The 72089-nt window shown below is 36.3% G+C and overlaps 2 protein-coding genes across 5 annotated transcripts in view; both read right to left on the reverse strand.

Moving 5' to 3' along the window:
- Positions 1-431: 431 nt before the first annotated feature.
- Positions 432-29191, reverse strand: LOC121423971. The gene is made up of 9 exons (XM_041619526.1): positions 28951-29191; positions 20281-20387; positions 15136-15234; positions 13918-14262; positions 12845-12943; positions 7965-8309; positions 6857-6955; positions 1626-1970; positions 432-608 (listed from the first exon to the last, which is right to left on the reverse strand). Exons 2-9 carry the CDS (start codon positions 20369-20371, stop codon positions 460-462), a joined length of 1572 nt encoding a protein of 523 aa, XP_041475460.1. The 5' UTR covers positions 20372-20387; positions 28951-29191; the 3' UTR covers positions 432-459.
- Positions 29192-47132: 17941 nt separating this feature from the next.
- Positions 47133-72089, reverse strand: part of LOC121423414 — a 155926-nt gene continuing 130969 nt past the window's right edge. For all 4 annotated transcript variants that reach the window (XM_041618742.1, XM_041618743.1, XM_041618741.1 and 1 more), the window contains 19 exons: positions 70407-70594; positions 69184-69306; positions 68673-68828; positions 67641-67785; positions 66703-66888; positions 65981-66183; positions 64135-64312; positions 63202-63740; positions 62520-62682; positions 60683-60900; positions 58486-58602; positions 58086-58238; positions 57229-57382; positions 56608-56787; positions 54448-54662; positions 53590-53767; positions 52103-52314; positions 49654-49866; positions 47133-48844 (listed from right to left, as the gene is read on the reverse strand). In XM_041618742.1, coding sequence (XP_041474676.1) covers positions 48638-48844; positions 49654-49866; positions 52103-52314; positions 53590-53767; positions 54448-54662; positions 56608-56787; positions 57229-57382; positions 58086-58238; positions 58486-58602; positions 60683-60900; positions 62520-62682; positions 63202-63740; positions 64135-64312; positions 65981-66183; positions 66703-66888; positions 67641-67785; positions 68673-68828; positions 69184-69306; positions 70407-70594 — 3728 coding nt within the window. In that variant the 3' untranslated portion in view covers positions 47133-48637. The remainder of the gene's footprint in view (positions 48845-49653; positions 49867-52102; positions 52315-53589; positions 53768-54447; positions 54663-56607; positions 56788-57228; positions 57383-58085; positions 58239-58485; positions 58603-60682; positions 60901-62519; positions 62683-63201; positions 63741-64134; positions 64313-65980; positions 66184-66702; positions 66889-67640; positions 67786-68672; positions 68829-69183; positions 69307-70406; positions 70595-72089) is intronic.

Below are 72089 nucleotides of genomic sequence, written 5' to 3' on the forward strand. Positions count from 1 at the left end.
ATTCTGGTGGTTATGCAAATGAGGAGACTGATGACATCATCCACTCATTTTTTTTCTTTTGTGTGTATTGTATTAAATAGGGAATCTTTTTTTCTCCTCATTTTCAAGTGAATCAACGATTAATTCCTCCCTGAACATATGAAATGAGCATCGTTTACTACTATGGTCAAGTTGGTCCTTATTGACAAATCTATAAAAAATAAAATATTGTATAATTCAAACAATAAAAAATACAAAAATAGAGAGTGAGGGTCATCATCGATCGTCTCATTGAAGTTGTGCATATCACTGTTTTGTGAAAAATCAGCAAAACTTTCAAATACCGTAACTTTTTTATTTTACATCCGATTTTGAAGAAATTTTCAGCGTTTTGCTAGTTTAATTTTTCTCTATTCATTCAAGTCAGCATTTGTCTGGGGTGGACTTGACCTGTAAAATGGAAGTAATTTTAAAATGAAATCATAGGTGCATAAATGGCAAAAAACTTTTTTTTTCTTTAAATGACTTACTGCATGTTGATTCGTCTTCATAATGATCACAATGGTACACTCCATCACAGAGAACATCTGATGACACGTTCTTATTGCTCATTGGACAATTAAACAGAGCTGATAAAAAGGGAAAAGGAAGAAAAAATCATAGGGCCGTATGAGAGCAAAATAGATTAAGAATCAGGCAACTGCGTGCTAGATCTACTGGCTTGTTCTGATCACTACCAATTATTCTAATTCTATCCGTGTTTCTGTTGATATTATAAGAAGCCTTGATTTTGTCTCGCCAGCATAATATAACAAAAGCAGGACATAGGTTCACTTTTTGTAAAATGTCATCATAACTTTGTGACATTGTATGGATCTAATTCATGAGAGTTTGAAATAAGGGTTATAAAGTATCAGTGATCATTTGCCAAGAGTTTCAGGTGACATAATCAAGGTCAATGGTTATTCAGGGTCAATAATTTTTTCCATGTTGTAGTATCATTAAAAGCTTAGCAAGGTTAAGTTTTTGAATTGCCATCATAACTTTACAATTTCATCATAAATCTAAGGAAATAAATGTACAAAGTATTTCTGAATACTTGACATTTTTTCTGGTCATTTAGGAAAAATTCAATCTTACCACGTTGTGATAAGAGCAATTATTAAATATTGGCATGAGATTTCAGGTCAATTGGCGAAGGTCAAAAATTATTTAGGGTCTATGAATTGATATCATCTTAAAAGAACTTAACCAAAATTTAAGGTTTTGAATTTTTAAGATAATGCTGATATTATAAGTTTTATATGAAATTTATTTGTTTGATATCAAGAATTATATGAAATGAATAACAAATTTCTCAGCCAGTGTCGAAAGACATTTTGGGCTCAACTAACTAGGTATTTGATTATAAAATGAATTACCCTTTTCTCTCTTTGTCAAATATTCAGCTAAATTGTTTTCAGAGTTAGCACTGCTACTATGTTGAATTATGTAATGTAGACGGGATTGTCACATTCAACTTGTTATTCTTCATACTACATGCAGGAAAGGGGCTTATTAATTCTCAACATTATTATCATTTTTACACCAATATTTCTAGTTTTTTACTCTTGGTATTAAAAATGTCAGTAAAATATCATATTCACTTGAAAGATCGAAAGAAACGATGTCCGCATCAATCTCAAGATTGGTGTAAGTCAGTCCGCCTATGACAGCAATCCACATCTGATATGTATATACGTAGATATCAACAGGGCAGCAGGATCTGTATCCATTGATGGTTGTGATGACAGATTGTTGATCAGACGGATCAGTACCTGTCCCTATTTGGATTCGATGACTATAAGAGAGATACAAATCTTGGAAGACGATTCGAAATCCATTCGTATCATTTGTTTGGAGCACGGTTGCGTGGTAAAATCCTCTCGTGTAGTTGCGTGGTATGGAGAACGAATGCGATTCTCCTGCGTGTAGATACGTCGTTGAATAATCTGAAAGATGGGAAAGGCACATGAAAAAAAATATTCAAGACTCGTGACGACTTGCGTTCCTGCTTATTTCTATTTTGGATAGTGGTCCAATGACCACGCCATTATTTCATAACGGCTTGTCCTCTAGCACAGCACTTACAAGGGCTGTAAATCACATCAATCACCTATTGCAATTATCAGCGGCGTAACAGGTGGGGGGGGGCAAGAGCAAAAAATTTCCCGTCATATCATGGTATGAACAGGCGTAATAATGTAATGAGGCGACGATGTGAGAGGGCCAGATATTGCGTATCGGGCTGACTTCATCTTTTAAAAAATGTGGGAGCGAGCGAGCAAAAATTTTGACATTTTTAATACAAAAATCCAGTTTTGTGTTAGATTTTGACATGATATCCAAAGAATAATATATTCCATTCTTTTCTCTTTCCATTGCTTTTTTGTGGTCTGTACCCAACTGTGAACAGGATTCTTTGATGCAGTTGCGTGAAGGGTACAAAAACGAGGGAAACAGTATGGTGCATGTGCTAGAAGGCTGCTGAATATAAGTCGCGAACGAGCGAAGCGAGCGACAAAAAATCACTTTTTCATGAGAAGCTAACTTTGAGATATTTTTTTATATTATAATATTTTAGTAAATAAAATCATATCCTTCACTTTTCCTTTGCTTTATTTCCTCTTTTTTGTTTGCTAATGGTTGTTGAACTTCTTGGGCCATGGCCCAACCCTTCCATACTCATATTCGGCAGTACAATGCAGTTGGGGTCTTGATATCAAAGCCTTTTGAACCTCGCAGATTGTCGCTATTTTTAATCAAATCGCGGTGTATACAGAATATAGCTTTTACACATCACATTTATTCAACTCAGTTGCTAATGAACCAAAAAGTGCATATTGTAGTCAAATTCTAATTATGTGATAGATTTTTCCATTATATTCCATTATATTTCCATTATATATGAGAATCTAACTTTGAGATATTTTTATATGCAGTAAGTAAAATCCTATCCTTAACTTTTCCTTTGCTTTTCTTTCCTCCTTTTTTTTGTTGGTTGTGGAACTTTTGGGGCCATGGCCCAATCCTTCCATACTCATATTCGGCAGTGCAGTGCAGTTGGGGTCTTGATATCAAAGCTTTTGAACCTCGCAGATTGTCGCTATTTTTAATCAAATCGCGGGTGTATACAGAATATGGCTTTTACACAACACATTTATTCAACCCAGTTGCTAATGAACCAAAAAGTGCCTATTGAAATTAAATTCTAATTATGTAATAGATTTTTCCATTATATTCAGCAAATATTACATTCATTGTTTCCATTAATTTCATTATACGTTGTCTCCTATGGAACCAAGACTCCCAGGGCCTATATGCCAATGATTGGACGTAAAACTTAATGTAGGAAGGGTACCTACAGGAGGGGGTGTTACAGAGCCATTTGAATGTTATAGATGAAGAGCCCCTACTGCGTGGAGTCTGGGGCAAAGCCCCGGTAGCTTAGTTCCATAAAATTTAGCAAGCTCATAGCACAATGTTGTATACTGTCCATCTTTCTTCCCCCTCTTTAATTTCAATCAGCGGCAACCCGGTCGTGTTAATAAGTTTCTTTTTTCTTGTCCCTTTTCTTTGTTTTCCAATTTAGCTTTTGACTAATTCCATTCTACCTTCATTTCCCGCTATTATTTGCCACTTTGTCATCTTTTGTTTATTTATTTCCCATTATTCTATTGCATTACATAGGCCTATTTCGGAATGATTTGTTCTTTCTCAAATGTTCTTCTTTCGTTCCTTTTCCCGCTTAATGACTTCCTTTTTCACTTAAATTTTTAAATATTTTTTTTTTCGTTTTCTTTTCACTTTTCCCTTCCTTTTCCTCGTTTCCTCCTTTCCCCCTTTCCTTTCCCTTTCTTTCTCCCTCCCTTTTCTCTTTTTCCTTTTTTTTAATTTCCCGGTGAAATCCGCCAGGGGGGGGCAGCTTTCCCCCCTGCTCCCTCGCCTGTTACGCCACTGGCAATTATTAATATCTGTTTGATTGAAATGTTTCAAAATATTCTATTTTGTAAGACCGGGTCCTGGCCTAGCGTCAACACATTAAAAGGGAATTTTCCTAGAACATGAGAAAAGGGCACTCATCTGTGTTGCGTGATATTACTATCATTTTATAATGTAAAGGCTAATAATGACAAAGATTTATGATACAGTCAATAGGGGTATGATTACGGTATACAGCACTTAAACGAAATAGCACTTTAAGGGTTTTTCAATGTAATTTCATTATTATCCTTATTATTAGTTGTTCATTGTAAAGTGCTTTGATCATATTTTGGTAAAGCGCTATACAGTATAAGTACCTGTTATGTATGTATGTATAATCGTATATGTTTTCTCTTATTCATAGGATTTTGCCAATTATTATGATATTTTGCAACCTACTTTTGATGCGCTATTACTCTTAGGTATACAGTGTGTATCAAAAAAAGTTTACACTTATATAAAAAGAAAATCCTGTAAAATTATACATTTGTAATATCCTGAAGACTTTTCCACATTCTAACATTAATACAGATCCATTTAAGCAAATGACGATATAAATGTCGAAAAATATTTCAGCTTGAGTGAGCACCATACTTTTGAAAAGTTAGTGAAAAATGATATGCGCAGAACTTTAAAATAGTTATGCGAATAAAAGTAACCTTAATCATGAAGAACACGTGGAATTTAGCTAGCAAAAATGATTTGAAGATATCTTTTACCTTTTTAAACTTGTTTCCTTGACCAAACCACTACTAAGAGTGCATTGCACCCTTGATTGCACCCCACCCCACTCCCTCCGCCCCCATTGGCGGTGGAAGCCCAAAAATTAAGGGGGTGTCCACCTGAAATTTTGGGATGGACACAGGTAAAAAAAATTGAAAAGCGTCCCCCAAAAAGGTTATCAACCGAAATTATATGAGTTGCTAACCAAAAAATTTTTGACAAGAAAATAAAAAAAGAAAAAGAAAAGGTCATCAACCTAAATTTTAGGGGGGGACAACACACGTTTCAGGGGGCGGTCAACGTGAATTTAGGGGGGCAGGAAAAAATGTTGACAAGCAAAAAAAAAAAAAAAAGGTTATGAAAAAAAAAATTAGGGGGACACGTCCCCCCCCCCCCCCCCCCCCGCTTCCGCCGCCTATGCTCCCCCACACACCGCGGCCATCGTGACGATATTTGTTTTACAATGAGCTATGATTTACATGAAATGGCTTGGGCTTAATTTTCATTTTGTTAATCATTGTCAAGCTTGGGAAAAGTGTAGAGAAACACGTGTTAAATAAAAAATGAAGTTTAAACCGGCCACTTTAAACGATAAAAAATTAGTGATAAAATGCTTGAGATGTCTGATATAAACTTTTGTTCAGATTCAGTTATATGTACTCAGATCCAGCTGGCACAAAAATGGTAAAGGTTGTGCTTACTAAGTGTTGAAATTGCAATTTGCGTGGCAAAGTTGTTACAAAATGCTTGAACGTGTCCGTTTTATTTCAATGGACTAAAAGTGCAAGGGAAATATATGAGAAAAGTTTTACAGGGTAAGTTTGATTTCGCCCTTTCCCCTTGACACAGCGTGAAAAAAGAGCGTTTCTGCGCTAACATATTTCTGCGAGCTTTACAAAAATGGACAGTGCTCACTCAAGTGTAACATTCTGAAAATACTTTTACTTTCATTGGATAGATGAGACCCAAACCCAAGATTATATGTGAAAAGAATTACCCACATGTTGTATATATTTCAATTTCCAGGGCTTTTTCAAAGTGTAAACTTTTTTTGATACGCTCTGTATACATTTCAACCAGCATTGTCATTCCTTCTAAGTCCAATTATTTTCAGCCCTATTATTGAGGTGACACGACATTTGCTCCTGCGACAATTGCTCCGGTCTTAATATCTCAGAGGGCATAGGGTTAGAGTCAGGATTGTGTTAGAGTTTTTGTTCAGAATAATGTAAAGATAAGGATTAGGGTTTATTTAGTTTTGGAAGTAAGGTTTTATGTGTGAACATATGTGCAGATTTTCAATCGGACCAATTGTCGTCGGAGCAAAAGTCATGGAGCCATTATTACCGTGTGCAGCAAACTCTCTTTTCATACTACTGTTTATTTGTTTGTTTTTGCTGATGTTTCATTGATGTAGGATTTTTTTATCAATATCTCCTTATGATCATCAATAGGCCTATATAAATCTTTGAAGGACAAGTCCATCCAACAAAAAGTTGATTTGGATAAAAATAGAAAAATCCAACAAGCATAACACTGAAACTTTCATCAAAACCGGACGTAAAATAAGAAAATTATGAAATATTTAAATTTTCCTTAATTTCACAAAACAGTTATACATCCTGGTGGTTATGCAAATGAGGAGACGGATGACGTCATCCACTTATTATTTCTTTTGTATGTCATTACAAAGTCTTAACTAGGGAATCTTTATTTCTCCTCATTGTCAAGTGAAGCAACGATTAATTCCTCCCTGAACATATGGAATGAGCATCGTTTACTACTATATGATTCAGTCAAGTTTTTCCTTATTGTGAAATCTATTAAAAAAATAAGATATTGTATAATTCAAACAATAAAAAAATAAAAGAAATAGTGAGTGAGGGACATCGTCGACTGTCTCATTGGAGTTGTGCATATCTCTGTTTTGTGAAAAATAAGTAAAACTTTAAAATGCTATAACTTTTCTTATTTTACATCCGATTTTGATGAAATTTTCAGCATTTTGCTAGTTTTATTTTTCTCTATTTTTTCAAATCAGCATTTTTCTGGGGTGGACTTGACCTGTAAAATGGAAATAATTTTAAAATGAAATCATAGGTGCATAATGGGTATTTTTTATATGACTTACTGCATGTTGATTCGTCTTCATAATGATCGCAATGGTACACTCCATCACAGAGAACATCTGATGACACGTTCATATTACTCATTGGACAATTAAACAGAGCTGATAAGAAGGGGAAAGGAAGAAAAAATCATAGGGCCGTATGAGAGCAAAATAGATTAAGAATCGGGCAACTGCGTACTACATCTACTGGCTTGTTCTGATCACTACCAAGTATTTTGATTCTATCCGTGTTTCTGTTGATATTATAAGAAGCCTCGATTTCGTCTCGCCAGCATAATATAACAAAAGCAGGACATAGGGTCACTTTTTGTAAAATATCATAAGTCTTTGTGACATTGTATGGATCTTCTTGAGAGTTTGAAATAAGGGTTATAAAGTATCAGTGATCATTTGCCAAGAGTTTCAGGTGACATAATCAAGGTCAATGGTTATTCAGGGTCAATAAATTTTTTCCATGTTGTAGTATCATTAAAAGCTTAGCAAGGTTAAGTTTTTGAATTGCCATCATAACTTTACAATTTCATCATAAATCTAAGGAAATAAATGTACAAAGTATTTCTGAATACTTGACATTTTTTCTGGTCATTTAGGAAAAATTCAATCTTACCACGTTGTGATAAGAGCAAATATTAAATATTGGCATGAGATTTCAGGTCAATTGGCGAAGGTCAAAAATTATTTAGGGTCTATGAATTGATATCATCTTAAAAGAACTTAACCAAAATTTAAGGTTTTGAATTTTTAAGATAATGCTGATATTATAAGTTTTATATGAAATTTATTTGTTTGATATCAAGAATTATATGAAATGAATAACAAATTTCTCAGCCAGTGTCGAAAGACATTTTGGGCTCAACTAACTAGGTATTTGATTATAAAATGAATTACCCTTTTCTCTCTTTGTCAAATATTCAGCTAAATTGTTTTCAGAGTTAGCACTGCTACTATGTTGAATTATGTAATGTAGACGGGATTGTCACATTCAACTTGTTATTCTTCATACTACCTTGGAAAGGGGCTTAATTCTCAACATTATTATCATTTTTACACCAATATTTCTAGTTTTTTACTCTTGGTATTAAAAATGTCAGTAAAATATCATATTCACTTGAAAGATCGAAAGAAACGATGTCCGCATCAATCTCAAGATTGGTGTAAGTCAGTCCGCCTATGACAGCAATCCACATCTTATATGTATATACGTAGATATCAACAGGGCAGCAGGATCTGTATCCATTGATGGTTGTGATGACAGATTGTTGATCAGACGGATCAGTACCTGTCCCTATTTGGATTCGATGACTAGAAGAGAGATATAAATATTGGAACACGATTCGAAACCCATTCGTATCATTTGTTTGGAGCACGGTTGCGTGGTAAAATCCTATCGTGTAGTTGCGTGGTATGGAGAACGAATGCGATTCTCCCGCTTGTAGATACGTCGTTGAATAATCTGAAAGATGGGAAAGGCACATGAAAAAAAATATTCAAGACTCGTGACGACTTACGTTCCTGCTTATTTCTATTTTTGGATAGTGTTCAAATGACCACGCCATTATTTCATAACGGCTTGCCCTCTAGCACAGCACTTACAAGGGCTGTAAATCACATCAATCGCCTATTGCAATTATCAGCGGCGTAACAGGGGTCGGGGGGAGGGGCAAGAGCAAAAAATTTCCCGGTCATATGGTATGAACAGGCGTAATGATGTAATGAGGCGACGATTTGAGAGGGCCAGATATTGCGTATCGGGCAGAATTTATCTTTTAAAAAAATGTGGGGGCGACTGAAGCGAGCGAGCAAAAATTTTGACATTTTTAATACAAAAATCCAGTTTTGTGTTAGATTTTGACATGATATCAAAAGAATAATATATTTCATTTTTTCCTCTTTCCATTCCTTTTTTGAGGCCTGTACCCAACTGTGAACAGGATTCTTTGCGGCAGTAGCGTGAAGGGTACAAAAAACGAGGGACACAGTATGGTGCATGTGCTAAAAAGCTGCTTAATATAAGTCCCGAGCGAGCGAAGCGAGCGAGAAAAAAATCACCTTTTCATGAGAATCTAACTTTGAGATATTTTTTATATTATATTCAGTAAATAAACTCATATCCTTCACTTTTCCTTTGCTTTTCTTTCCTCCTTTTTTTTTGCTGTTGGTTGTGGAACTTTTGGGGCCATGGCCCAACCCTTCCATACTCATATTCGGCAGTGCAATGTAGTTGGGTCTTGATATCAAAGCCTTTTGAACCTCGCAGATTGTCGCTATTTTTATCAAATCGCAGGTGTATACAGAATCTAGCTTTTACACAACACATTTATTCAACCCAGTTGCTAATGAACCAAAATTGAAATTAAATTCTAATTATGTAATAGATTTTTCCATTACATTTAGCAAATAACACATTTCATTGTTTCCATTAATTTCATTATACGTTGTCTCCTATGGAACAAAGACTCCCAGGGCCTATATGCCAATGATTGGACGTAAAACTTAATGTAGGAAGGGTCCCTACAGGAGGGGGGGGTGTTACAGAGCCATTTGAATGTTATAGATGAAGAGCCCATACTGCGTGGAGTCAGGGGCAAAGTCCCGTTAGCTTAGTTCCATAAAATTTAGCAAGCTTATAGCACAATGTTGTATACTGTCCATCTTTCTTCCCGCTCTTTAATTTCAATCGGCGGCAGCCCAGTCGTGTTAATAAGTTTTTTTTTTTCGTGTCCCTTTTCTTTGTTCTCCAATTTAGCTTTTGACTAATTCCATTCTACCTTCATTTCCCGCTATTATTTGCCACTTTGTCATCTTTTGTTTATTTATTTCCCATTATTCTATTGCATTACATAGGCCTATTTCGGAATGATTTGTTCTTTCTCAAATGTTCTCCTTTCGTTCCTTTTCCCGCTTAATTACTTCCTTTTTCACTTAAATTTTTAAATATTTTTTTTCGTTTTCTTTTCACTTTTCCCTTCCTTTTCCTCCTTTCCTCCTTTCCCCCTTTCCTTTCCCTATCTTTCTCCCTCCCTTTTCTCTTTTTCCTTTTTTTTTATTTCCAGGTGAAATCCGCCAGGGGGGCAGCTTGCCCCCCTGCTCCCTCGCCTGTTACGCCACTGGCAATTATTAATTTCTGTTTGATTAAAATGTTTCAAAGATATTCTATTTTGTAAGACCGGGTCCTGGCCTAGCGTCAACACATCAAAAGGAAATCTTCCTAGAACATGTGAAAAAGGCACTCATCTGTGTTGCATGATATAACTATCATTTTATAATGTAAAGGCTGATAATGACAAAGATTTATGATACAGTCAATCGTGTCAATAGGGGTATGATTACAGTATACAGCACTTAAACGAAATAGCACTTTAATAGGGTTTTCAATATAACTTCATTATTATCATTATTATTAGTTGTTCATTGTAAAGTGCTTTGATCATATTTTGGTAAAGCGCTATACAGTATAAGTACCTGTTATGTATTTATGTATAACCGTATATGTTTCTCTTATTCATAGGATTTTGCCAATTATCATGATATCTTGCAACCTACTTTTGATGCGCTATTACTCTTAGGTATACAATGTGTATCAAAAAAAGTTTACACTTATATAAAAAGAAAATCTTGTAAAATTGTACATTTGTAATATCCTGAAGATTTTTCCACATTCTAACATTATTACTGATCCATTTAAACAAATGACGATATAACTGTCGAAAAATATTTCAGCTTAAGTGAGCACCATACTTTTGAAAAGTTAGGGAAAAATGATTTGCGCAGAACTTTGAAATAGTTATGAGAATAAAAGTAACCTTAATCATGAAGAACACGTGGAATTGAGCTAGTAAAAATGATTTGAAGATATCTTTTACCTTTTTAAACTTGTTTCCTTGACCAAAACACTACGAAGAGTGCATTGCGCCCTTGATTGCACCCCACCCCACTCCCCCCCCCGCCCCCATTGGCGGCGGAAGCCCAAAAATTTAGGGGGTGTCCACCTGAAATTTTGGGATGGACACAGGTAAAAAATTTGAAAAGCGTCCCCCAAAAAGGTTATCAACCGAAATTATATGAGTTGCTAACCAGAAAATTTTTGACAAGCAAAAAAAAAAAAAAAAGAAGAAAAGGTCATCAACCTAAATTTTAGGGGGGACAACACACGTTTCAGGGGGCGGTCCACGTGAGTTTAGGGGGGGGGGCGCAGGAAAAAATGTTGACAAGCAAAAAAAAAAAAAAAAAAAAGGTTATCAAAAAAAATTAAGGGGGACACTCCCCCCCGCTTCCGCCGCCTATGCTCCCCCCACACATCGCGGCCATCGTGACGATATTTGCTTTACGATGAGCTATGATTTACATGAAATGGCTTAGGCTTAATTTTCATTTGTTAATCATTGTCAAGCTTGGGAAAAGTGTAGAGAAACACGTGTTAAATAAAAAATGAAGTTTAAACCGGCCACTTTAAACGATAAAATATTAGTGATAAAATGCTTGAGATGTCTGATATAAACTTTTGTTCAGATTCAGTTATATGTACTCAGATCCAGCTGGCACAAAAATGGTAAAGTTGTGCTTACTAAGTGTTGAAATTGCAATTTGGGTGTCAAAGTCGTTACAAAATGCTTGAATGTGTCCGTTTTATTTCAATGGAAAAAAGCTGCAAGGGAAATATATGAGAAAAGTTTTACAGGGTAAGTTTGATTTCGCCCTTTCCCCTTGACACAGCGTGAAAAAAGAGCGTTTCTGCGCTAACAGATTTCTGCGAGCTTTACAAAAATGGACCGTGCTCACTCAAGTGTAACATTCTGAAAATACTATTACTTTCATTGGATAGATGAGACCCAAACCCAAGATTATATGTGAAAAAATTACCCACATGTTGTATATATTTCAATTTCCAGGGCTTTTTCAAAGTGTAAACTTTTTTTATACGCCCTGTATACATTTCAACCAGCATTGTCATCCCTTCTAAGTCCAATTGTTTTCAGCCCTATTATTGAGGTGACACGACATTTGCTCCTGCGACAATTGCTCCGGTCTTAATATCTCAGAGGGCATAGGGTTAGAGTCAGGATTGTGTTAGAGTTTTTGTTCAGAATAATGTCAAGATAAGGATTAGGGTTTATTTAGTTTTGGAAGTAAGGTTTTATGTGTGAATTTATGTGCAGATTTTCAATCGGAGCAATTGTCGTCGGAGCAAGTCATGGAGCCATTATTACCATGTGCAGCAAACTCTCTTTTCATACTACTGTTTGTTTGTTTGTTTTGCTGATGTTTCATTGATGTAGGATTTTTTGTCAATATCTCCTTATGATCATCAATAGGCCTATATAAATCTTTAACGGACAAGTCCACCCCAACAAAAACTTGATTTGGATAAAAATAGAAAAATCCAACAAGCATAACACTGAAACTTTCATCAAAACCGGACGTAAAATAAGAAAATTGTGAAATTTTTAAATTTTCCTTAATTTCACAAAACAGTTATACATCCTGGTGGTTATGCAAATAAGGAGACTGATGACGTCATCCATTTATTATTTCTTTTGTATGTTATTATATTAAATAGGGAATCTTTTTTCTCCTCATTGTCAAGAGAAACAACGATTAATTTCTCCCTGAACATATGGAATGAGCATCGTTTACTACTATATGATTCAGTCAAGTTTTTCCTTATTGTTAGATCTATTAAAAAAATAAAATATTGTATAATTCAAACAATAAAAAAATGAATGAAATAGTGAGTGAGGGACATCATCGACTGTCTCATTGGAGTTGTGCATATCACTGTTTTGTGAAAAATAAGTAACTTTGAAATGCTATAACTTTCCTTATTTTACATCCGATTTTGATGAAATTTGTTAGCATTTTGCTAGTTTGATTTTTCTCTATTATTTCAAATCAGATTTTTTTTGGGGTGGACTTGACCTGTAAAATGGAAATAATTTTAAAATGAAATCATAGGTGCATAAAGGGCATTTTTTTCTTTGAATGACTTACTGCATGTTGATTCGTCTTCATAATGATCACAATTATACACTCCATCACAGAGAACATCTGATGACACGTTCATATTGCTCATTGGACAATTAAACAGAGCTGATAAGAAGGAAAAGGAAGAAAAAATCATAGGGCCGTATGAGAGCAAAATAGATTAAGAATCAGGCAACTTTGTACTAGATCTACTGGCTTGTTCTGATCACTACCAAGTATTTTAATTCTATCCGTGTTTCGGTTTCGATTTTGTCTCGCCAGCATAATATAACAAAAGCAGGACATAGTTTCACTTTTTTTTTAAATGTCATCATAATTTTGACTTTGTATGGATCTAATTCATGAAATAAAGTATCAGTGATCATTTACCAAAAGTTTCAGGTCACATAATCAAGGTCAATGGTTATTCAGGGTCAATAAAGTTTTTCCATGTTGTAGTATCATTAAAAGCTTAGCAAGGTTAAGTTTTTGAAATGTCATCATGACTTTACAATTTTATGATAAATCTAAGGACATAAATGTACAAAGTATTTCTGAATACTTGACATTTTCTGGTCATTTAGGATAAATTCGATCATACCATGTTGTGATAAGAGCGATTATTAAATATCGGCATAAAATTTAGGTCACTGGGCGAAGGTCAAAATTATTTAGGGTCAATAAATAATTGATATCACCTTAAAAGAACTTAACCAAAATTTAAGGTTTTTAATTCTAAAGATAATGCTGATATTATAAGTCTTATATGAAATTGCTTTTTTGATATCACAAATTATATGAAATGAATAAAAACAGTATCAGTCAGGGTCGGAGGTGCTTTGGGGTCAATGAACTAGAAATATAAAATAAATACCCCTTTTCTCTCTTTGACAAATATTCAGCTTAGTTTTTTTTTTAAATTAGCACTGCTTCTATGTTGAATTATGTAATGTAGACGGGTTTGTCATAACCATTCAACTTGCTATTCTTCATATTACCTTGAAACGGGCTTAATTCTCAACAGTATTATCAGTTTTATACCAATATTTGTAGTTTTTCTACTCTTGATATCTAAAATGTCAGTAAAATATCATATTCACTTGAAAGGTTGAAAGCTATGATGTCCGCTTCAATCTCAAGATTGGTGTAAGTCAGACCGCCTATGACAGCAATCCACATCTTATTGGTCTCTACGTAGACATCCCAAGGACAGCAAGATGTAGATCCAGAGATAGTTTTGGTGACGGACTGCAGATCAGCTGGATCAGTGCCTGTCCCTATTTGGACTTGATTAGTAGAACTGAGATAGAAATCTTGAAACACGACTCGAAATCCATATGTATCATTTGTTTGCAGCCAGTATACATTGTAAAATCGTACATCGTAGTTGCGTGGTATGGAGATTGAGTGCAATTCCCCTTCCTTTAGATAAATAGCTGGATGATCTGGGGAGAAAAGAAATAAGAAGAAAAAAGAAGTGGTAGAAAAATTCAGAAAAAGTGTCATTTTTTTCCAGTGTGAGATCAAAATTTGAAAATTTCAACATGGGTTGTTTAACAATCATAGTAACGAAACTGGATCTTTTGACTAAAGAAAGAAAAGTTGTTTCAAAATATTAAAGTACGTGATATTTCCTTAAAATTTGGCATGAGATCACCCTCATATTTTCTTCGAGGTTGAAACTTTTATTTACGTGATCTACGAATTGCCTAATTTTATGGAGAGGAAATCTCAGACAGAAAGGAAATTGACAATATTGGAACATAATACGGTATGAAAACTAAGAGGATTTGGGCAAAGCAAATATTATGTTCATGTATGTATCATATATAACATAGACAGCAACATTTTAGTCCCTAATGTTTAACTATATGTGTGAGAATACAAAATTCAGAAAGAACATTCTTGGGCAGAATTGAGTTTTCATGTGATTGTGCAAAACGAATGGGCCTGTCCATGACGTGGTCAATTACGAAATTAGAAAATGAAGAATTATACTACTGAGTAAGTTACATTGGATAAAGTAACTGAGAACATTTGAAACAAATTTAGCATAGATTAAGCGAATCGGGGGGGGGGGGTAAATAATTATTTAAAAAATGAAATTTTTAAAAGAGATTTATGAATATATGTGAATATTAGTGAAAATAAGATATCACTGCCCATGGAACTTAGGAGGGGCTCCAGAGCCCCCCCCCCCCCCCCCCTCCTCCGTCCATATTTTACTTAGCCCTTCAAACATTCAAAAACATTCTGACGCTCATTGGTATGGAATTAAAAACTTGAAATTTATTAAAAACTAAAAACCTAAAACTCACTGCAATTTAATTCATCCTCGTAATGATCACAGTCGTAATATCCATCACAAACCACCGCCATTGACACGTTCATGTTTGATAATGAACAAGAGAAATCCTCTGTTAGAGTAAGAAAAATAATAAAGTGTGATAATCGGGAATAGTTCAATTTTGATGATTATACTCAGCTTAACATAATGTTAAACTGAGTGTAATCAATAATAAAGTCCTCAAAATGGTTTGGAAGTCTGGCATTGATCGATAACCCCTTCTTTCTTGGTTTTAGTGAATATCAATGTGTGATTGATACCAATATTAGATCATTTAATTCTCTTTAAAATTATAGTCTACACGATATAATTATGGTTCACATGGAGGGACAGTGCCTTGAAATGTGGGGGCAAGGTCACAAGGTCAAAATCCAAAAGTTGCAAAATGACACAATATTGAAAGTCACTGTACCTTTTTCGTGGTGAGTTTCTCATCGATTTCTTTTGTTTTCATGCACCTGAACATCACCATTAACGTGGAATCAAACACACCTCTGCACAAGCAAACACGTAATAAACATCCATGAATGGGCATTTCAAAACACGTCTGAAACTAGGTTATCACACCAAAACATAACAACGAAGAAGCAGAGGCTTGATTTGAATGAATGTTCATCTCTATTGACACAGACAAAAGAATCGTGTTATTTGACCCGTACCAGTTCATGACTATTTCTTCTAGTTTTGCAGCTTTTCAATTCAGACCTCATCCAACACTTTTGAATCCTGCTCTTTTCGTGATGGCATGATCATAATAAGCATGTTATCATATCAAAGAGAATTAAATGATCTTTTGAATGATATTATATATGCATTGATTTTCAAACTTGTTTTGGAGGGGTTTATATTGTTCCATTAAATGTATTACTATTAGTAACATGAAAGATGTGTCACGAAGGCTGGATAAAGACAAAAAAACAGTCACAAAGCCCAGATCTGTTCTTTGGAAGAAAAAAAGCCACCCTATCTATTATGTTTATTATAAGAGACAGGTTCCCTGAATAGTATTGCAACTCAAAGGAATCGAAGGTTGCTTGAGAGAGGGGGTTAATTGAGAAAGGGGTCGTTCTGGTTTTTAATTCTGTTTCTGTGTTTCGATGAAATAAGTATACAATGAAATCTGTCATCCGGAACAAGACTAGTGAAGTTAGTGGGGGGGGGGACAAAATATTCAAAACAGAATCAAGCACACGACATTGGCTGGTGCGTAACATATTTCTACATGGTGACATTTGGCAATTTCATGCCGGTTTGCAATAGCCATCACTATCACGTTATTTGGTACGCCATCTATTGACAATGACAAAATCTAAGAATATTTCCTTTAATTTTGTTATAATGTCAGGAAATGGTGGATTCAGTCATTTTTAAACATGGATGGAGTAAAGTCTGTATTTTTTATTTTCAATCAAGACTGTATTTAAATCGATAACAAACATCGAGTCACATCGTGGGTTTTACTCCATGGATAGCGAATGGATTACTGGGGTATGCGTTGTGTATGAAGTCCCCGTTTCTTCTAGACGTAATTAAGGCAGGGGCGGATCCAGCCTTCGCCAATGGGGGGGCCCCGGAATTTTTCTTCAGCCATATTTTCCCCGATCGGCCGCTCTAATATGATTTTTGCCGGGATTTTTGGTTTCTTTGAAGGAGTAGTCCTAATAGTCACTTCTTAGCTTTATTCTTATGAATAAACGTAAATATATGATACCATAATCCTTATTTATATAATGCAAGCGCGAAGCGCGAGCTTTTTTTGGGGGGGGAATTATTATGTACTTTTTCCTAAAATTTTTAACATTCTGGGCAATGTTCGTTATCCTGAAAAAAGATGTGTATGCAAGTGAATAATTACTACGAACGTGAAGTGCGAGCAGAAATGAAGTGATGAAAAGGGTACAGGTTAAAGAATTGCTTGCAGTTATAGCCATGAAGATGTTACATTTTTTATCATATAATGCGAGCGCGAAGCGCGAGCTGAATTTTTTTACATTTTTACCTAAGGAATTGAAATTCTAAGCACTTTTTGTAACTTAACAGAATAGGTATATAACTAAACAATTGATTTGAAGCATGAGCAAAAAAAAATCTCGCTTTAGACCTACTGAACAAGACACTTTATTCAAGTTTTGTAAATCATGAAGGATGAGTAAGTAGGGATCTTCCTTACATTAATAATGCGGGCGCAGAGCGCGAGCCAAAAAAAATTATATACGTTTCGAACTGATCGAAAACGTGCCTGTTATGGACTGCTTGCACTTAGCCATGAAGACGTTACATATTTCATCATATTGCGAGCGCGAAGCGCGAGCTGAAAAATTTTGACATTTCTACCTGAATAATGGAAATTCTAAGCACTTGTTGTAATCGTGGTAAGGATAAGCATGTAAACTAACCATTATTGATGCGAGCGCAAAGCGCGAGCTCAAAAATTCTGGACACTCCATTCATATTTTGTAAGTTATTGGAAATTTTTACATATAAAAAATGCGAGCCAAAACGCGAGCAGACAAATTTTTGATATTGTGATCTGAAACTGGATACTGATTTGAATTTTTAAATAGAGAACAAGCTGCGCATTTGAATGAACGTGTGTTTCAGATTTCGACCTAGAATTGGGGTATTCTAAATTCCTTTCTTATCATGAAAATCAATAAAGCGAGCGCAAAGCGCGAGCTAAAAATATATGATATTGCGATCTGAAAAAGGGGTCAATTTAAGCTCTGTTTTGCAAGTACTTCGTGGGAAAATTGTGAGGTGGATATGGATGACAGAAAAAAAATCTGATATTTTTCATTATTATTACTTTTGAGTTTTGACTGAGGAATGGGACATTTTATAAGGACATTATATCATCATATGAAAATGATGACTATCTTCCTATTTCTCTTCCTATAAGCATGAGAGCGCGAAATCTGCATGTTAATATTATGGCCTTAAAACTCGACATTTAAAGCACTTTTGTAATTATGCATAAGGCCTGTAAGTTATCTTTAGTATGATACAAGTGGGCTCCTGGGGTTTAGAATTAGTTTTTGAATTTGACCCGGGGGGGCACTTCCATTCACGAGTGGATACCATGCGCGACCATGGGGTCTCGAAAAGCACCCTAAACACGTACTTTCCATATTCTGAAAATGCACCCTTTAACAAATATTGGCGCGTGAAACCTTATACCCTTAACAAGTATTGGAAACAAAACGATACTCTTGGCAAATATTTCCTGAAATGAACCCCTAAACAAGTACAGGAATGTTTTATTGTTACGGGTCCTTCGGTCGTCGGCTTTACCTTATTTGGTTTAGTACGACCCCACCTTCTACAGCTCGCCCAAATCGGACTCTGAACACGAAGTGTTTGGGTAAAAAGGACATCCTTTATAAAACATTTTAATTTTGTTTTATCATTCCCGCAAATTCGACCCTTAACACGTAATCTTCCAAACGAATTAGATACCCTTTTTCATTATTACTGTGTTTTTGACACCGTTATCACGATACGTACATAACGTGCCCTGTCGTGAAAAAGACATCCTTTTTTTACGTGTTTTTTGGGGTCGCGCATGGTATCCACTCGTCAATGTAAGTGCCCCCCCCCCCGGGGAATTTGATTGTTTGTCAACTGATGTACTTGATGTAAACCGATGATACATCACATAATGTATGTACATCATATTTTAGTCATATCTTCTTCATTTTAAGATTTTCTTTTTACCTGGTTGTGGTGTCTAACCGCATGTTTATGGGGTTAGGTAACAATGATCAACAACCAATCAGAATCAAGGATTCCATTTAAGTTACCATTGGATGGCAAAGTTACCATAATGGTAAGTTTTATGTAACAGGGCCCAGAAGAGCTACAGTGTAAATGCCATCATGTTGGCGGCCATTTTGAATTTCGGCCCTGCACATTTGTTTTTTTCTCGGACCCGTACCCGAGAAAAAAAATATTGTCATTTCATGTTGTGATACAAAATTCAAATTCAAAAGTTTGTTGATATAAAATCCTGACATATAGCCTATGGATCGTCATCAAAAACAAAGAAACATAAGAAAAAATAATAATACAACATAAACATAACATAGTGACAACGAGGTATTAAAAAAATACAAAGAAAAAAACAATACCAATCTTGGAAGCAATGTTAGACGTGAGATACATAAATGCATACTATATACATACACACATACCTAAACATTGATACACCCATATACAAAAACATAAGTATAATATCATATTTTACTTTCGAGCATCCTATGTCTCTCCACGTATAACTTATTCCTAAAACACATAATTTGCTAATATCCATGTCATTGCTACCTAATATTAATTGGAATTTGTTTTTGTTAATTATTTTTATAAAATCCGGCAGTATACTTCCTTTAACTTGTTAAATAATTAATTTCGGGGTTCTTCGAGGGCCTTACAGTGTACAATGAAATGTTAATCATCCTTTACAAATGACGAGCAAACAGGGCATATTCTATCGTATACAGCAATCCTATTATTTCTACCTTGTTCTGTCATAAGTTTACTATTGCTTATCTTAACTTTGCAAAATTGGTGATGTGTGTCTTTTCAATATCTAACAGTAGGTAATTTTGTTGAGATACATTACAAGGAATGAAAAAAAAACTGTTGCCATATTAGTATTTTTGACCCATGTATAGCCCACTCCTAATTAACAGAATTCAGCGAGGATATACCTCCGATATATGCTTGAAATTTTGTGGTGTGCGTGCACGAGGGTTGAGTGAAAAGGGAGAAAGTGTTTGTGTATGCAAGGGCATGTATAACCAATACGGCAGGACAGAAAGGAATCTCCTGAATTTTCTTTTCTTCTCTAGAAGAACACACCCGAAGACGCCCAAACTGGCCCAAACCTACACGCACATACTCCCCAAAATAATGCACGCGCACTGCTTCCTTTGCCTTGCTTGGACCAGGATGTATCAAACCCTGCACATCGACGAAATAACTTCATAAATAAATGATATGAATCTTTACTTATAAAACCATCCCCAAAAGGCAGTGTTTCCCTCACACAATGCTATGAAGCATATTTCACCAATAAAAGTAAAATTTTGCGTATTATCAAATTTGATTTGATACTTACGACCAGCTGCATAGTGGATCATGGTATACATCCAAAGAACAAGAAGAAGCCTGAAAAAAGGATGACCTCCTCCGTAGATTCTCTCCATCATTCTTGATAAGCACCGCCTCTATGTGAGCACAACAATAAAATATGAGGATAATACGATAATAAAAGAAATATCATTAAAACTCATGTAATGCATGTACAATGCTAAAGAATCGGAGGCTCGACATTTCTCGAGTAACTCATAGTCGTCATAATACATTTAATGTGTATAAGTTGCACCCTTTACATTCTTACTGGTTGGACGGCTCTCTTTCACTAGGACACCTAGTATTCTCAAAAGTTTCCCCGTGGCCTACAAAGTAGAGCCCTCTTAAAAATCAGATAACATATTTTTGACTGCATATTTCCACTATGTTGAAGCAATTTTGGATTAATCCCTCATTTTATCCTTTTAGAGTATTATCTGCTGAACTTGAAGAGGTCTTGTATACTCACGCTCCCCAATCCTCTATGCCTATTTGGATCAGAAACTGTCAAATTTTGTATCTGTCTAACCTGTGCTCTAGATCATTCGTGTTAATAACTGTGCACGATGATATCATCACAGTGGTTTTGTTAACACAACAATAAGCCAGTTGAATCAGTAACGAAAATAAAAGTTGCATTGTGTACATACCACATGGTGTACATGTAGTGGATGAATGCATATTGATCGGTAATATTTAGGATGTGGTGTCTGAAAGTATGGTTTACCTTGAAGCAAAAATTTTCATATTTGTTTTTTCTTTGTTAATATTCCTGGGACCCGTCTTACAAAGAGTAACGATTAGTCCAATCAATCGTAACTGTATGGAAATCCATCGGTGTCAATTTTTTTTCTACAGGAAAGTTGCGCAATGTCTTTTGTAAACAAAAAACATAGTGAATTTAAAAGAAAAAACAATGAATGCAGGAAAATACATCATAGTTAGAAAATATTTTGAACAGACATGCATAATAGATGTTGACTTTGCCGGCTGTCCATAGTTATGATTGATTGGATCGATCGAACTCTTTGTAAGACGGAGCCCAGGGGGGTGTTTCACAAAGATTTAAGTATGAGTTAGAGTCGCACTTAAATGCCGAGTTGCGTACGGTATGAAAGGCTTGACCGCATTGGTCAGATCATGCCAAGAGGACGCGCACTACTGCGTATTGATCAATAAGATTGCCCGTTGCATATCATGTACGCGTCGGCATTTAAGTGCGACTTAAGTCATACTTAAATCTTTGTGAAACACCCCCCTGGTGTGTTTGTCTTTATCCAATATTTGCTTGCAATGGGTTTCCATAGCTTCCAGTAACCGAAAATGGTGGTAGATGGGACGGAAACAAGGTCGAACAAAATAATGAAACATTATTATGAAAGAACGAAACATTCGCTTTTTGTCCAGTCAATACTCGATTGATCATTAATAGGCCTATGATGAGCTCAGTTGAGGATAACATAATATCGTTGTTTAAAAAAAAGAAAGAAGGGCAATAATTATCTCCCAAACTGTCAGTTGAGGATAACATATTGTCGTTGTATAAAAAAGGGCCATAATTATCTCCAAAACGTGTGTGTAAGTTGAGGATAACATAGTGCCGTTGAATAAAAAAGAAGAAAAAAGAAGGGCCATAGTCATTTCCAAAACTTGTGTGTGAGTTGAGGATAACATAGTGCCGTTGTATTAGAAAAAAAGGGCCATACTGTCTCCAAAACTACGCTTGTGAGCGAGAATCATTGGGTACCGCTGACTATACATTTCACAAAAGAGGGGAACACCATATGAAATATGTATGTCGAAAAAGGACTAGAGCACTATCGTACCTACGGTGGGGGCAGGGGGGGCAATCTGCCCCTCTGACGAGCCACAACCCATGCAAAAGACGTATCCCTGCCCCCCTGACGAGCTTGCAGACCTCTTTTTTTTTGCTTGTCAAATTTTTGGGCGGACGGTTTTGCCACCCCCCCCCCCCTGTGGAAAATCCTAGGTACGCCACTGGGCTAGAGTCATACTATACTCTGTTAGTAGTAGAATTGCTCAGTTGCTTTGAGAAAGAGAAATGGAGACATTATAACTTATTTGTTTTAGGCACATACGGGAGATATCCATCTTTTGTTCGGAAAGGAGTATATAAAAGGGTTTTGAAAAAAAAAATTTAAATACGTGTCTATTAAATTGCTTAATTCACTTTTCTTATCGATTATAAGCTAGTTGAATAACAGGGAAAAAAATGAATAATCGTATAATGGATGATTGCATAGTATTTCCTATTCAGGATATTACGTTTAAAAATAGTTTACCTTGGAGTATAATTTCAAAGCATTTATTTGTTTTCGTTAAAAATTTTCAGTGCGTGTGGTCATTCAATATTTGTTTGCAACTGTTTCAATGGTTTTCGCTAAGCGATAAACATGGTAGATGGAATGGAAAAAAGGCAAACAAATTCGAACAGTGTTGATAAACACAGGTAGTATATACACTGACATATGAATTTACCAAACAAAGCAATTTCGATAGAGGAAGTAAATGAGTAAATGGTTATCATTAATCAAGTGGCATAAGCCAGACAAGCAATATCAATCAGGTTTTGTAACCGCAATGTCAATTCTATTTTTTTTGTGATCAATATATAAAAAAATAATGGATATAACTCGAAGTTATGCTACCGCGACCCCGACCTTCAATCTACAGGCTAATAAGTACTCAATGACACAATTAACAGAATGTGTAGAGGTATTCAATCATGGCTCAGTGGAGAAATCTTCGAACTTTTAACCGCAGGGTCCGGGGTTCGAATCCCACTGCAGCACTCGCGTCCTTTGGCAAGGCGTTTATCTACATTTGCCACTCTCCAACCAGGGGTAGTAAAAAAGTAACAGGTAAGAAGTAAGACCTTGAATGCTCGAGCGCCCGATAAGAGTAAACGTACCAGTTATGCCGCACATATCATATAGAAACATCGCACAATATATCGTTAGTTTTTGATAATGCAGCATATTGCCATTGCGATTTTTGGTCAGGTAAATATGACCGAAATTTTGGCATGACATTCAAGTTGGGTATACATACATTTTTTTTTCTTTGTCTCAAAGTGGCAGTGGCACTATTAGGTATAGGCTTCAAAACTCCGAAAAGTGTCACCGAGGCACCCCTGAGCATTTCTTTCTATTTACCTCATATAAGCCACACCCATTTTTACACATTCCTCTTAATATTTATGATCAATTTTACAGAATAAACATATATTTGATACCAAATTAAAGCCAATCAAAGCCAATGAAATAATGAATAAGAATATATGGATCGAAAGGCATTTAAGTCAGTGCAGGTTATTTAAAGTTCATTAAGGTCTTCAAAGGTAAAACTGGGGCGTAACATGAATAAAGCGTACGTTACGAATTGTCTCATGTGTTGAAAACTGAGATCAGATACAGCGTATTATGCATTTTTCTACTGAAAATTTTAGTTAAGAGTGTGTATCTCAAGAATCTGATGATTGCCACGTACGTACCTTGGCACTCCGAGGATTTTTTTTAAAATTAACATCATAAACCACACTCCTAAGGCCCCCCCCCCCCATCTGTACGCGACGGCTCGTACATGAATTACCAATTGGTTCGATATAAATAATCATTCTAAAAAAACTCCTTTGTTTTTTTTTTGTACTTACTTTTGCTTGTTATGGAGGTTTCAAAATTAATCACCCATGACATTTTATTGAGTGGTTCCGCTTACAACATGTACAGTATTCAACGCGTTTATCCTCGTGCGAATGAAATGTGTTTACGGCTCACACGAAATTAAAGAGCTATTTGCTGGTGTATTCTGTCAAAGAGGAAGAGCTATCCGGTAAAGATTCTACCCTTACTTGTTTTTCATCTTTGGTTCCTCATTGACGGCCAGTGGCATAAACAAAACAACAGTAGGGGAAGGGGCAGTTGAGCCACCACCCCCAGGCCAATAATGAATGAGTCTGTTAATAGCTCTATGGTCAGACATTGTGGTGGTGTCATGTATTGATGAACCATAGCATAACCCCTAACCCATGCACCACAATGTTTTCAACTTTGAAACAAAAAGTACTTTTAGAGGGAAAATACAAATTTCAGCGAAAAAAAGTATTTAAAAAAGGGTGTGAAATAGATAAGTGTTTTTTTTACACACACATGCTTTTAAATATAATAAAGAGATAAGCACAATATTGTTAGTCCAGGTATGGATCTTCATTCTTGTCATAGTCTTTTGCATGGTGGATGCATAAGAAATATGTGGATGCGAAATTGTCGCATTAAGTTTGGACTGGGGTAAGTTGAGCCATGGTTATTCTTATGGTAATGTATATAGAAAATCAAACAAACGTTAAAGAACCATCGATATGTAGGCAGAAGGAGCAAATTTACATGACTCGATTTAGAGGATGTTAGTATTAACAATGTTTAGAGAATTATATAAAAAAGACCTCAAATAAGAAATGACATGCTGGTTCTTCCTCGATGCATTTTATACATAGTTTTTGCGGCTCAACTTACCCCACAGATGGGGCAAGTCGAGTCATTTGACATCTCTTTTTTTCAAAGGTGAAAATGACTTTTAGTGTCGGGGTAGAAAGTTATATATATATAGGTGAAAAAATATTTCAGAAGAATTAAATTTTAAGGCAAGGTACTTATTTCTACAAGATCATTAATCATATCAATTCTAACATACAAAAAGCAAAAAGTGTCACCCCCCCTCTTCCCCTACTGTTTCACAATTCAGACTGTGCCCGAAAGGGCATTTCTCGAATAGGACAGGACACACGCAACCTTTGAAACAGATAAGGGGCACATTGTGTGGACATTTCAGGGGTGAAAATGCGTGCCTTGCAGCGCTTAAAAAAATGTTTGGAGTTGTTTCCACACCCCTCCCTCACCCTAAAGCGGCACTTAATTCAGACCCTGACCTGCCTGTTTGCTGGTTTAGGCCTTTATGTAATGTGTGTGTACAATTAGTACAAATCTGCTTTGCATGACAATAAAAGAAATGAAATCAATTGATTTGGGTATGGGAATTTTGTCAAAATCGAGTAAATGGATCCTGGTTTGTCTCGTCTCTGCCTTTTCATTGCATTGCAGCTGATGATAATGTTTGAACGCATTATTTTGATTAAATTTGATGACTAGTATTACTTTTTTATTGGGGGGGGGGGGCGACGATGAAATCTGGGAATGAGGCCGCGTTCACGAAAAACAATCAATATATCGGTGTTTTTTAGTTTACAGACAAAAATGGATTGAAGTCAAATAATCTTTAGCTATCTTTCAAATTCTCATAAAAATAGAATATGTCAGAGTAAATATAATCGGACACGCTAGTATTGGCATGTTTTGTGATTTTGTTGAGTCAGACTCATTAAAGAGCATAGGTATAGTAGAACAAGTATCCAAATTTACTTCTATGAAAGTAGGCTAGAAGGCTTTCATATTTTTTGCAAAGAAAAAAGGTAGAAAGAAAATATGTGCTGAAAATGTGATTCAAATATTTTCTCCCAAGAAAATTAAGAAATTCAGGGGCCCAAGCACCGCAAGCACGCGAGTTTGTAAATAGGCCTGTTTGTTGAATTCGCTTCTTATTTGCTTTATCTGTACTCACCGTGTTGTTATTTTCGGGTTGCCTCCTTTTTTACCTGTACACTTGTCATAATCTAGTACAAAATAAATCGAGAATAACCAAGGTCGTGTATGGCTGGCATGAATAAACATGTGATTTAATTTTCTATTAGAAGCTGATTGAAATTCAATCAGTGATTTTTTTTTTTAGAAAGCGCCGCAGTTAACACGTCGTTCTATATTTTACTTGGCGGGGGGGGGGGGAATATCCCTCATTACTCGAAAAATATCGTGTTAATTTGGGTATTTTCAATGACTGTGATCGCGGAGGAACATTTTCCCTTCCAAAGAGCAACGATTCAGTATTCATTTTATATTTGAGTACAAAGTTATGAGTAAGATTACAAAGATTTTCACATCCAATAACTTTTCATACAATTTCAATATAATGGAGAAACTCGCTTCCAATAAAGGCCTCCAAAACGTTATAGTATTTCTCTGTGTAGTAAACCCCGAGAATAAGTGGAGGGGAAGGGTATCTTGGAAAAGTACCTTAGTTTTCCCCAAAAGTATTACGTTTCATCTTATTCCCATGGAGGAACAAAATGTCCTTAATTGAAACCTGACTCTACTCATTTTATAAAGCTCGCTATATACATGTAACACCTCTGTTTCTTTCCGATTTTCCTCTCTTATCCCTGCTCGTTATTTCATTGCTTTCTTTCTCTCTATCTCTTTCTCTACCCCTTTACTTTTCTTCTCTATGTTTACATATCGTCCTTTCACGTAATATTTTTTTTCTATAGGGTCGCCACCAGCCACAACCCATCTTCAATAGAGCGACCACTGAACCATGTAGAGATCAATGATTAAATTGGACAAAGACTCGTTTGTGAGAAACTTGCATACTAGGCGGAGCAGGCCGGGAATCGGGAGGGAATTACCCCTCGTTATTGTATTGACCCATTTCCAAGATATTCAATGTAGAAGTATTATTAAGTTTAACAAAGAGACGCACATGAAATTCAAATCGCAGATACCGCAAAATCTTTCGCGAAGCGCCGGATTTGATAACTTGGGATCTTGATGTCACTCCTTAAAAATCAACTCTATAGTAAAGAATGACCTGAGAATCTGATCGAGGAAATCTGTCAATTTAAGGAGGACATTTGGCATCTAAACATAACATGGTACACAATATAATTAATACGTATTACATAAATTGGGTCGGGATGTAACATAAATTGTGGAGCAATTTGAAATAAATAACATGGTAAACACTGCTAGACCCATTTTTCAGGAAGGGGTAGCTTCTAAGATTTAAGAAAGAGGGAGAGGGGCAAGTAGTAGCGTATTTTTCATCAATCAATCAGAAATGATCATTTGCGTCGAACTACAACATCACATACCGAAAGATTAGAACCTCAAATCTCTGCATCAATAGACATGTGTAACCTCCCCATGTAGATTGGATTACAGCACACTCAATTAGTTTCACATATCTTCACAGAACAGCCATACATGCTCAACACGATACCCAAATGAGAGAGGAGACGATGTCTAATCAATTTATTTTGTATTTTATGAAATAGTACATTTTTGAAAATAAGGAAACTCTATACAAAAAAAATCACAATAGGTTGCAACAATGGTAATTTGTAATGTTTTAGGGAGGACAAATTTCAATTGTTTGAGGAAAACATCAAATTGTTTGTTTCATATATACAATAAAGTGAAACGATATATTGGGTGAATTACGTCATCTGCTTCCTTATTTGCATACTGATATTGGTTTAGTGAAAATTAAGCAAAACCTAAAAAGGCCAGAACTTCCTTATTTTAGTCCATTGTTTTTCTTTCTTTTGTTTCATTGTATTTTTTTTTATTCGTATATATCAGCGTTTCTCGGGAGAAGTTGGCGAAAAAGACAAAGCAAGATCTGTGAAATACATACGGAATCGAAAAAGAAAATCATACAGGTAACAACAGCATTGAAATACATAACAAAGGTAATGATGAATCTATTGGACCACCAATATAAGAGATCAACAGACATGACGGAATCTCTGTTTATCAATATGTGTAATATGAACAGAAAAGAAGTTGTGTTTCTGTCATCTGTACGACTCTAAAAAGAACGGGCACGAATCGAGCGGTAACTTTCCCTCAAATCAGATTGGTTTTCATAAAAAAAAAACAAAAAAATATATCAGAAACCTATTTGGAATTACTTGTTAAGTCAATTAAAGAGTACGTTTATTAAATTTTGAGTTTGTGTTGTCAAATGCGGTCGAGCACCTGCAACTTTTGAGATTCCTAAGATTCCAAACTTTCATATTTTTATAATGACTGCAATATTTGTCTCATATTAGCATGATTAGCGCGTTGGGATAGAACGTCTGCTAACAATGTTGAATAAATTGACAAAAAAATAAAATATTTTTCAATGTAGGACGAAACTGAATTGTACGGAATTTGTGCCACACGCCCTATATAGGTAATGGGGAAAGACGATGCTAGCTGGTACTTCTGAGTTTCTTCGACGTCACCGCATTTAATGGAGAGGTCTCCGAGAGGCCACGGAGACTGAAAGTCTATTTGGAAAAAAAAATTCTTGCAACTCCCCGGAAACTTTCAGGAGAAGTCTCTGCAACTAAAAAATAATCTGGACTCGCGAAGCACAAGCCAGTGGGATATTCCAAATAGCCCGCTTGTCTCTAAAATTGGACTCATGTATGATGTATCATATAGAATTACACCCTCGACCATGATGGGGTAAATATAGCACCCATGCTATTAAAAATCGTCTTATCACTTTTAGCAACTATCTTAAAACATTATTATCAAAACGCTATTCAAATCGTACACATCGTGGTTATCCCCATGATTTTTCTAAAGATCACTTGATGAATATTCCTGTATATCTATCGAGGTCATTTTAAGGTAGGTGAGTTAACGTTTCTGATCATAACGAAATTGCATAAAATCCCAATGCGTGTATATATAGAGAGAGAGGGAGAGAGAGAGAGAGAGAAAGCATATATACCTTGATCAGGTTATCTTACCTTTAGTACATGAAAGAACCCTGTATTTGATGATGGCTAAGCTCCCATACTGTGTGAGGTATCTGTAGCGTTAGATGTGCAGAGTGAGACAAAAACAAAAAAAAACTCGAATGAACTGATCTCGTCAGGTGTAGTGTATCAATACATGGACTGCACGCCTAATGTGCAAGATCAAAGCAATTCAATCAATCGCGCGAACTTCCAGTTGGGCTGTCTATTGATCCACGTCATGCATAATGTGGATTAAAAAAAATAATGTTTTTGATGATTAAGCAGGGGCCGCGGAAGCGGGGGGCGGGGCTTCAGCCCCAACTTTTTCCCAAAACCGTGTAAAAAAACGGAAAATGACCATTTGCATATTTGGTCAGCCCCCCCCCCCCCGCCCACTTTGAAAACCGTTCCGCGGCCCCTGTCAAGTAGTGCATCTAAAGGCGTGGTCACACCGCCCGAGCGTTGTTGGAGCGGAGAGAAAAAAATCATTACCATTTTCGATTTCGATTGGTTTTTTTTCGATTTATGTTTTCGATTTTTTCCCCCAATTTTGTGAGCGAAATTTGGCCCTTTTTTCCTAAGTACTGCTCCACGACCGCTCCAACAACGCTCGGGCGGTGTGACCATGCCTTTGGGGACAAGTTATAAGGACAGCCAGTGGACTTGTATGTACAAAAATGGAGTCTAAAATGGCTGCTGATACTGAAAGCGAACAAAGCTCATTCCATATCCAACTGGGACATATGAAGTTGATGCCCGGGGGGGGGGGCACTTACATTGACGAGTGGATACCATGCGCGACGAAAAAACACGTAAAAGGATGTCTTTTTCACGATAGGGCACGTTACGTACGTAACGTGATAAGGGTATCAAAAACACAAAAATAATGAAAAAGGGATATCTATTTCGCTAGGAAAATTACGTGTTTAGGGTCGAATTTGCGGGGATGATAAAACAAAATTAAAATGCTTTATAAAGGATGTCCTTTTTGTCCCAACACTTCGTGTTTAGAGTCCGCCATTTGCGCGAAGTGTAGAAGGTGGGGTCGTACTAAACCAAATAAGGTAAAGCCGACGACCAAAGGACCCGTAACAATAAAACATTCCTGTACTTGTTTAGGGGTTCATTTCAGGGAATATTTGCAAAGAGTATCGTTTTGTTTCCAATACTTGTTAAGGGTAGGGTTTCACACGCCAATACTTGTTAAGGGGTGCATTTTCAGAATATGTAAATTACGTGTTTAGGGTGCTTTTCGAGACCCCATGGTCGCGCATGGTATCCACTCGTGAATGGAAGTGGCCCCCCCCCCCCCCGGAGTTGATGTTTACACCATGGTTTAAGGGGTAAAGTAATGATCATGTACCGTTATGATTATATATTAGGGTATTGTAATTATACAAAATAGTTACAAGGGCACCCAGTGATCCGATAGTGTCCAGATATCCCGGGGGGCACTTACATTGAAGAGTGGATACCATGCGCGACCAAAAAAAGGATGTATTTTTCAAGATAAGGCACGTTACGTACGTAACGTGACAAGGGTGTAAAAAACACACAAATTTTAGTTAACATTTGTCTTTTTTAGAGTGTATGAAAAAAGTGTATCTATTTCGCTAGGAAAGATACGTGTTTAGGGTCAGATTTGGGATCATAAAAGAAAATAAAAATGTTTTATAAAGGATATCTTTTTGCCCAAACGCGTACGTGTTTAGAGTCCGATTTGCGCGAGCTGTGGAAGGTGGGGCCGTACTAAACCAAATGTGTAAACCCGACGACCGACGGACCAGTGACATAACAATAAATACTTGTTTAGGGGTTCATTTCAGGGAATACTTGCCAAGAGTATCGTTTTGTTTACAATCCTTGTTAAGGGTAGGGTTTCACACGCCAATACTTGTTTAGGGTTGCATTTTCAGAATATGGAAAATACGTGTTTAGGGTGCTTTTCGAGACCCCATGGTCGCGCATGGTCACTCATGAATGGAAGTGCCTCACCCCCGGCCAAATATCCAAGATGACTTCCAATAATAGAGTCTAAAAAGACTGCTGATAATTAAAAATAATAATTCATGAAAATTTCACTTCGTAATTCCGAAACACGTAAAGTGCCTATACCTCGATGTTCGTTAATCCTAAAACGAAAAAAATGTTCGTTTATCCGAACATTTGTGGCGTTATTCCGAAGGTTCGTGAGTCCGAAAACAAAATAGGGTTCGTTATTCCGAAGGTTCGATAATGAGAAAACGAAATAAGGTCAGTTGTTCCGAAGATTCGTTAATCCGAAAACGAAATTAAGTTCGTTGTTCCGAAGGTTCGTTAATCCGAAAACAAAATAAGATTCGTCGTTCCAAAGTTTCGTTTATCCGAAAACAAAATAAGGTTCTTTATTCCGAAGGTTCGTTCATCCGAAAACAAAATAAGGTTCTTCATTCCGAAGGTTCGTTAATCCGAAAAATGAAAACCGGGAAAGCAACTGAAGGCAGAGGCATGTGGGGGAGGGGACACTGTTGCTGTTCAATTGTTATGAGGATGGGAAGGCAAGGGCGGCACGAATTTTCGTTTGGGGGCAAAGCCAAAAATGAAACTCATATGTCGAAATGGGCACTTTGGTGATATTTTCACCTTGAGATTTTCATATGCGTGAAGTCATTGAGCGTTTTTATAGTAATTAAGTAGAGAAAAGCATTTTTAAGTGACTTCTGATTATGGAAAGATGTATATTTAGGAATTATTTTTCGCGAGAGAGAATAATGAGCGAGTGGTTTGGAAAATAAATCAAAGCTGAAGTTGTAAAATTCGTTTTGGGGGGTCAATTATTGTTAAAATGGCATTATTGCAAGGTGTTGCGAGCGTGAATCACAAGCAATTTTCATTTTTTTCAATTTTAGTTATTTCATTTTCAACAGAACAAAGTAAGGTCAAAATAATTACATAAAGACAAAATAAATTCAGGTATGTACAGTATATGATATGTATCTAAATTAGAAGTAAAACAAAACATAGTAATATATACTGTATATAAGCAAAATGTCATAACCATTATAAAATAAAATTCTGAGAAAATGGAAGGATCCACTAAAAAAAGCGGTGCTTGTATAGTGTGGACCCCTAAAGCTAAAATTTTAGGTCATTTCAATAAGAAGTGAAAATTAAAAAAAATCCGAGCAGGTTTCTGCTGTCATTAAAAAGATGTGCATCTAACTAAAGAATTAACACGAGCGCAAAACGCGAGCTTAAATATACTGACCAGAAAACGAACCTGTTAAGGACTGCATTTAGTGACCTCTTTAGGATACATATTTTACCAATCTAATAATTGAGAGTGCGAAGCGCGAACGGAAAATGTTAACATTACAGCCTGAAAACTAATCTAAAATGTATACTTTAAAAGGAGTATTTCATTTTGAAAAAGGGCACATTTCATTTTGAAAAAAGTGCATTTTTTCCTAAGAGGATTTTTTTTTTTTTTTTGGGGGGGGGCTTGTCAAATCCCCCATCCCCCTGGTTTCCACCTTCCCTGGTTTCAACAATTAAACAATGCGAGCACGATTTTTTTTTGCATTCCGACCTAAAATTGACATTCTGAGCAGTTTTTTGTATAGCAAAGGGGATAAGTAAATAAGTAAACAATTGATTCGAGCGCGACGCGCGAGCGGAAAATAAAAAGAAATTTCCGACCTGAGAAAGGGTTACTCTATTAATGTCTTGTGAATCATGAAAAGGATGGGTAATTGGGTATATACATACACACATAGGCCTACTGTTCGGTGGATACAATTTGAAATGCATTCTATTTTTTTTATTTTACATGGGTTATGATAAAAAGAACATTAAATGTTAAACTGTTATCATTTTTTCGTCATTAACATTGTCAACACTAGGTAACGATCAATAAGATTTTATTAACATTTATATTTTTTATTACCATTTTTATTATGATCATCGTTTGGATTATGCTCATCATTAGTATTATTTTTTTTGTAACCAGCAGAAGCTGTTATTAAATATTATATCTAATCCAATACAAATCCTGCTATCTGGAGGTTACTCGCACGCGATCAACACACTTAATCCCCTGCATCATTAAACCATTTGCTTAGGCAGCAATTGCTCAGATAAAATCGAAATTAAGACTATATGCTTGATCCGGTCGCCTATTCTCAATGCAATGCATGCTTTGGCAACAACACACACATGTATCATCGTTCGTTATTACTATTATTGCATAATATCGTGTTATCTTGTGATGACAACACCGTTTTTGTTACCAAAATGAATTGATTTCATTTTCGGAAATACGAACCTTATTTAATTTTCCGATTAACGAACCTTATTTCGTTTTCGGATTAACGAACCTTCGGAATTATTTATTTATTGTTTATTTATTAAAAGATCTTTCAACAGGATAAACATTAATCAGCTCGCAGGCTGTTTCACATAATGGTCCTGCATATGAAAGAAAATATACACACATTAAAAGGAAAGATTACAAATAATTAGGAATACATGTAATTATATACAGCAAAATTAGAATACAAATAATGCTAAAAATAAACATCAGAAAAAAGAACAATTAGCAAGATTTATCTCATAGTATGATAAAGAATTGAAGGAAAAGGAAAGAGGTTATTACATTGATATCAAGACAGGAATGGGTCTCAATTTAAAGAATTGTAACAATATTAATACTTTGATATTAATTGTAACAATATTAATAGGAAATCATAATAATCGATAATAAGTAGATGTGTCTTATTTGGTAATCATGCTAACAGTATCAATACTACAGATATATATGGACCAAAGTAGAACAGTTAAATAATTGTTATAGATTTAAACGAAATTTCTTGTAATGATGTTTGAAACTTTCAACAGAAATGGCATTCTTGATGTCTTCCGGGAGTTTGTTCCAAGTTACTGCTCCTGCATATTTAAAGGTCAAGTCCACCTCAGAAAAATGTTGATTTGAATCAATAGAGAAAAATCAGACAAGCACAATGCTGAAAATTTCATCAAAATCGGATGTAAAATAAGAAAGTTATGACATTTCAAAGTTTCACTTATTTTCAACAAAATAGTTATATGAACGAGCCAGCTACATCCAAATAAGAGATTTGATGATGTCACTCACTCACTATTTCTTTTGTTTTTTATTGTTTGAATTATACAATATTTCAATTTTTAGGAATTTGACAATACCTCTTTGCCTGAGGCACAAAAGGTTAAAACAATGGAATTCCATGTGTTTAGGGAGGAATGAAACTTCATTTTACATGACAATGACGAGAAAATAAAAATATTTTATATATGATATAATAAAATACAAAAGAAATAGTGAGTGAGTGATATCCGCATACATTCGTAATTCCGAAGCTTCGTAATTCCGAAGGTTCGGTTATTCCGAAGGTTCGTATTTCCGAAGGTTCGTAATTCCGAAGGTTCGTAATTCCGAAGGTTCGTCAATCCGAAAACGAAATAAGGTTCGTAATTCCGAAGGTTCGTTTATCCGAAAACGAAATAAGGTTCGTAATTCCGAAGGTTCGTTTATCCGAAAACGAAATAAGGTTCGTAATTCCGAAGGTTCGTAAATCCGAAAACAAAATAAGGTTCGTAATTCCGAAGGTTCGTTAATCCGAAAACGAAATAAGGTTCGTTAATCCGAAAACGAAATAAGGTTCGTTAATCCGAAAACGAAATAAGGTTCGTTAATCCGAAAATTAAATAAGGTTCGTATTTCCGAAAATGAAAATAATTAATTTTGGTAACAAAAACGATGTTGTCATTACAAGATTAAACGATATTATGCAATGATAGTAATAACGATCGATGATACATGCGTGTGTTAGGGCCAAAGCATGTATTTCATTAAGAATATAGGCGCCCTGATCAAGAATAGGCTAATTTCGATTTTATCTGAGCAATTGCTGCCTAGGCAAATGGTTTAATTAAAGATGCAGGGAATCAAGTGTGTTGGAAGCGTGCGAGCAACCTCTAGATAATTTGTATTGGAGGGGATGTCATTTTTAATAACAGCTTCTGCTGGTAATAAAAATAAAGATAATACGAGAAATGATCCTTGTGAGATGTTGAAAGCGCGAATCGCAAGCTCAAACTAGTAGACATTTCATGTAACAAGATGTGAAGTGAGCGTTCGGAGCATTTTTTTTGTAATCGTGAGAAAGATGTGTATCTTTCTAAAAGAATTAATGCGAGGGCGAGCTGTAATTTGTTTATATACTGACCTGGGGCCCGTTGCATGAAACTTTTTACCTGAGAAACTCAGGTTGTTTTTACAGGAGTTTTTGCCCTGTGCTAAAGTCAATGGCGGAAATCAGACTAACCTTAGTTTTCAGTTTTTACCAGAGTTTTCTCAGGTAAAAAGTTTTATGCAACAGGCTTCAGAAAGTAATCTTTTAAGGACTGCATTTAGTGACTCATGAATAGAATATATGTCTCACGAACTAAATAATGAGAGCGCGAACCACAGGCTTAAAATTTGTGATATTCAAACCTGAAAACTGGACATTTCATACTTTTTTTGTAACCAGGAATAGAATGAGTTCCTCAATAAACAATACTTGATGCGAGCGAGAAACGTGAGCCAAATTTTTCAGATTTTCCAACCTCAAAACTGGACATTCTAAGCGTTCTTGTAAAAAAAATAATAATAGCTGGGAGAATAGTTTTCAGAACTGAAATGGCTTCCCTGGGCAAATAATATCTATATCAATATTATCATTCTGGGCCCACATGAAATTTCCAAAAGTTGGAGCACGTGATTCGCTCGCAACATCTCACAAGGATGCCCTTTTAACAGTAATTGACCAAAAAGGTGAATTTTACATCTTCAGATTTGACTTTTTCCCCCAAACCGCTTGCTCTCTACGCTCGCAGAAATGAAACGTAAATATATAACTTTAGTGATCACTTAAAAATTGTGCTCAATTTAGTTACGACAAGACAACCTCTTCACACAGATGATAATCTAATGGTGAAAATATCCGTTTGCACCAAACTGCCCCTATTGGCCCCTTTTTTTGCTTTGCCCCCCCCAAAAAAAAAAAAACGTTCCGCCGCCATTGGTTAAAACACGCATCGTCTTCATGGCTAACTGCAAAAAGTTCTTAAAATGTCCCCTTAGATCAGGTCAGAGCTTAAATATCTAAAAATTCTGTTCGCGCTTCTTGCTAGCAGTTATTATCTAAATTTAGTTACATGGGCATCTCGCTTTGAAGATCACAAACACATTGCCCATCATATTAAAAAAAAATATATAGCTTGCGCTCGCATTATTTAAAAAGGGTTTATCATGTTATTACATATTTACTTTATTTTATAAGGATAAAGCTAATTATTGACTGTTAGGACTACTCTTTCAAAGAAACAAACAAAAATCAACTTTAAACTGCCGATCAAGGAAAATATGGCTTAAAAAAATTGCCCCCCCCCTCTATTTGACGAAAGTTGGATCCGCCGGAAGGGAGGCAGGGGGCATCAAAAATGAAATAAAAAACAGGGGAATTAATATTTTCCAAAATGGGAAAGTTCCTTTTTCAAAAATAAATATGCCGTTTTTCATGTTTTTTTCGAAATAAAACTCTTTTTAAAGTATACAAGTTAAGTTAAGTTTTCAGGCTGGAATATTTAAAATTTTCAGCTTGCGCTTCGCACTCTCATTCGATTGGTGAAATATGCATCCTATAAAGAGGTCACTAAATGGTTTCTTTAACAGGTTCCTTTTCTGGTCAGTATGTTTAAGCTCGCGTTTTGCGCTCGAGTTAATTCTTTAGTTAGATGCACATCTTTTTAATGACAGCAGAAATCTGCTCGGATTTTTAAAAACTAATTTTCATTTTTTATTGAAATAACCTAAAGTTTTAGCTTGTGATTCACGCTCGCAACAACTCGCAATAATGCCATTTTAAGAATAATTGACCACAAAAAACGTTATACAACTTCACTTTTGAATTTGTTTTACCAAGCCGCTCGCTCATTATACTCTCTCCCGAAAAATAACGCCTAAATATACATTTTGCCATAATAAGAAGTCACTTCAAAAAAAGTTTTTCTCTACTTCACTATCAAACACACAATGACTTCAAGCAGATGATAATCTGAAGGTGAAAATATCACCAAAGTGCCCATTTTGACGTATGAGTTTCATTTTTTGGTTTTACCCCCAACGAAAATTCGTTCGGCCGCCCTTGCCTTCCCATCCTCATAATAATTGAACGGCAACATTGTCCCCCGCCCCCCTCCCCTTGCCTCTGCCTCTGCTTTCCCGGTTTTCATTTTTCGGATTAACGAACCTTATTTTGTTTTCGGATTAACGAACCTTATTTTGTTTTCGGATTAACGAACCTTATTTTGTTTTCGGATTAACGAACCTTATTTCGTTTTCGGATTAACGAACCTTCGGAAAAACGAACCTTATTTCGTTTTCGGATTAACTTGTTTTCGGAAAAACGAACCTTATTTCGTTTTCGGATCAACGAACCTTCGGAACAACGAACCTTTTTTCGTTTTCGGATTAACGAACCTTCGGAACAACGAACCTTATTTCGTTTTCGGATTAACGAACCTTCGGAACAACGAACCTTATTTCGTTTTCGGATTATCGAACCTTCGGAATAACGAATCGTCGGAATTACGCCACAAATGTTCGGATTAACGAACCTTTTTTCGTTTTCGGATTAACGAACATCGAGGTATAGGCAATTTACGTCTTTCGGAATTACGAACCTTCGGAATAAAGAACCTTCGGAATTACGAAGCTTCGGAATTACGAAGTGTAACCGTGATATCATCAACTCTCTCATTTGGATGTAACTGGCTCGTTCATATAACTATTTTGTTGAAAATAAGCGAAATTTTAAAATGCCATAACTTTCTCATTTTACATCAGATTTTGATTAAATTTTCAGTGTTGTGCGTTTTGATTTTTCTCTTTTTATTCTAATCAAGTTTTTGTTGGGGTGGACTTGTCCTTTAAAGGATTTTTTAAATAGGGATATGTTAGGCTTGGGTAATACTACATTTAGTGAATTTGCATTCCTAGCGTTCCTGCGATGGCGATCGAAGTACATTTCAATTTCATTTGATAAACGGAGAGGGGCAACGCCCCTTATACACTTGTACATGAGAATTGCCAGAAAATGATTTCGACGTTGGTCAATAGTTTGCCCTGAGAGTTGATTTATCAATGCATTCCCGCTCGCAATTTGATAGTCTGAAATTCCAGATACATATCTGGCAGCTCTTTTTGCAATTTATTAAGGAGCAATTTGTAGGCTGCTGGAAAGTTGCCCAAACAGAGATAGCATTATATATACAGGGCTGAATTATGCATTTATACAGAATATATAGTACATGTGAACTCAGGAATTTACTCAACTTGCCTAAAGAGTAGATCGATTTACATAATTCTCTAAAATAAACATTCTACTTCAGGTTTCCATCTATCACAATGCCTAAATATCTTATAGACTTTACCTGTTCAATTAGATCATTATTAATGCATATATTCAATTATTAGATGATCTTAATTTAATTAGTATTGTTTTGGTTTTGCTTGTATTAATGCGTAATCGGTTTCGGTTATACCAGTCATTTAAGGCGTCTACATCTTTCTGTAATTTCTTTGTTACATCTTCCAATTTACTGTTAAAGGCAAATACTACTACATAATCAGCAAATATGCTGCAAGTACCTTCAGAAACACATTCAGATATATCGTTAATAAAAATTAAGAACAGGATGGGGGCCAGAACACTGCCCTGCGGTACTCCAATTGGAAGCTTTTTAATATTAGATAATTTACCTTTGTAAATTACAGCTTGCTTTCTATCATTTAAGTAGTTTTTTAACCAAGTGAGCATATTATTGATAATTCCATATTTTTCGAGTTCGAATAGAAGAAGTCCATGCATGATCCACACAATCAGAACATTTTGAGATGTCTAGAAAGCATGCAGCAACCATTTCTTTCATATTTAATGCATCATAGAAATCATCTACGACACGATGTGGGCACGTTATTGTTGAATGGTTCGGAAGAAATGCGTACTGATCAACATTAATCATGTCATGGTTTTGAAGGTAGGATTATAGTAATTGAGATTGTATTTCCTTTTCTGATTTTACGAACCTTATTTCGTTTTCGGATTGACGAACCTTCTGAATTACGAACCTCATTTCGTTTTCGGACTGACGAACCTTCGGAATTATGAACCTCATTTCATTTTCGGACTAACGATCCTTCGGAATTATGAGTCTCATTTCGTTCTCGGACTAACGAACCTTTGGAATTACGAACATTATTTCGTTTTCGGATTAAGGAACCTTCGGAATAACAAACCTTTATAATATCCGAACCTTTCGGCATAACGAAGCTTCAGAATTACGAATGTTTGCGATTCATAAAAATCCTCCTTGGAGATATGATTTTGTGCCTAAACTTTGGTTTCTAGGGTTAAAAATACGGTTACACTTCGTATTTCCGAAGCTTCGTAATTCCGAAGGTTCTTTATTCCGAAGGTTCGTAATTCCGAAACACGTAAATTGCCTATACCTCGATGTTCGTTAATCCGAAAACGAAAAAGGGTTCGTTAATCCGAACATTTGTGGCGTAATTCCGACGATTCGTTATTCCGAAGGTTCGATAATCCGAAAACGAAATAAGGTTCGTTGTTCCGAAGGTTCGTTAATCCGAAAACGAAATAAGGTTCGTTGTTCCGAAGGTTCGTTAATCCGAAAACGAAAAAAGGTTCGTTATTCCGAAGGTTCGTTGATCCGAAAACGAAATAAGGTTCGTTTTTCCGAAAACAAAATAAGGTTCGTTTTTCCGAAGGTTCGTTAATCCGAAAACGAAATAAGGTTCGTTAATCCGAAAACAAAATAAGGTTCGTTAATCCGAAAAATGAAAACCCGGGAAAGCAGAGGCAGAGGCAAGGGGAGGGGGGCGGGGGACACTGTTGCCGTTCAATTATCATATGAGGATGGGAAGGCAAGGGCCTTCCGAACGAATTTTCGTTGGGGGTAAAGCCAAAAAATGAAACTCATACGTCAAAATTGGGACTGTGGTGATATTTTCACCTTAAGATTATCATCTGCTTGAAGTCATTGCCTGTTTGATAGTGATTAAGTAGAGAATAACTTTTTTGAAGTGACTTCTTATTATGGCAAAATGTATATTTAGGCTTTATTTTTCGGGAGAGAGTATAATGAGCGAGCGGCTTGGTAAAACAAATTCAAAGGTGAAGTTGTATAACGTTTTTTGTGGTCAGTTATTCTTAAAATGGCATTATTGCGAGGTGTTGCGAGCGTGAATCACAAGCTAAACTTTAGGTTATTTCAATAAAAAATGAAAATTAGTTTTTAAAAATCCGAGCAGATTTCTGCTGTCATTAAAAAGATGTGCATCTCACTAAAGAATTAACACGAGCGCAAAACGCGAGCTTAAACATACTGACCAGAAAAGGAACCTGTTAAAGAAAGCATTTAGTGACCTCTTTAGGATGCATATTTCACCAATCGAATGAGAGAGCGAAGTGCAAGCTGAAAATTTTCAATATTCCAGCCTGAAAACTTAACTTAACTTGTATACTTTAAAAAGAGTATTTATTTCGAAAAAACATGAAAAACGGCATATTTATTTTTGAAAAAGGAACTTTCCCATTTTGGAAAATATTAATTCCCGTTTTTTATTCCATTTTTGATGCCCCCTGCCTCCCTCCCGGCGGATCCAACTTTCGTCAAATAGAGGGGGGGATTTTTTTTAGCCATATTTTCCTTGATCGGCAGTTTAAAGTTTATTTTTGTTTGTTTCTTTGAAAGGGTAGTCCTAACAGTCAATAATTAGCTTTATCCTTATAAAATAAAGTAAATATGTAATAACATGATAAACCCTTTTTAAATAATGCGAGCGCGAGCTATATTTTTGTTAATATGATGGGCAATATGTTTGTGATCTTCAAAGCGAGATGCCTATGTAACTAAATTTAGATAATAACTGCTAGCAAGAAGCGCGAACAGAATTTTTAAATATATAAGCTCTGATCTGATCTAAAGGGGACATTTTAAGAACTTTTTGCAGTTAGCCATGAAGACGATGCGTGTTTTAGCCAATGGCGGCGGAACGTATTTTTTTTTGGGGGGGGGGGCAAAGTAAAAAAAGGGGCCAATAGGGGCAATTTGGTGCAAACGGATATTTTCACCATTAGATTATCATCCAAGAATGCTATAGAATGTCCAGTTTTCAGGTTGGAAAATCGGAAAAAATTTGGCTCACGTTTCTCGTTCGCATCAAGTATTGTTTATTGAGGAGGAACTCATTCTATTCCTGGTTACAAAAAAGAAGTATGAAATGTCCAGTTTTCAGGTTGGAATATCACAAATTTTAAGCTTGCGGTTCGCGCTCTCATTATATAGTTCGTGAGATATATATTCTATTCATGGGTCACTAAATGCAGTCCTTAAAAGATTACTTTCTGAAGCCTGTTGCATAAAACTTTTTACCTGAGAAAACTCTGGTAAAAACTGAAAACTAAGGTTAGTCTGATTTCCGCCAATTACTTTAGCACAGGGCAAAAACTCCTGTAAAAACAACCTGAGTTTTCTCAGGTAAAAAGTTTCATGCAACGGGCCCCAGGTCAGTATATAAACAAATTACAACTCGCCCTCGCATTAATTCTTTAGAAAGATACACATCTTTCTCATGATTACAAAAAATGCTCCGAATGCTCACTTCACGTCTTGTTACATGAAATGTCTACTAGTTTCAGCTTGCGATTCGCGCTTTCAACATCTCACATGGATCATTATTAGTATTATTTTTATTTTTATTACCAGCAGAAGCTGTTATTAAAAATGACATCCCCTCCAATACAAATCCTATTATCTAGAGGTTGCTCGCACGCTTCCAACACACACTTGATCCCCTGCATCTTTAATTAAACCATTTGCTTATAGGCATCAATTGCTCAGATAAAATCGAAATTAGCCTATGCTTGATCAGGGCGCCATTCTTAATGAAATACATGCTTTGGCCCCAACACACATCATCGATCGTTATTACTATCATTGCATAATATCGTGTAATCTTGTAATGACAACATCGTTTTTGTTACCAAAATGAACTATTTTCATTTTCGGAAATACGAACCATATTTGATTTTCGGATTAACGAACCTTATTTCGTTTTCGGATTAACGAACCTTATTTCGTTTTCGGATTAACGAACCTTCGGAATTACGAACCTTATTTCGTTTTCGGATTAACGAACCTTCGGAATTACGAACCTTATTTTGTTTTCGGATTAACGAACCTTCGGAATTACGAACCGTATTTCGTTTTCGGATTAACGAACCTTCGGAATTACGAACCTTATTTCGTTTTCGGATTGACGAACCTTCGGAATTACGAACCTTCGGAAATACGAACCTTCGGAAATACGAACCTTCGGAATAACCGAACCTTCGGAATTACGAAGCTTCGGAATTACGAATGTATGCGAAAAATACATGTGTTTGGACTGGTTACAGTCGTATATGAATTTGTTTACTTTCTGATCATGCGTAGAATATTTTGATCATGCGCAGAAAGGAACTACGAACTGGCTTTATAAATATATACTTATAAGAAATAAAGCAGGAAAAGATTGTCGAGAATTTAATTTGGAATATGCTTGAAAAAGAAACATGTAATGCGATTTTGAATGTTCAATTATGAATATAATGAATGCCCATGATGGTATTAATTAAAAAAAAGTGCTTGGGGTCATTCCTTTTGTGAAAGGTAGGCCTAAACTAGAGGCCGACCAACTTCAACCCAGATGGAATAGCATGTCTTTGGAAGATACTGTGATAAGTATGTTGGTCTCGTGTACCACGTACTCTAAACAGATCACCAACATGACTTGCTGATGATCATATTGGGGATCCGTTTAAAGTGATATTGAATCTATACATTCCTCTTTCAATATAATTTATATACATATCAATAAAGGTCAAGTCCACCCCAGGACTCGAATAGAGAAAAATCAAACGAGCAAACGCTGAAAATTTCATCAAAGTCGGTTTTCAAATAAGAAAGTTATGACATTTTAAAGTTTCGCTTATTTTCCACAAAACAGTGATATGAACAACTAGGTGAGTCAGTCGATGATGTCCATCACTCACTATTGCTTTTTATTGTTTGAATTATACAATATTTCTTTTTTATAGACCTGACTGAACCAATATAGTATTAAACAAGACTAATTCCACATGTTCGGGGAGGAATTTATTGTTTATCACTTGACAATGAGGCGAAAATTAGAATATTTCATATAATAAAATACAAAAGAAATGGTGAGTGGATGACGTCATAGTCTCCTCATTTGCATACCAGCCAGGATGTGCATATAACTGTTATGAGAAATAAGCGAAACATTGAAATGTCATAACTTTCTTATTTTACATCCGATCTTGATGAAATTTTCAGTGTGATACTTATTAGATTTTGCTCTTTTTATTCAATTCAACTTTTTGTTGGGGTGGACTTGTCCTTTTTTAAAAGGGGGGGGGGGAACACAATCTGTTCCTAGAACAAAATGACAAAGACTTTAAAATCCGTTCATTTATGTTTGTTTGTGTCATATTCTCCAATTCGCATTGTTCGGCATTATATTTATCGTGCATATTTCACATTCTTCCCTCACTCCCTGTCTTTCTATTAGTATCTCATTCTCTCCATGATCACTCACCTGTCCCTTAAAGAAATTGCCAACTCGTCCACTCACCACATGGTCTACTTTCAATTAGTCTAATGCCATTCCGTCCATCAACATTTCGTCTAACAAGCATTTGGTCCAATCATCACTTTGTCTAATCGCCAAATCGTCTATTTTGTCTCATAGCCAGTTGGTCTAATATCCATTTCATTTTCATTCATTTTGCGCAATTTAACACTTAGTCCAATTAGACCATATAGTATATAAAAGTAGACTAAATGGCTATTGGACAAAATGGCTAATAGACGGAATGGCATTAGACTAAGTAGTGAAAGTAGACCATATGGTGAGTGGACGAACTGATGGTAGACTAGATGATAGTAGACGAGTTAGCAAGTGGAAGAATTGGCATTAGACGAATTGGGAATAAACCTGTCCCTTGCGCTCTTTCTTGTTATATCTGTTACCTCTTTCCCACTCCCATGCAAGCCTTTACAAATGCAACAATTGGCCTTTCATAATATTGATCGCGAAAAGTTTTTAACTGTTCAAAATATTTTTCACAATCAATACGATTGCAACAACTGATCTGGGACCTGTGTTACAAAGAGTTACGATGATTCGATCAATCGTAACTCTATGGAAATCCATCAGTGTCATAATTTCTTCTACATGAAATTTGTAAAATGTCCTTTGTAAACAAAGGAGAACTCACCAAATTGTCAAGAAATCAATAAATCAATGAATTTATGGAAATACATTCATATCTAGAAATTTTTTGAACAAACCTGCATTTTATATGTTGACGTTGCTGGCTGTCCATAGTTGCGATTGATCGGATCAATCTCAACTCTTTGTAAGACGGGGCCCTGATATGATCTTATGTAATCTGATAAGATCAGTGGGATTAGATAGGACAGTGGGAATTAGAAATTTGCTATTATCGTTAATCTATATATATGTCAAACATACAAGTAGTAGTAGTCTACGTTCTCATTAGAACTATAACGCTTTGCTTGCTTGATGCTTTGCACTGCTCTTTCCCTCGCTAATTGGCTTTTCCAAGCGTGTCGTACAGTACATTTCGAAAATTTCTAGACTCTTTGCAGAATCCTTGAGCATTAACATTTCCTTTTTTCTGTCAGTGAAACAGTTATAGGGGGTAGACAGGTGAAAAACTGATAACTAAATATTTTGATTATGGATGAATTACATGTAATGGTGAAAATGTTATGTGTCGTATGGGACTCAGAAATGTCCCGCACGACACACACAATTTTCTCCTTTAATTCACCCATGGACAACAAATTTTTTGTTGGTTGTCCTTTTTTTTTACACGACTACCCAGTAATACTACAAAACAAACTGAGGTTCATCGTTTGTTTGGACAGCAAGTTGAGAAGTGTTGTGGAAATGGGTGATTTCTGCATCCTTTTCTTGAGTGTTTCATGTTTCGTGGCTGTTTCAAAGGCCAAATATCAGGTTAGGAGTAAACCATGATATATTAGCCAGTCGCCAGAAGACTTTATTCTTTAAATTGTTTTTCATGAAACAACAAATATGAACATCTTTCCCATTGAATTGTGCCTCCAAAGGGCAAGCGACACTTTCGTCAAAAGTTTCCTATAGAATAAGGCTTGTTGTAGAAGGGCCTCTTGAGAAATATGGCAGCGCAATATTCACAAAACATGACATCATCATTGACCAATCAAGTGAAAGCTACAATATTGAAATCTTGTCAGTCTGAGAAAGCTCTCTGTGACATCAGCATACAATCCTCTTGGTACTAATTTTCCGTTTGGAGAAAGAGTTACCTCTGACTTCCACCCAACCAATATCATAGACAGCTTTCCCAGACTGACTGACAAGATTTCAGTATTGTTGCTTTATACCGACTTTCTTCCTTTAAACCGATTTTCTTTTTATATACCGATTTTCTTTTTTTCATACCGATTTTGTTTTATATATTTGTAAATCCTAACTTTTATACCTATTTTCTTTCTTTCATTTCTTTCTTTTCTTGTTGTCTATTTGTAACCCCGACTAGTGAGGAGAGCTTCATAAAAGAAACTAGTTTTTCTTTTAGTCATCCTCAGGCACTAGTCGGTGATACTACATGTATTTCTTCCTCTTGTGTATATTCTTGATGTCTTTTGCCTGGAAATAACATACAAAAATAAACCAATGTCAATATCGAGGACTTAAAACAGAAAGAGCACCAGCATGAGATACAGAGAAACAAATGATGGTAATCTGGTAGAGGAATAGGCTGAAGCTCACCAACCTAACCTCATCTGTGTTGCTCTTTCAACAGCTGCGGCTGAAAAAGATGATACAATCAGCATATAGTCTTCACTGCAGAACGTACATTGCATATCATTTCTTAGTAAAACAAAAAACAAGTGGAGCGCCTCTGGCAGTCTCACCTGCATCACACGATTCAATGTAGCAGCAGTGCTGCTATGCTGTGATGCCTTATTAAGTCCCCCTTAGACGGCTTTTCACCTTCCTAGTAGCAAGGTGGGGAGATTTCACAGATGCTTCTTAATGAACATTAGCTGATATTGAACCATCTCCAGCCACGCCACGGCACCTGCTATAGTATATTTTCAAAACCCTGTTCAACAGACAAGCAGCAGGTGAGGATTTGCCTTTGCCGTTTTAAATCCCATCCATTCTAAATTTTGAAGTTCTTCATTGCTAGAACTTGTTCAGTACTCAAGGTGATAATCCCTGTATTAAACACCTCTTTCAATTCTCATTCCATTGTTGTTGTTTTTTTACACAAAAATAATACGAGAATTATTTATATTCCGGGCAATTGTCATTTACAAGATGTCTATTTCTCATTATGCTATATGAGATTCCTGATATACAAGATGATCTGTTCTCATGGCAGTAGCATTTCAAAATGTTATTTTGCTTAGTACAGTATATATTGAGATTGCTTAAATACATGCATGTAATGATTCAATTTTCCTGCTATACATGTACATGTAGCTCTCTTAGGGTTCCCACAGAATTCCATGACTGAATTGCTGCTTTTCATGACTTCCTGTCCCGGGAGTTATGTAGAATTTGGGATGTCACAAAACTGGGAAAAATGGAAATCATGAACACCAATTATAATAGCGGAGTATGATCACAGAGTATGAGAGTTGCGTGACACGACAAACTGGAAAGCTGCCATGTTCAAGAGGTAAATGCAATCCCATGACCTTTCCATGACTTTCACATACATGTATTTTCCAAATTCCCTGACTTTTCCCTGACTTTCCATGACCACAAATTTTTTCCAGGATTTTTCCATGACTGTGGGAACCCTGCTCTCTTTCCCTCTCTGTTTTATATTTCATTATGGAAACCGACACTAGAAAAATTCATACAAACAAGGGCAATTTCCCGGACAGGAGCCTTGAAAAAAACTAAATAGGTTCCAATAACACAAGTCACACAAATAGACAATAATAGTTGAGAAGTATGGGTAGTAGTTGTTTATTGCACTTGAGATACCAGTATCTTTATCGACAAGAATATTGCACATGCTAAAATTATTGTCTAATTCTTATATCTAGTTCCCACTGTCACAATTTGCGCTACAATTCAAACAGTCAGCGTACTTAATCGAGAAATAATTGTAGTGAACTTATCAGATCAAGTCAGATCATACCAGATCAATCATGGCAATCGTATTGATCATAGAAAATTTTTCAAATGGTTCAAAAGCTTTCTTGATCAGTAATGAAAGGCCAATCGTGGATTTTGTTAAAAAATCGCCTGACAGTGGTAACAACAAGGTATAAAAATTCTAAAAATGAAGATCGATTAATTAATAAATCTATATCTCGGCCAATTGTTCTTATTTTTGGAATGTACGATAGTGTAAGGCAAGAAGCATTTTGACGAGTCTCATTGATGTTTAAGTATGTGGCGCTTTCAATATTTAATATTGTTTACTTATTTCTTTATTTAGTTTTTTTCAGCAGGGTAGCCCCATCAGTGCTGTTATATTATTTTACTTTATTATAATTGTTGTTTTTTCTGTGTGGAGCTACGGTATCTATAACAGATTTGTGTGGTATACAAACAGAATTGTATTATTATTGATAATATTATTATTATTACCACTATTTTTTATTATTATTATTATTACTAAATATCTGTTCACATTCCACATCTTTTCAGAAAGTGATATATTTATAATACTGTAAAATATACATTTAATCATGGAAGTATTAATATTGCACTTAGTTTATGTACTAGAAATTTTCATTCATCTTCAAGGAATAAGAGTTTTTCAAAAGTATTCAGAATACTCTAACATATTTATATCCGATCAAGAATGTAGTAATATTGCACTGAGTTTACAATTTAAATATTTTGATGAGATTACAACCTTTGTGGACAAGCAATGAATGATGACTTTATATCAAGTTAGAGTACAGCAATGAAGGTAAAATCAAAATGAATTAAATTGATACCATCTTAAACCTCAGATCTATTATGTAGAAATCTTACTGAAATGAAATAAAAATGTAAACTCTTTTGAAATGAACTAACCTTCACATTTAGCATGTTTTCTCCCTAAAAGTTTTTGTGACGTTAAATCAAATAATCAGATTCCATTGAATCGAAATTGATTAAGAATTGGTTTTATAAGATCCAAACTGTGAACCCCTATGGAAAAAGTTATGTACGGATGTACGGATGAAAACAGAACGTTTACTGATTAAATAAATAATGCATGCCTACATGCATATCGTGAATAGAGTATGACTACTGTTGAGTGAAATGAAAATCACAGATTTCAAAGATGCCTAGGTGATGATATCCTGTTTCAAAAAAGACCTGGTATGATAACAAATGCACGATTTCTGTAACAAGATTACTGTCAGCCAATCAAATTGAATGATTCCAGTAGCTTTTAACTGTTACTGGAAATTCGTTACCATAACAGGTTTTAAGAAAACAGGCCACGAGAGCAACCTAGATGGTGTTGAAGTAGATGAGCTTGGTGCCTACGCACTCATACTGTACCTCCAGGTACTTGAAGGTATCCGGGCAAGGATCGGGGAAGAATTTGTCGTTGGCCCATATTTCACACTTGGCGTGGCCTTGGCACTTGGACATGACCACGCTCAGAGAAGTAGGCTCGTGGCACGACTGGTCGCCGATGTTGTCCGCTGCACAGATCTGAAATGGAGAATCAGAATGAATATTGCTGCCTTAATTCAAAAAGGAAACAAGAAAGTTGTATATTGATATACTGCAAATCTACATGTAGATGTATGTATAGTCTTTCTAGCTCTGAAAAGACTGTGCTATTATTAACTATTGAAATACTGCAATCATTGATGTATGTATAGTCTTTCTAACTATGAAAAGGCTGTGCTATTATTCTGACACCTAAAAGTTGGGAGGGGGGGCTATCCCCCCCCCCCCCCCCCCGAGTTCTCAGGACCGAGTCGACGATTGCAATAAAATGTAGTAATCACTTTGCTTGTGATGTAAATCTTCAGGATTTTATCTTTTTTTCTTTTTACAAAACACAAATGTTGCTTCCTAGATGTAATCTGAAAATTCTATAGTCTACATACCTTTTGGAGTATCTCAGACAAATTCACTTTGAAAATAAATTTCTAATGTAATTCACTACTATTATTTTTTTTCAATTTATAAGTACTTTTTTTAGTCAATTCTTTTATTTGGATTTTTTTTGATGAAATTTGCTAAGGCCAAAAATTAATTGAATTTGGGCAGTAAAGGAAGAAATCAGTTGTCCACACACGTTTGTAAATCTTAGCTTGAAATCAAGTTTTATTGGATTTCTATATGAAATTTTAGTGGACATTCCGTTGTCCAAATTTAGCCAGAGCGCAATTTTTGTCTGAATTTGTTGTAGATCAATTGTTTCACTTTCTGAAGAATTAACAACTAGAATGGAACAATTGAGCCTTTGACTGTTCATCAATTAGTTCATTAGAGTCATCCAAGGTTCTTACATCACGTCCAGTGGAGCGTCCATAGCTGGCGTAGAGGACATTGATGAAACCACCCCTGCAGTTCAGGACAACAGGATGGTTCTCACAGATGATCTTTTTGAACGGCATCTTAGGATGTTTGACCACCGGGTTGTGAGAGCATGTGTAGAAGACAGACAGGTAATGACGTTTGGTGAAACAGGGGTCTCCAAATAGACGATCGCATGCTGGGATCTTCAGCGAGAAAAGGATACGAGAGGAAGAAAAGAATCATTTATGGATCATAACTATGGCAAGTGCAGTAGACAGATAAGTAGAGACGCTGGGTGAAGCAGGGTCTCCTAAGAGAGGATCACAAGCTGGGATCTTCAGATATAGAGAGAGAGAAAGAGAGGATATGAATGGAAGAAGAGAATCATTTATGGATCATGACTACGAAAGTGAAGTGGGCAGATAGGTAGTGACGCTGGGTGAAGCAGGGTCTCCTAAGAGAGGATCACAAGCTGGGATCTTCAGAGAAGAATACTAAAGGAATAAAATCATTTATTGATCATGACTACATTATTGAATGGGAAGTCACCCTGCTGTCATGTAATATCATTTTGTTTCTGTTGCTGACATCTTCAGTGAGAAAAGGATACAAGAGGAAAAGAATCATTTACGGATCATGACTATGGCAACGGTAGTAGACAGATACACATAGGTAATGCCGTTTGGTGGTGCAAGAGTCTCAAATGAAATGATCACACAGTGGGATCTTAAGAGAGGAGGAATACAAGAGGAAGAAAAGAATCATCAATCATGACTATGGCAAGTGTAGAAGACTGATAGGTAGTAACGTTTGGTGAAGCAAGAGTCTCCAAAGAGACGATCACGCGCTGGAATCGTCAGATTTACATGTAGAGAGAGAGAGAAAGAGAGGATGGAAGAAGAGAATCATTTATGGATCATGACTACGGAAGTAAAGTGGGCAGATAGGTAGTGACATTTGGTGGAGTAAGAGTCTCCAGTGAAACGATCACTCGCTGGGATCTTCAGAGGAGGAATACGAGAGCAAGAAAACATTCATTAATCATGGCTATGGCAAGTGCAGTAGACAGATAAGTAGTGACGCGGGGTGAAGCAAGGTCTCCTAAGAGAGGATCACAAGCTGGGATCTTTAGCGAGAAAAGGATACCAGAGGAAGAAAAGTATCATTTATTGATCATGACTATGGCAAGTGCAGTAGACAGATAAGTAGAGACGCTGGGTGAAGCAGGGTCTCCAATGAAACCATCACATGCTGGGATCTTCAGATATAGAGAGAGAGAAAGAGAGGATATGAAGGAAAGAAGAGAATCTTTATGGATCATGACTACAAAAGTGAAGTGGGCAGATAGGTAGTGACGCTGGGTGAAGCAGGGTCTCCAAAGATACGATCACAAACCGGGATCTTCAGATATATAGAGAGAGAAAGAGAGGATATGAATGGAAGTAAAGAATCATTTATGGATCATGACTATGGCAAGTGTAGTAGACAGATGGGTCGTGACGTTTGGTGAAGCGAGAGTCTCTAAAGAGAAGATCACACGCTGGGATTTTCAGAGAGGAATACCAAAGGAATAAGAAAATCATTTATCGATCATGATAACCTTATTGTATGGGAAGTCAACCTGCTGTTGTTATGAACATGTAATATCATTCCGTTTGCAGGAACTGTAAGAATATACATGTATCATTCATATTTTTCAAAAAACTAGGTCTTGCTGAGTCGTCCAGCCCTGAGATTACTTGATTTCAGTAGAGTTTTTCTGTATTCTCGTTTTTCGATGAAACGAGTGTCAACAGAGAACAATTTCTGGTATTTTCCTTATTTCAGATTTTTTTTAAAAATATTGCAATCCACATCCAAAACTCTTAATGATATTAAAGCATCTAATTTCTTGATTTTCTTGTTAATATCATGATCCCTGATGTCTCCCCTAAAATGGAGGTACACTAATTTAAATGCACATTATTTCGCCGCAAGAAGGCACGAGATCACAAAACGTCCTCTGTGGTCAAAAGATCATTATCCGTTTCAATCTATAACGGCAGAAAATGTTATTTATTTGTGAATTTAATCTGAATATACGATTGGCAAATTCGTATTGAAATACGTAGTAAACATGTAATACAAAATATTATAATTTTGAGCAAATTTCAGTCTAACTAGCACACAAAAAATTCACTGTGGAAGCACAAAGAGAATCGCCTCAAAATTTGGTCATAACAGATGCACAAAACTTACTGTGAGAAGTTATGAAAGATATTGATGAGAGCTGTAAGCATTAGAATTTTTTTTAATCTAATACAGTCGTTTTTTTTTGGGGGGGGGGGGTTGTGATCAACCCTTGGGGCCTAATTTGAAAGCAATCACTGAATTCTTGTTGGTTCCCTGTCCTTTTCTACGAATTCTTCACAAGAATAATTCCCTGAACGTCCATTTTACCCTGCATCGTTGATATCCTTGGCAGATTCCCAGGGCCATGGAGTAGGAGCTGTAGGACTCGCAGACGGGGTCCTGGTCCTCCCCTTCGCACACCCCATCCAGGCTACCATAGCTGACATCCAGGATGTCCAGCATATAGTCCCCACAGTCCAGATTCATCACCTGACCTTCCGTCACCACGGCACGCATCCTCGGATACTCAACAACCTCCACTATTTAGAAGAAAAAAAAGTTTGACATTGCGCTGAGATCTACACGTAGGGTACTATGTATTTCATTCCATTTCATGGTTTATTCATTTCAAGTAAAACAATTGTACACATACTGCTGCTAAAAAGCTGAAATGTATGCACTTGCAGGGGTATAATAATTTGGCGATTAAATGTAGCATAAAACAATAATGTTATGATGATAAAAAATAATGACGGTACATTTTGAAAAACCCAGTATACATTATGAAATTATAGTTAAATGTGCAGTCCAGCAATTATTAAGGAGATTGATGAAATACGGTAATCCACAGTGTTCATGGTGCATAAAGCCATAGCATAAAGTACATCTGTGTGGATATGTTTTTCATTGTCTTTATACTCATGCTGTACATGTATATATTCTTGTGTTATTAGTTTGCATTCAGTCTGATGGTCAAGATGGCATAATTCAGTTTGATGGTCAAGATTGCAATCAAGATCATTACCTTTATTTTCTTCATCATTCTTGAGCACCCTTAATTCAGTGGATATGTTTTGCGTATTGCGAATGCCTTTATTACTATTATCATCATCCATCACCAGCCTCGCCCATAACATCATGATTATCTTTCATGTTCCTCCTCATCATCAACACCATCATCACATTATCATCATTAATGTTATCATCATCATTAAGATATCATCATCACCATTATCATCATTATATTACCATCACCACCACCACTAAAACTACATAATCGTCACCGCCATCGTAATAATCGTCATCACTACCATCATCATCATCACCACAACCACCACCATGATAACCATCATCACCATCATCCTCATCACCACCACCACAATCAACCCCACAACCATCATCATCATCACCAACACTATCACCACCATAACTACCACAACCATCATCAGCAGCATCATCATCACCATCATCATCATCACTTTCATCATCATAATCATCACCATCACTATCACCATCACCACCACAACCATCAGCAGCATCGCCATCATCATCACTTTCATCACCATAATCTTCATCGACACTATCACCACCACCACCACAACCATCAGCAGCATCACCATCATCATCATCACTTTCATCACTATCATCATCACCATCTTCATCAATTTCATCACCATCATCATCACCATCTTCATCAATTTCATCATCATCACCAACACTATCACCACCATCACCACCACAACCATCAGCAGCAGCATCACCATCATCATATTTCTCATCACCATCCTCCCCACCCTGAAGAATAAAGCTCTTACTGTGGCAGGTGTGTCCATTGCCCGAGTAGCCAGCCTTGCAATGGCAGCCATAGACCCCATCCCTGCCCGCTAGGCAGGTGGCATGCTCATGGCAGGAGTATGCAGTGCAGCTGATCCGGCCTCCCTGATCACAGGTGCACTCCTGGCCACACCCATACTTGGTGAACGTCATGCCAGCCTGCAAAGAAATTTTGTTCGTGAGATTTCTACACAACTGATAAATTAGAAGAAAATGAATCTAACTAGTGCAGAGCGATACGCAAAATCAGTATAGTCAATTTCTTTATCATTAATTTGCTTTCCCTTTCCCAGTAGCGTGCGCAAGGGGGTTGGTTACAGAGGTTGAACCCCCCCTTTAATTGTTTTGATACCCCCCCCTTAAAATATTTTTTAGACCTTTTTTTCATTCAGCTTGAAACCGCCCTTTTAAAAAATCCTGTGTACACTACTGCCCTCCTATGTCCCATTTTGGACATTTTTTTTTTACTGTTGTGTGATAGTGGTCTTGAAACAACCTGGTATTGAATTTGGTGCAAATTTTACACTTGAATAATCAGTTAGCAGTATTCACAAGGGTACATGTCGGTATGCTATTTTCTTGTAATAGTAGCTAGTATTTAGATCCGCTGCACTGTTGAATTATAAGTAGTGACCCATGCATTAAAACAAACAAACAAACAAAAACAAATAGACAGGGTCATTGCTAACTTTACTACACAACCCTATAGGCAAATTACCCACAAATAGCGATGCAGGGTCGTTATAGATGAAAATTGTTGGATTTTCTTTCAGCTATAAAAATAGGGACTGTCCCTATTGAATAGGGACAGTTGGTAAGTGTGCAAAGATGCAACTCACCGGTACATAGTAGGTGTCGATCCCGTGCTGGTTCAAACAGCCGCACTCCTCGGGAGCCACGCAGATGCTTCGGCCGGACATGACCTTGTTCGGCGGGCATTCGCAGACTTCGTAGCATCGCTTGGTGCAGGACGCTTCCACCGCAGTCAATCCACAGTGCTTGGTGAGACCCTCTGAGCAGGCCGAATACACCTTGCCAAGTGGACACATGTAACCTACCAGGAGAATCAAGGGAGACACTTCACAAAAAGTTCACAAAGATTATTTTCACATTTCTGTAAAAACATGAAAACAATCTACAGCATGTGAATATCAAATCATATACATAGGACAATGTACAGTATGTAAATGATTCAGTACTCTTATACAGACATAAAGAATACAAAACCCATAAAAATGTGGTGGGGTCAAAAGAAGTTAATCAAGAACTTGAAGTGCCCTTTTGCTTTTTAATGATTTATATATTTTTGTCTCCTTAGCTAGTTTCATGCGATTACTTAAAGGGATGGTCCAGGCTGAAAGTACATGTATTTATAGCTTAATAAATACAGTAGAATTCACTGAGCAAAATGCAGGCAATTTCATCAAAATTGGATAACAAATAAACAAAGTTATTGAGTTTTAAAGTCTAGCAATATTTTGTGAAAACAGTTGTCGTGAATATTCATTAGATGGGCTGATGATGTCACATCCCCACTTAATCTTTTAATATGAAATTTTTACCTCCAAGAACTAGAAAATTTAGATTGACAACTGATTTAGTGCACAAGAAATTTATTGCTGCAACTTATTTCATTATAAGGGAGACATATTATTCACACAAGTATGAAATAATGAAAAAAGTATGATTTTATGTAATAACAAAAGAAAACGGAAGGGGGAGATGTGACATCATCAGCCCATCTAATGAATATTCATGACGACTGTTTTCAAAAAATGGATTAAGATAAAGATCACAAAGTCTTTACCAGCCCCCTTCTTCAAAATCACTGTAGATGATTTACTTTCACTCTAACACAAATATTCCATCGACTTCAACACTAGATATCTCACATTTTACAGTCTCTTACATGTGAAAGAGAATATCACCTCCCTTGCACACCTGTTTACAGGGTTGACTCTTAATCATAAATAAGATGTTTCTTAAAAAGGCTTTCCTGTTTTTCCTTTATAGCTGTAACTTAAAGAGAAATTCCAGTAGATGCAGTAAACACTTATTTCATGAGAAAGTCTGTAAAACAAGGCTTAATTGTCAGTATATCATCGAGGATCTAGATCTGGTACAGTTACATTAACTGAACTTTGTGAAATCTTGAAATCTACGCTGGAAAATTTTAACACCGAAGATCCCCAACACAGAGAAGCGCACATGGGACAATGTATAATTATTGCATAGAGCGTCGACCCGACGCTCTACCCGAATCCTGTGCTTATTTGCTGATTTCTCAGCAATTACACAATTTCTTCCAGAATCCTTTGGCACATGCGTCTTATTTATACAAACAGACACTTTGGTGGTCATTTCATTGGATTCTGTACGAACTCATTTTGATATCATTACCAAAACTAGCATTTACCTTTAATTGTCTGTTGAATTTCAAGATTTTACTTGCTATGTATTGTAATTTGCAGTTAAAAATGAATACTGCTCAATAAGAATTCACAGATGTTTATCATCGTTATTAATAATTCAGCAAAGGGAGAAAAGTTGGAAAACTAAGAATAAAAGGAGGCCAAAAAGTATACGAACTTCTTAAAGTTTGGAAGTAGATTCCTTTCCTTTTGTATACTTCAGTGAAATTTATCCCAAGAATAAACATAAGAGCGAGCAATCGTCTCTTTGTCATTTATATTTACATATATCATACAAAATCCTTTTTAGATGTTGAATGTCATACAGGACCTCTCTGCATCCCATTCGCACCAAAACATTTTCGCCTTTAACTCACCTCTAAACAACAATTAGGTTGGTTGTGATTTTCACATGACTACCCACTAGAACTTTATCATAGCCACAACGAAAAAAATGTATTGCTCGAGCATTCAGCCCAGAGAAAAGACATTGTTGTCTAAATGTCCCGTACGACACTTATGGAATTGCCCATTTACATTGTAAGTCTAAATAAAACAAATAATCATACTGGCTTTTGAATGACTTACCGCAGCCGGTGGCATCTCTCCATCCCAGTAGCTGGACTCTCCTGACCTGGCAGGCATCAGCATACGCCTCATAGTGGGCGCATCGGAGATCCTGCTTGGGAAGCAACGCACACTGGTCCTGCATGCATGCATTGAAGTACGGCTCGGGGTCAACATCATCAAAGCAGTCAGCAAATGGCCCTAAAGAAAAAGAAATCAGTTTCAGTTCTGAAAATTAATTCATTCCTAAGAGAACAAATTTAGGGGCATTATTTAGTTAATTTGAGCAAACTTTTGATTTTACGCATAAATTAGCATAATAAATTAGCAATGAGATTTTTCACAGAATCTGACCTGTTTTATAGATTATGCCATGGGTAACGCACCTGTCAATTGTCACGCTTGCATGTTTGACAGCCAAGATTATAAATCACTTAAATCTTTATGAACACCTGGGTGGAGAGTGGCAAATTGTGGATTGACACCTTGCAAAAGGGTGCTAGGCCATGGTGGGATTCGCACACATGACCCTCTGATTACATGGCAAGAGTCAGAACCGCTTAACCACGGTGCTTCCACACAACAATGTTGATTCCAATCAAAATTTTTCTGAGGTGGAATTGACCTTTATTAAGTACATACCATTTTCATCCTTGATGATGGAGCAAATCTGGAGTGCATCTTGCTGATAGCCTGCTCTTCTTGTGCAGGCATCTATATTCTGGCATCCTTGGCAGATGGTGCAATCCCTGGTGCTGTGAGCCCAGGCCCGAGCAAGAGCAGTGGTACCTTGGAGCTGAATACAAACAGGGAAAAACAAGATCAGACTAATCATTTCTCACCAGCTCTGTGACCTTTGCCCCAGTGACAATTTGCTTTGCTGTAAATTCTATACACTAAAGGAATGACCAACTTGAACCCTGGATTTAACTCTTTGCATGCTGAATTAATCTGGGGGGATAATAATGGCAATTGTTTCCATGTTAATATTTTCTTTAATTTAGGAAATCCATATTGCACTATCAATTGCACTATCAATAGGTACTATTATTATACAGTGCTATCCAAGAACTATTGCCTTTTTTTAGCTCATCTAATTTGAAGGTAGGAGAGAAAAAAAATAATGATTACGATTGTTGAATTTAATTGTATAAATCTGTAAAATTGCAACATCAGCGCAAAGGGTTAATACTATACCCTTTTGTAACCATTTTGAAAGGTTGCAAGCCCTTATTTTTTAGTAAAGTCCAAATTAGTTTCAAATTGTAGCTAGTCGTACGACTGCTATGACATCATTATGACTAGATACTAAATTTGCTTTTTTTCCAAGAAGGATGATAGCATGGTCACAAACTTGCTCACAGGTATTCGTAAGATGATTTAGAACACTACACAGAAAGATATTCCAAGTTTCAATATTAGCATCAAATTCTACTACATTTTATTCCGGATTCGGGTCACAGACGAGTCGTAAGGTGTGCGGTCGCCTTTATTCATACCGGTTGTCCTTGTCTGTTTTTGAAGTCGTTGGTGGCATCACCATCAAAGTCTCCGCAAAGACCACATGCTTGGTGAAAGTCCTTGGGGATTCGGATGGACAGTTGGCCTTTGGTGTTCCACTCAATGGTGACTCCATCACTAGTAGTAACCACCTGTAAATGTACAAAAACAATATAACAAAATATATAATAAAGATAATTTATCTTCCATCAATCCCCTTGATGATACAGGTACATGTAAAAATTACTGTGATGTCACAAAACTAATAGCTTATAGAAAAATAAGTTATTTGTTGATGAATTATCGCCATAACTTCTTGACTACGTTTCTATTCATTTTGTTTTCTTTCAGAAAAAACCACCATCGGGTAGACTTTGCCTTTAATTAACAATGACTTACCATCATATCTCCTGCACGTCTAACAGTTAGCAGAGCCCGGGTGGTAGAAACAGTAAATGGTGCTTCCATCTCGTAGCCGTCAACTTCATGAAGGTGATCCCGGCCCAAGATTACTTCCTGTAATGAATAGGGTCAGTGAATGAATTATTTTGATATCAACTACCATGACGACAGCAAAAACTCTGCATCCTGACTGGCTAGTTCATATGAAAGTTGACATTTTAGCTAGAGTTGCTATCACAGCAATTCTTTTATGAAATGAGGCCCAGTTCACTCGTCACAAGAAACATCCCCATGCACATAAGTAAGATGGTCACAAATATAATCTTCAATTCCGAAAGTCATTACTAAAGGAAAAAGGAGACTAACAGAAATTTTGCAAACTTCGTAACTAATGGATAGTCCCTTAACATAAGCAATTTAGAAAATGTTACATGGTTTTATATGTTACAAAACTACTGGATCTGGGCGACGTGGTCAAGTGGTTGTGACACTCGTCTTTCAATCAGAGGGACGTGGCTTCGATTCCAAGCCATGGTGTGTATTCCTTCGGCAAGAAATTTACCCACACTGTGCTGCACTCAACCCAGGTGAGGTGAATGGGTACCCGAAATGCCAGAGCGCCTGTAGGAAGCACTGCAATAGCCAGGTTAATAAAAGCAGTGCTTTGTATACTCAGGCAAAAAGAGCTTTAAAAATCCCGCTATTATTCTTATTTAAACTATAATATTTTCCTATCTACTGCTGATTTCAATAAATTTTTTTTAAATATATCTTTAGATTTTTTTTCCCTTCCTAGTTTGTTAAAAAAAATACAAACTAGCATTCATGTATGGCACTTTCAAAAATCATTTTGAAAATCCAGCCATTATTATTCTTATTCAAACAATAATATTTTCATATCTACTGCTGATTTCAATATTTTTAAAAAATATTTCTTTGGATATTTCTTGTCCTAATTTGTCAAAACAAATACAAAATAGCATTCATGTATGGCACATTTAAAAATCATTTTAAAAATCCAGATATTATTATTATTCTTATTCAAACAATATTTTCATATCTACTGCTGATTTCAATATATTTTTTAAATATTTCTTTGGATATTTTTTTCGTCCTCATTTGTTAAAACAAATACAAACTAGCATTCATGTATGGCACTTTTAAAAATCCAGCTATTATTCTTGTTCAAATAATATTTTCATATCTACCGCTGATTTCAATATTTTTTTTAGATATTTCTTTTGATATTTTTTTCTTCCTAATTTGTTAAAACAAATACAAACTAGCATTCATGTATAGCACCATCTCTAGTCCTCAACTTATCAAAACTGGCCAGGTTCCTAACCCAAAATGCAACATTCTCAGAAGTGTTGTCTCATAATATAGGACCACTTGAATGATAACACTCTTGATCCACTACTCGATAATTTATGCTGTAATAGTTATGCTAGCAAGTTGCAAGACAAAGCAGTGTTTTTCCTCTTAAAGCTACAATGTATTCTTCTCTACACAAATAAAATTATATGATAATTTATTCTCTGTATTATCAATAGTTATCACAAAAGATCTAAAGTATTTCAAGACTAAGTATTTACACACAGTCAATAAGAGACCACGCAGTATTTATAAGTTCACCTCCCCCGTAAGATACATGTTGTAGTCATTAACAATACAAAAACATGCATTTTTATTTGATGAAAATAATGACAGTGAATGCAAAGTAGTTTTTACCTCTTTTGCCGTCTTTTTCATTTTGTTATCTTCAGATTTCATTTCAAAGTTATAGACTTCACACAGGATATGGATATTAACAATTTGATACACATACGTGGCCCATATTCTGAAGTCAGGTTTAACTTAGACCATGGTCTAATTCTGTGCTAAAATGATGGGAGGCCAAAGGTGTCAAATCTTTTATTAGGTTGTATCTTTCTTATGCAATACTGTGCTCTTTCCTGATTCATCAATGGTGAAGACAATCATCTATTTATATTTTGTAGACAATTATGAATGATTTGAGAGCCAAATGAGCTAAGATACTATATCTCTACTGTTAGTGATTTATGTAACAATTGGCTATCCATACTTAAACCACAACTATAAACCCGAGTTTAAGTTAAACCCAACTTCAGAATACGGGCCAGTAAATTCAAAGTTGGTTATCCAGCACACAATGGGGAGTTTATTCACTCACCCTGGTTCCGAGCTTAATGTGGACTTCTTTGATGAAAGAGATGCTCCTGACGAACTTGAAGACCTGGCCTCTGACCGAGACCTCTATCGGAACACGTCCGCTCTCCTCGGCGGAGCAGTCCTTGAAGAGTGTATAGAGACAATCGCCATGGAACTGGTATTGGTTCTTGTCGAAGGTGATGACCTGGGACCCTCCAAATACGCGACATTCTCCCTCCTCTGAAGGAATGGAAATGTAATGCAAAAACATATGATCAGTGCACATGTCTATCTAGATGAAAGATCTCTATCATGACCCATGCAGAGATTTAACTGATTTATGAAGAATTTACATGTATTTCACTGTGTTTTTATTCATATCATATAGGGGTATAAGGAGTTTAACCCTAAAAAAATTTTTGACCGCGTCGCTCGCTGACTTTTTACTTTTGATTCTTGCGCAACTTTTAAGACCAAAATTGTGACCCCCCGGGTAGGCAGATTCGAAATTACGCAACATTTCGTAATTGCATGCAGACCCGAAATTACTCAAAAACGTGAATTTGTGTACAAATCCAATAAAAATATTGATTTTAGTAAAAATTCATAAATGTATCAATATTTTTCCTTTTACTGCTTAAAATCAATTGATTTATCTTTTTTATGGTCAAAATAAAGTCCCCGACAATTTCAATTGAAAAAATAATAGAAAACAAAAAGTCGAAAAACAAGGAGATACATAAAAAATTTAGAAAACAATAGAATACATTAGAAAATAAATGTGATGTTGAAATTTTTGTTACATAAATTTGATCAGAAGCCTATCTAGAGTATGTAAAACAAAAATTAGCATTTCAGGGGCATTATTTTATTAATTAGAACAAACTTATGATTTTACGCATAAATTACCATAATTAATGAGATTTTTTTGCAGAATTTGATGTTATAGTAATGTAGGTAATGCCATGGGTTACGTGTGTGCCAATTTTCGCTGCGATCGCACGATCGACGGCCGAGATCATAAGGGGGGGCTGAATTAGCCCCCCCCCAGTCTTCTTAGGCATCAAAATAGCCCAGTCTATTTAATATTACTTGGGTTATGATCACTTGGACTTCATGATGTTCTATATCATAGAAAATGTAACATTGAAACTTTCGGGAGTGTGCGATATTGAGAAGAGGATATATAATTGTTTTTGAAAACATTGGCACTTCAATATTTTCTGTACAGCAAATTTAACCAATACATGTACTGCAAGAAATCGTTGATGGTATGTCATCAAAACCAATCGTCTGTTATCCAACTCAATAGAGTGCAAAGGAAAGAGGCAAAAAAGAGCCGATTCTAAGTAACAGCATCAGACATTGTTTGACAAATCATACAAAGGAAAATATGCCATAACCACTCTCTACACAGGAGTAGTATATGGGTAGCCGGAATGCCTTATGTTCGAGCGCCTGATCATGGTAGCCGTGCCCGTGTTAAAACAGAGGTAATACAGCATGCAGCTTGTAGAAAACCTGTATTAACCGTTGCATAAAGTTGCGAATTATTATCATTATGGTAAAGTGGTTAGACTCTTATTTTATCAATCTGAGGGACATGGGCTTGATTTCCAGCCATGGCACGTTTTCCTTCAGCAAGAAATTTATCCACATTGTGCTGCACTCAACCCAGGTAAATGGGTACCAGCAGGAAGTAATTCCTCGAAAAGCTGTGCGCATCAAAATCATTAGCCTAGCTACGCCGGGGTAATACAGGAGTGCCCTGAGCACCTAACAAGGTGGATACATGTCTGTGTGCTACATACTGTAAATCCTATAACATTTATTTATTTTATTATATATTATCTCCTCACCTCTATCACACACAGGACCGGTGAATCCCTTATCGCAGCAGCACTGGTAGCCAATGGGAGTGTCGGTGGCAATACATTGGCCGTTCACGCATGGGTTGTAGTTGCAAGGGTGACCCATGACATTGCTGCGATCCACAGGCTGTTCAGAACACTCAAACGTCACCTGTAGAATGGAGATGATGATAAAACCATTAACTTTTACTCTTTACAGGGGAATGCAACCCAATTTGAAAATCAGAAAAGCAAACATTTGAAAATTTGAAGAAAATTGGACAAAAAAGAGAGACATAATTTTTATTTGTAAAGTGCAATTATCACTACACCTACAGTACATGTACAGGTACTACAAATCGGCTTCTTTAAATAACTTTCACAATAGTTATGCAAGTTTGGGAAAACTTCTCCATTTGCACCTCTGATACATAAAATGACACACATACAATTTATCCAAGCGGTATACTAAAAAAATTCTTTTAGGAGCCCATGTAACAAAAGGCATTACAAAAGGAAAAATACATGTACATTACGATAATTATCTGGAATTGAAAATATTAAAAAGAACATGTTAATGCAGCTTCTGTGGAAAAGCTTTCAAAAAACTAAAACAATTGAAAAAGGGAAGTAGGAATAAAACAAGGAAGATGTAGCTGAAATACGTAAGTAGTAATCTACATCTACATACCTCCAACATATTGTTGTCGGGCTGACAGGTTGCATCAATGTTAGCTGGCGTGGCTTCTACTTCGCACTGGGTCCTTCCTTGGCAGGCCATGGTGACGATCAACTTGGCAGCCGAGGAGCAACTCTCCCCCTGGAACTTGACATGCTGGATGTCCAGGAAGGTGCCGTCTGGACACTGCAAGTTCATGGTCCGTCCTTGCGGGGTGTTCCTTCGAACGGGTACCTCGGGGACGTCGCTAGCTAGAGTTTCCGGGGTACAGTGGTGCTCCACACGCGCATACGCCGCAACGTTGCAGGGGTCACCAAAGACATCCGTGCTTGCCTTGAACGTGCACGTAGCCTTACCCTGGCACCGGTTCTGGACTTCGAGGAGGGCGCCCTCAGCGGAACATGAGCCCAGGAAGAATCCGGTTGGACGGCATGCGCTGAGACGGGAGTCTTGGCCATAGAAGGCAGATATGACATCGATGAATCCAGTCTCGCATGTCAATGTTAAATCTTCGTCTTCACAGGCAGAGGTTTCAATGGGCTCATCGATGGCTGATTGGGAAGAATGCCAAAGACAGAAATTCATGCAAAGCTATTGAAATTTGAAATATATGCAGACAAACACCTGTAATATTTTTTTATACAAATTGGTATTGAAAAATATTGCCCTTTTACTTGCTGAATAATGATTTATACACACAAGTAAATATGGTCTGAACATATACATGACAAGCTCAGACATCCCAACCAAAGGTGCTATAATTCCACCAGAAATTAGAGAGGACTTTGGTCAAAGTACTTCTAGTAGAATTGTGCAGTAAAGTTATATGCATGAAGAAAAACAGGAAAATCACAGCAAAACAAGAGATCAGAATAGTAAAACTACATATTCTTTTATACATTTATTGAGAATACATGTAGGTGCAAGGTATACAAGCTCGCTTACCAAAGCAGTTTTGGAGTCCCTGACCAGCGAAGCCCTCATTACAATTGCACTGGTATCCACCATCAACAACAGCACAGGTTGCGTCTTCATGGCATACTACTGGTTGACAATCCATGTGACCTTCTTGACGACATTCACAACGTTCTGTGCAATCATTAGCTAAATAGGACTCCCCAATCTGAGGCCAAAAAAAGGGAAAATAGAAGCAAATTATGTTTCTTTTTTTTTAATTCAAATTTTAAAATGCTACATTATTTTGTACACAACATTGTATCCTAAAAGGGCAAGTCCACCTCAGAAAAATGTTGATTTGAATCAATAGAGAAAAATCAGAAAAGCACAATGCTGAAAACTTCATCAAAATCGGATGTAAAATAAGAAAGTTATAACATTTCAAAGTTTCGCTTATTTTCAACAAAATAGTTATATGAACGAGCCAGTTACATCCAAATGAGAGACTTGATGATGTCACTCACTATTTCTTTTGTTTTGTATTGTTTGAATTATACAATATTTCAATTTTTATGAATTTGACAATTAGGACCTCCTTGCCTGAAGCACAAAATGTTAAAATAATGGAATTCCACGTGTTCAGGGAGGAATGAAACTTCATTTCACATGACAATGACGAGAAAATGAATATATGTCATATTTCATATAATAAAATGCAAAAGAAATAGTGAGTGATGTCATCAACTCTCTCATTTGGATGTAACTGGTTCGTTCATATAACTATTTTGTTGAAACTAAGCGAAATTTTAAAATGCCATAACTTTCATATTTTATATCCAATTTTGATGAAATTTTCAGTGTTGTGCTTGTTGAATTTTTCTTTTTATTCAAATCAAGTTTTTGTTGGGGTGGACTTGTCCTTTAAGTGGAGGAGTGTAGTGCGCTTACGTGATAATGATATGTAAATTTGCATTACAAGATATATTCTGTGACAGTATATATCACATGTAGGGTTTAGGCATTTAAAACAGTTTGATTTAAATTTACTTCAAATGTATCTTGTTATCATTATTGGCATTATCATTATCATGGTTTCTGTTAGCATAATTTCATCATGATAATAGTTATCATTACCATTCTTCATTGATACAACATGTAAATGTAATAACATAAGTTAATACCCATTTATACTACGCAAATAAAATGAGAGCATTTACATGTAGGACCTTATGGAGAAACATTATATACATTGCAGAGTGTTTATTATTATAATACTACATGTACATGTAGCACTGCTGATTCGGGTTTTGTTTGTCCATGCTAGACCCGATGAGAGCACAGTTTTCAAAACTGAAGTGGCTATCCTGGGTAAATATAATAGTTTCATTATTATAATTTTCAAATAATAATTAAAAATGCTTATCAAATCTAGTAAGCAAAATTGTTCCTTGTTATCTATAAGACATTATGCTATAGGTGTAAAGGTATTGTGTAACTTTGTGAGCAGCCGATTTAAAAAATTCTCTAACCAAGATGAAACATGTGTACAAGTGCATGTATTAACTAAACCCTGAAAACAACCATTATTGAGAATAAAAAGCTAAAACTACAAGGCAAACCCCGATTTTGTAAATAGGCGTCTTATAGACACCTAAATAGTACACATAAGTGTATGGGATGAAATTAAGATGGTGTTTCCGGTCACTTTATATTTCAATTTTTGAAGCACTAAATAAACATTTTCGAACGCAATTTTTTCTGGGCTTCATTTTGGGAACATATCACAGACACAGGTGACAAGTGTAACCTTCTAGCTCAGATTTTTCAAAAGTCAAACCAATGTTAACCTATCAAATATAACATTTTAGTCAAGAAATGAAAAGATTAGACATACGTCATAGAGCTCTCCGTCCACGATGCATCCACACTCCCTCTCAAACACACAGGTCTCCCCATTGAAGACAAGGCCAGGGGAACAGGAGAAGCCTTCCACGCACGACATCAAGTCACACTTCTCAGCCATGTCGGGGCTGCCACAGCTCGGGGTGCACGGCGAGAGGCAACGCTCGTACATGGTACCGGTCGGTGGCGTAAGAGCTGTGCATGGATGCGGAGAGAAAAGGGGAGCATTTCATCAAACAAAGACATCTTCAATGACAGGTACATGTACTATAATCTACATGTACAGGTATAGTAGGCTCAGAACAAACTAGAAATTTTACTAAAGGTGATGAATAGTTGAATGCCCCCACCCAATTTTGTTACCATAGCAACATAATGTCCAACACATTTGGATAATGGATCTTGCATGTCTTAATACCTTACAACCAATATCGTGTGCCAAAGTCGATGAAAATTGGTTAAAACACGAGGAAATAGTTCTAACACCTACATGTATACACCAGGTTTATAAGGAAAGGAAAGTTACTTGATCTAAAACAGGATTGCATTTTATATTTAGTTTTATTTGGTGCAGTGGCCCAGATGGAAGTTGTTACAAACTGATATGTTCAACCATTAGTCTTGCATACACTTACATACATACATGTACTTTGGGGACTACTCTGGCCAACTGCCAGGTTATAGGCGCTTGCAGTGAACACTGAAAGAACTTACCACATCGTGATATTGAGTTTCTCCATGTTTCCACTGGCAAGCCCATCGATTCGCATTCCCGTGCAAGGCTAGCGGCCAGCTCACAGAAAAAGCCATTGTCATTTTCAGTGACACACATGCCGCGAGTACAGCCATCCACGTACATGGAATTGTCAATCATATTACCGAGACAGGTGGCGAAGGTAGCTTTAAGAGGAAAATAGGAAAGGAAAATTTGTTACCAATTTGGCTGATTTTTTCTTTTCATTCACTCAATAAAATATTTTAATGTGTTAGGATGTTTTATATTTATCATGATGTTGATGCTTTATATACATGTACCTGTATGTATTATGATGTAAAAGTAGATCTTGCTGAATTTGGAAATAAAGTTTGAATTCCTTGAATTTGTTAATTTATGCAAATCATTTAAGCAAATGAAAGAAAAAATGGCCAGTCGGCCTTTTTTAGCAACCTCTTTAATTTTTTTCAAGTGACAAAATTAAATAGGTCACAAGATCAGTTTGCGAGGGAAAAATAAGTCTCCTAGCAACATGTACTCCTGATACAGAACACGATATTCATGCAGTTGCATGCATGCTACATCTAATGAGTGCTCTGATTAAAATGAAAAATGAGAAGTACTTATTGCATTGAATTTGAATCCAAACTTCAAAAGAGTTACATGTTGAAAAATCTCATATCTAACCTTTCCTAACCCCCCACCCCCAAAAAATATACATATATTTATTTCCAGAGATATGCATTTTGATAGTTTCAATCACGATGTGCATGTAAATTTGGTACTAAAAATATGTAGTTTTGTTAATTAAAATGAAATTACTTAACAAAAAATCCCCCCCCCCCTTGTGAGACATAAATCACCAGACCTTCACAAATCTTGCTACTGATCATCATCATCATTAAAAATTACGTAAGAGCGTGGGGAGGTTTCTTACAGCTCATTTCGGAGCATGTCATTACCGCCGCCGAGCGTACACTGGCCGCTTTATTGTCACAAGAGGTCGGTTGATCACAGAAAGTGCACGGTGCAAGGCACGGAGGATTTACCCAATTCTTTCCAAACTCAGTAGGATTGCTCACCTGCATACACAAAGTAAAAATGCATAGTATACTGTAACATAGGAAGAAGAGAAGACAATACTGTAGATCAATGAAAGAAAAAATGAAGAAAAGAAATCCTCTAAATTTTATGGGTGGTATTCTGACAATTACACATAGACCTACTTTAACCTTAGTTGATTTAAACTAGAATTTTAAGCGACACTTCAAGACAAATGAAATAATCAGAAATGAAGAAAAGAAGAGGAGGAGGGGAAAAGGAGGAGAAAGAGATGGTGGAGAATGGCAAGGCAGAGGAGATGGAGAGGAAGAAGGAGAATGAGGAGGAGGGTAGGAGCAGGAGGGGGAGGAGGAGCAAAGGAAGGAGGAGAAGGGGTAAGGAGAAGGGAAAAGGAGGAGGGTGGAGGAGAAGAAAAAGACAAAGAAGAAGGAGGAGAAGGGGTAAGGAGAAGGGAAAAGGAGGAGGGTGGAGGAGAAGAAAAAGACAAAGAAGGAGGAGGAGGAGAAGGGAGGGAGGAGAAGAAAAAGGAGGATGGAGGAGGAGGAGAAGAAGAAGAAAAAGAAAGGACAAAGAAGAAGAAGAATAAAAAGACGAAGAAGAAGGAGGAGGAGAAGGGAGGGAGGAGAAGAAAAAGGAGAAGAAAAAGGAGGATGGAGGAGGAGGAGAAGAAGAAGAAAAAGAAAGGACAAAGAAGAAAAAGAAGAAGACAAAGAACAAGAAGACGAAAGAAGAAGAAGGAGGAGGAGGAGAAGGAGAAGGAGGAGGAGGAGGAAAAGGAGAGTGGGGAGGAAGAGGAGAAGGAAAAGGAGACTAACTTTAGAATTACATGTAAGCAGCAGGAATATGTAAAAGAAGACAATATAGAAGAGGGTGGGGCTCAAGAGATCGTGAAAATCAATCTACTAACCACAGACCCATCTCTCAGTTTGAAGTCATCAGTCATATCACCGTTGAAGTTACCGCAGAGTCCGCACATCTCATTCCGCAGGTGGAGTGGCACCTGGATCTTGACGGTGCGACTTCCTTCCCACCAAACTCTCAGCCCAAAGTCTGTCATTAACACCTGACAAAGCAATGAAATCACCAATTATCATCACCAGCAGCATTGTCATCATCATCATCATAATCATCATCATCATAAATATTATCATAATCATCATTATCATCATTATTATTATTATCATAATCATCATTATCATCATCATGACCTTCATCATCATCTCCTCTCCCCTGGGCAGTCTTTATATATAGGTTTCATTGAAATGCTTAACATCAGGAAAACCTTTTTTCTCACACCCTAACACGTCATGCTCCTTTAATTGGTCAATTTGTCTGTAACTAAAATGAAACACCCCTTAGTTTTAACATTAATACATGGAGGTAATAAAGTACAAACAGTATTAATCAAATGCTCTTACTGGTATATTGTTGCCTGCCAGGATAACCTTGACTTCAGGTGTGATGGCGGGAGGGGTCATGTAAGGGAATGCAGCCCGTTGATTATCTACGTACAACTCCTTTTCTCCTTTCAGCTGGTATGTCTGTCAAAATATATATACAAAAAAGGAAAATGAATGGATTCACAAAAGCATGCATTCAAATTCCTGCATCCACCAGATCTGCACTACAGTGATTAGTGAGTGAATTGATGATGTTGCTAACTCACTATTTCTTTTGTATTTTATTACGTGAAATATATAGTATTTTTTTTGGCATGACAGTAAGCAACTTTGTGAATCACAATACATGTAGGTTACAACTAAAGCAACTGCACATATTCAGGGGAGGTAAATGTATTAAACCTTGTTTCACACTGTAAGGAAGAAAAATTAAGACAATTCATATTTGATGTAATAAAATACAAATGAGATATCTACATGTACCAGGATATGCATATACAGTATGTAACTGTTTTGTGAAATCAAGTGAAATTATAAAACTTAATACACTGAACTTAGCTTTAGTATTTTCGACCCGATTTCATTACATTCTCAGTGATATGCTACTTTGATTTTCGTCTTTTTATTGAAATAAAATCTTTCTTGAGATATTTTTTTATATGGGCAATTCAACTATATTTGGCCAAAAAACATCAAAGAACATCATGAAACACATTAAAGTGTACATCATTTTAATGAACATTAATATTCATGTTACTTGTGGGCGGGCATTTTGTCTGGTGGACTTAGGACGTTTTTAGGATCATTTGGACTTGGGTCTTTCTTACATTCATATACATGTACATGGTAGACTTCTGTAGTAAGTAGTAGAAGTAACGAGAAAGGGCGCTAGGTATGTTCTTACACTCCTACTAGATTTTCCTCCTTTATTTAAGGCATTTCTGAGATGATTTCAGATTTATCATTTATACACAAGATGAGTCATTGTATAAGGAACAATTTCCCATATTTGCCAAAAATTGGACTTGGGTCGTTTTATACATGTATATTCCGATACTCAATTGATAGATAAAGTTTAGCTGAAGCAAATGAATGAAGAGGGCAGATTCATGAATGGGATAATGGTCACATGCACCCGAAAGCTTGCAATCAATTCCATTTAATTTGCAACTAATTTGCAAGACTAATTTTGGTACCCCAATAATATTAGCACTTTACTGCAACTGAGACCAAGTACGGACCTTTCCACCGAGTACCACTCTAATCTCCTTCTCCATGAACGGGATGGTGGTCACGTACACCTGGAAGCTATCTGGACCGTCAGCACAGGTCTGGGTCGCCACATACTCGCATTCACCAGGATAGAAGTACTTCGCCTCATCGTAGGTTTTGATGGACATTTCGGGAAGCAGGACACAGGTTCCCATTTCTGAACAAACAAGGATGTTTTTTTTTTATTTATTAAAATATCTTTATACAGGATAACAGGCTCAGATTGACTGTTTTTCAGCCTGGTCCTGTTAACATAAAATAACAATATATACATAATAGATAAAAGAGTAACTTGGGTTCTGTACAGTAATGAGTGAATTCAATAACATTTAAAATCAGAATTATCACTAATACAAAATTGTTCAAAGATAAAATACACTACCAGTCACAATTCCCAGACTCACTACTACCTGCCTCAACCAGAGAACAATAGAATCAGTGGACCAAATCCATTGCTCTCCGGCCGAAACAGGCAATATTGATTCAAAGAATTGTGACTGGTTCTGTATTCACATTTTTTTAATTGATGAAATGGGAAAACTATCCTGTAGACAATACAATAACTGTGAAATATAAATTAAGATGTATATCATTGACATATCATTGACAAAAGCATGTGCATGAAGGTGACAAAGGACATATCGTACACACTGGGAATGAAAACGTTTTCTTTTTTTAATCCTAAAAAAGGGCGTGAGCCTCAATGACGAATCTCCTGAATAGCCAAGTTCAGTAAAGCCTGTCACACACTATGCAACGTGCGACACAATTTTTCAAGAAATCGCATTTTGAATTAAATATGAAAGTTCCAAAAAGCAAAATTATTTCAATCAAAGTTTGGCATATTGTTAGGAAAGCTAAAATCATATTTTTACTTTGCGACAACCCCTATGGTCAGAGTAAAGTCCAAATCAGCTTCAACTCGCAGCCGATGATAACGTCATTATGATTTGGAATTGAATTTGATTTAATTCACTCAGGGAGGCTCTAAATGGACTGAATTTCGATTTCCGTAGTCCTACCACTATTGTGTGTGTTTGCATGAACAATAGACTTAATACACTCTGTGTGTAATGTGAATGTACTGTGACTTGAGTCAAAGTTGGCAGCTCCCCCTGTATGTGACTCTAGTCAAACAAAGCAGGTAAGGAGTTAACATAGCAAACTAAACTCTGTCCAATCAAGATATCTAAGCTACAAATGACCACACTGATGACCATTAAGAAAGTTAAGTTTATGTTGGATTGTGTATTATCATTGCTTACAAAAATTACACATCATCAGGGGGAAGTTTCACAAAGATTTAAGTATGACTTCGAGTCGCACTTAAATGTCTAGTTGCGCGCAGTATAAAAGGCATGACAGCATTGGTCAGATCAGGCCAAGAGGACGCGCACTACTGCGTACTGATCAATAAGATTGCGCGTTGCATATCATGTACGCGTCGACATTTAAGTGCGACCTAAGTCATACTTAAATCTTTGTGAAACACCCCCCTGGTTGGGATGCCACGCACATTTTGTCCATTTCTCAGCAATTATGCATTGTTTAACAGACTGATTTGACACATACTTGTACATGTATCAATCTATGTACACAAAGAATAACAGATTTTGCTCAAACTGATATTTAGGTCTTTGATAGAGTACCAA

Source organism: Lytechinus variegatus, chromosome 11 (genome assembly GCF_018143015.1).
Source record: "Lytechinus variegatus isolate NC3 chromosome 11, Lvar_3.0, whole genome shotgun sequence".
Taxonomy (NCBI): domain Eukaryota; kingdom Metazoa; phylum Echinodermata; class Echinoidea; order Temnopleuroida; family Toxopneustidae; genus Lytechinus; species Lytechinus variegatus.

Excerpts from the sequence above, each read along its gene's own strand:
- LOC121423971 (XM_041619526.1), bottom strand. The coding sequence starts at position 20,371 with ATGATGGAGAGAATCTACGGAGGAGGTCATCCTTTTTTCAGGCTTCTT. Across the intron at positions 12,944-13,917 it reads CATAGCTTTCAACCTTTCAA|CTCTGTTTAATTGTCCAATG; the intron begins GTGAATATGATA and ends CCTTCTTATCAG. Across the intron at positions 8,310-12,844 it reads TGAAGACGAATCAACATGCA|ATTATTCAACGACGTATCTA; the intron begins GTAAGTCATTCA and ends CCCATCTTTCAG.